The sequence below is a fragment of the Varanus komodoensis genome, unplaced genomic scaffold (genome assembly GCF_004798865.1).
Source record: "Varanus komodoensis strain SLA01 unplaced genomic scaffold, ASM479886v1 scaffold5, whole genome shotgun sequence".
Taxonomy (NCBI): domain Eukaryota; kingdom Metazoa; phylum Chordata; class Lepidosauria; order Squamata; family Varanidae; genus Varanus; species Varanus komodoensis.
Genome location: NW_025336087.1, coordinates 38,065,637 through 38,137,725, shown reverse-complemented (window position 1 = coordinate 38,137,725; position 72,089 = coordinate 38,065,637). Strand labels below are relative to the sequence as shown.

The 72,089-nt window shown below is 41.2% G+C and overlaps 1 protein-coding gene across 5 annotated transcripts; it reads right to left on the bottom strand.

The window, feature by feature from the left end:
* Nucleotides 1-22,744: 22,744 nt before the first annotated feature.
* On the bottom strand, nt 22,745-66,342 carry SPTLC1 (serine palmitoyltransferase long chain base subunit 1). 5 transcript variants are annotated; one of them, XM_044446050.1, is made up of 15 exons: nt 66,261-66,342; nt 63,087-63,194; nt 60,246-60,340; nt 55,176-55,269; nt 53,263-53,335; nt 47,267-47,399; nt 43,241-43,370; nt 42,502-42,591; nt 39,404-39,511; nt 38,131-38,226; nt 37,215-37,311; nt 35,445-35,499; nt 29,929-30,046; nt 28,170-28,243; nt 22,745-23,064 (listed from the first exon to the last, which is right to left on the bottom strand). In XM_044446050.1, the coding sequence occupies exons 1-15, from the start codon at nt 66,324-66,326 to the stop codon at nt 23,052-23,054; spliced, it is 1,350 nt and encodes a 449-aa protein (XP_044301985.1). In that variant the 5' UTR covers nt 66,327-66,342; the 3' UTR covers nt 22,745-23,051. The 5 variants fall into 5 exon arrangements, with proteins under 5 accessions (XP_044301985.1, XP_044301984.1, XP_044301987.1 ...); XM_044446049.1 differs by lacking the exon at nt 22,745-23,064 and adding an exon at nt 24,463-25,911; XM_044446052.1 differs by lacking the exons at nt 22,745-23,064; nt 53,263-53,335; nt 55,176-55,269; ... (1 more) ...; nt 63,087-63,194; nt 66,261-66,342 and adding exons at nt 24,463-25,911; nt 48,471-51,525.
* Between the last annotated feature and the right edge of the window lie 5,747 nt (nt 66,343-72,089).

Here is a 72,089-nt window from a genome sequence, read left to right as displayed (position 1 = left end):
GAACACAGACAGTCCATTCACCCTGAAAGTGCATTAACTTCTTGGAAGATGTAGTTAATATTAAGATAAATATATATAAGTAAATATTAACGAGTGTTCCAATACAAGGTTTATCTATATTAGTGGTTTTCAACTGCCGGTCCCCAAAGATTTCCTGCTGGTCCATCAGGGGAGCCACATTCCACTCACCACGGACCAGCGTGGGGGCTGACTGTGCTCCACCACCTCTTACTCAGCCTTGTGTTTGCAGGGGGTGCACTGGTGCCACTGGGGGGGGGCAAGGGGGGCAGGGAGGGGAGAGAAGGCTTGGTGGGAGCTGGCTGGAAGCCACACTGCAACGATTTCAGTATTTTGTTATTTTGTTGGCATTTTTTGATGCTCGGTTCCTGGTTGTTTTGGAGAATTTTCATTTTGTTGGTATTGTGTTTGGAAACTAATACACGGCATACTCTATTACGTGTATGGTGCTTTTTGTCTCTGCCTCAGCGGTCCCCAGGGTGGTTTTCCTGTTTTTGCCGGTCCCCAGCTGTGGAAAGGTTGAAAACCACTGACCTATATAACATTCTCCCCCAGAGATGCATCTATGGGGCATTGCCAAAACATAGGCTAAAAGAAGTATTTGCTGTGTTGAACCTTCAACGATTAGCCAGCTTAGGCACACCTTTATTAAAGAGACACTGTGTGTCCAATGGGCAGAAAGCAAGAGTTTCTGCTGAATAAGGTATAACTTGAGATCTATAGATGCTTCAAACACAGGTGCTAAAGTATCAATCCATTGATTAGACAAAATGGAGTAATCCAGTTCCATATTCTTTGCCTGCTTATGTATCATATTTACCAATACCGAATATTTTAAAAAATGAATTGTGAGTCAATATAACTGATTGACCTCAAGAAGAGCTTTCAATATAAAAGGAGACTCTGAAGCTGTAAAAGGAACAGGACCCAAGCTCAATTTCACCAAATGTTATAGTTGCAAGTTGATGAACTGCCATTCAGCTGTAGCAGGCAAGTTGTATTCAGCACGCAAAGCTGAGAATAACAAAAACTCATCGTCAGTATTCTATAGGTTATCCAAGGTAAAAGAAAATTTTATCTGCCTAGGTTTAGTCACAGAAACATTTTCCTACCCTTTTAAAGATTTGCATTTTTGCATGGGGTCAATTAGCATGAGAAAATGGATTCAAAATGTTATTGACTACATTGTCCTAAGAGTCATGCTGAAGATCTCAAACCATTTATTTAATATATTTTAATCCTCCTGGTAACTGATGTTCTCTGGGTAGATTATGAAGAGGTAAAATACTAAACTGCCATATAAATGGTTAAAAATACAAAATGCAATGCGGCGCTATTTCAGCTTGTCATTCATTTGCCAACCATACCAGTGTAAAGGGTAGGCATATGGGGCACCACTGAGGGCCTAGGAGAGGTTTCCTGACAGGAGTCCTTTGAAACTGGTCCTTTGCTTGACCAGTGCAACCTGCTTGTTCACCTGCCTCTCATTGTGGCCCAGACAATGGGAGGAGGAGGAGGAGGAGGAGGAGGAGGAGGAGGAGGAGGAGTTGGTGTTGCTGCCCACTTTCTCAGTGGCTCTCTGCCTGCCAAGCTGGCAAGATGGTAGCAATGAGGAGAAAGAAGCAGTAGCAGCTGGGGACAGGGCTGGTGAGACGGTAGATTCACTGAGTAGACACCTTGAGGGTTTCTTGGCCAAGGGCCCGCAAAAGCCTGGATCTGGCTGTGGTCACCAAAGAAACTGTCCATGTGCTGAAGTTATGCACAAGGGTTGTAAGAGGTTGGATGAGGGCTAATGTAGTGACTGGACTGGCCCTTAACATGAGCATCTCTCATCAGAAGGGAGATCGACCAAAGAATAGGGATGCCATCTGTTTTGGTAGCAACCCTGCTAAAGAAGGTTTACAGTTCAAGAAGCTGGATTCACTATGGTCCCTGGAGTTTAACTGGACATGCCTTTACCTAGCATATGTTGATGTGCTAGCTCCATCCATTCCTGAGTCATCAGTTCTAGCTAGGAAGCACACACCACGGTTACATCTAGACTGGATTCTTTCCATGCATCCTCTGTGGAAGTACCTTTGAAGGCCCTTCGGCAGCTTCGCTCAGTCCAAAGGATGTCAGTGGGCACTTAACACGGGATCACGCTACACCTGTCTTGCAGCAATTGCCAGTTTGTCCACGGGGACAAATAAAGGTGCTGGTGATTACATGTGAAGCCCTGCATGGCTTCAGTCCAGCATATTTAAAGGACGGCTTGGTATCATCCTGCCTACTGCTTGCATTCTGCTGTAGCAAAGTTATGGCTGGTGCTGACTGGGAACAAGCCTCCTCTGCAGCTGCACCCGAGCTGTGCAACACCTTGACCGGAAAGGGCTGAACAGCAGCCTCTCTTTTCGTTTGTTTTGCCAGTTATTTATTTATTCATTTTTATATGGCCCAATAGCCGAGGCCCTCTGGGTGGTTAACAAAAGTTAAAATTAAGCAAAAATTAAGAACACACACACACACATGCACACACAAATGAATTTAAAAGAACAAACCCGTAATAGCCAGTGAAATGGCTATGAGGCAGCAGAGGGGGCACGACAACAGACTTTTTCACTCGAGCAGGTTTTTGCTGTGCTGGTTAGATAACATTGCAAGTTTAAGGGGTCTTGGTTTTTGATGTTGTTTCTGTTTTATAATTATTACTCCTCCTCCTCCTCCTTGCAAGGATCTCTATGCTGCTTGCATGGTTTTCTCCATCTTGGATTGTTGCTGGGAAATGTAACTGATATAAACTGTCCTGAGAGAAGCAGGATAAAAAAATATTCTAATACAGAAATATTAATATTCCTGTAAGTTTTCAGCTTATTCCAGGGGAGAAAATATTCAAGGCATGAGTTGTCCAAAACAATCTAATAGACATTCATCCAATTCTAAATGGATTGGCTCTTGTGCTCATTTCTTTTAATTTAACAAAGGAAATGATTTTCCCCATTAATGCTAATTCTCAAAGCTTTTTAGTCCAGCATTTGACTCCAGGGACTATATTGTCTTTCCAAAGTTTCAATCCTTGCAGCTGCTAGCAGATATGGAATAATCCTCTCTTTTATTACCTCATAGATATATCCCATCAGAATAATTTGTGGATTTTCTGGCAAGTCAAACCGTGTTAAAACATGCATCAGTTTTATCACCCCTTACCATAAGTGTTTTATTTTCAGCCAGTCGTAGGGAATATGAATAACGCTACCTTCAGATTAGAGTTTTTCTAGCAGTTTCCTTGGACCTAATGTGTGATTTTTAATCATTTTTCAAGCCTCCAGAGGGTATTACATTATCTAGAAATAATTAAAAATAAAATTCTTAACCAGGCTTATACAACACAAGGCTTACAGGTGGCCATTTATCAAAAGAGAAGAAATAAATCATCAAAACAGGCCAGAAAAGAGGAACCAAAGTTGCATAAATGTGCATATGCTTATTGATATGCATGCTCACACATTTTAAAACAATTGCAATAGTATAGAATAGAAATACAGCTCAGTTTGCTATTTAGATGCTAACTTTTGATGGGCAAGCTCAAGGCCTGGTTTCTTACTCTTCAAATTTTTATTCTGGACTTGGATGGGACAGCCTTTCCAATGATGGTGTTTTCAAGTTGAGGACTGGCCTCTGACAGCCACTGAAATAGAGAACTGCCCTCTGTTAAGTAGAACAATATGGCCACCCGATGGATGAAATTCCAGGCCACCATTATATATGGTTCTTCTCAAGGCGGGAGAATAGTTGTATTACTATCACTAGGTTCACATGATTCTGCACATGCAGGTCATGAGCTGGAGGGAGGGGATTTTCATAATTGCCTCCTTCTCTGTGGTTTGCCATGTTGTATGAATGCAGCCAGAGTGACATGTTGTGACAGTTAACAAGCCACTCAGAATCCATGGGCTGTTTTAAGGTTCTGAGTTGGTTTGTCAACCAAAGCAACAAGTCATGCTCCCCAGTTTGCTCTCCAAAGGAAGCTGCCTATGAGAAAAAAATGTGGCGGGAGAAAAAAAACTTACTGTGGTTTATGTCCGTCCCACTTTGTGTAAACAGGCTCTCTGTCTGCATTGGGACTTCTTGCCCTGGGTTCAGAGACACGGGCTAAAACTGGCATCAGTTTTCATGGCCTGTTGCAAGCAGCTGTAAGTTTGAGCTTCTTCTCATCAGGACAGATTTTTTTTTTGAGGGGGGGATTGTTTTTAATTAAAATGTTATACTAAATATACATTTCTAAAAAAAATATACCAAGTTTAAAATATAGGCTGATTTCATATAAATTGACATATTAGTCTTCACTTGGAAAGAGCCCATGGCTCAATGGTAAGACACATGCTTTACCATTTACAGCTTGTCCCAGGCATATCTGCTGAAAAGGCAGCTTGTTGTGTGAAAGCAATCCTGGCTTGCTGATGTGAAACAGAATCGATGACAGTGGGCCAGTGGGGCCTTTACTGATGACATATAAGCGCATGATGGGATACTTCACTCTCCTAAAGGTGGCTCCCGTTAGCCCCGGAGTCGGCCGAGGTTGCTGTGCCATGCAGACTTGGCCCGTGGAGGTTATTTGTGGATTCCACTACCCTCGCACAGTCCTAGAATAGCATCGTGTGCCGTGCAAGGGTGGTTTAGTTCTCAGATAACCGCTGCTGCTTGGGGCTGTAGCAGGCCACCTGCCACTCAGGACCTGTAGCAGCCAGCATGAGCTCCTTGAGAGCAAATTACTCTCAGTGGACTGTTACACTGTCTGAACCAGATCAGGGTCCAAGCTGGTGCAAAGCAGATTTGATATCCCAGCTGAGATCTATCAACACTGAAGCTTAAATCCAACATCACACAAGTTTCCTTGCTTTTTTCAACCAACAAGAGCAGATTGGAGAGGAGTGGCAGGAGAGAAATGCATCCCAGCAGTGGTTTCTGATGAGTGGCCAGCGTGGCATCCAACATAATACGATGGTTATCCATCAGATGGATTTGAATCAAGTTGTATTTATCGTGGGGAAACATATCTGACCTTAAGCCAAAGCATTATAACTGGCACAGTAAGTCATGCCATGCATACTGTTTCTTCTTGTGAGCTTCCTGCTGGACCAAAAGTCTAGCAAGTCAGTAGCTGCCAGGAAAACCTGTGGTGCTCTTATACGTGACCACAGGACGACCAAGTCAGTTTCTATTTCAAAACCAGGCCTAAAGCCCAGTTAAAATGAATCTAGAAAATCAGTTTCATCCAAGAGTGTGTGGATAAACATATGTTTACAACTGGATTGCCAGTACACAATGAACTCTTAAGATGACCAAGTAATTGAACTAGAGTTCCAGGAAGTCTTGGAAACTCTCATTAGTTTCAATGGGAATTAAATAAATACATCCAGAAAAGACTATACCCCCCAAAGATTCTATTTAAAAATCAAGGAGAAGCTTTAGAGACAGATTTGAATCAACATTAAGCAATAGCCACCCAAGGATTTTGATTTGATCCACACTCCATGGGGCGCTCTCAGTTATTCAAACCATGTGTTATCTGCCTGGTATTTAGGTCCAGTAATGCTGCTGTCAGCATTTATTTTAAAATCTGATGCAATATATTAACTTGATTTGAAGAATAACAACTAGAATTTGTTGGGGTGGGAGGTGGAGGGAGGTGGACTTGAAACAAAGAACTGCATAGGATGGAAAGCTTATGGAAATAATAAAGTCTCCAATGCAAGAGAAAGAAATGGAGTGTTCCCATGGGAGCTAGTTTACAACCTTCTTGGCAAAACCTAATCAGACATATGTAACAAAAGTAACGTAACCAGCTTCTATATAAACAAAAAACACACATACCTTCCAACAAAGGGATTATATGTTAACATTACCAGAATTTTGCAGAATTTCCATTTACAGAAGTATGAATCACAGTTTTATGGCACTGAGTTTTGGAACTCCATAGATAAAAGAGTAATTGATAAGATGCATCTTTATCAGGATATCACTTATCAACTTTATTAGTCATGCCGAAGAAGAATAATGCATTCACTCACATTAACATTTACAAGGTAATTATATCTGCGTTTCTCTGTGTAAGAACTCCCATAGAGACTTTTGTTTTCACAAGTCTTTAGAAAGACAAAGCTCATATTGTCAGCTGCAGAATCATATTGCAAAAGTGTAATGCAAATAAAAGTTTATGGCAAATAGTTGTCTATGCTTCCCTAACAGGCCACATTGATAGGTCCACCAGGAGACAGAGAGGAGATTTTAAAAATCCAAAACTGCACAAAGTGATCTAAAGAGAGTTTATAGTAAATCAATCATAATGCACATGGATATGAAAGGGCCAAGTTAGAATGGGCAGTGATGGTGGGGGATGACAGGCTTCTAATACAGCTTTGCAAATCAATTATACTAACTGGCAAACATTTTCACTAGGTACCTGCCCCACAGATCTATTATGGTCACTTATGGTCATAAAAAACTACAATAAAAACATCTTAGTGCAATTTCTTTGCTGGACCACCAAGAGGTGATTTAAACTTGCCATATGTATGATAACCAAAAATGGGATGCAAGGTGATACTGGTTTGCATGAAATGCACATTTAGAAACATTTCTTATCATTTCAATAGAAATATAACTTCATAGTGAAGGAGACCATAACTAATGACCTGTGTGCTTGTCTGTTAGTCAGGATTCTTGCACTCCATTCTTATAGTTCGTTACCTTTAAGCTGAAGCTGGACAGGACAGCCCTTTAAAAAGAGGACTGTAAAAGAGTGACGGCAAAAGAGCCACCATGCACCAGGCATCCATTCTCTAATCGTTAATCACTGGAACATCAGAAGAGGCCCGCTGGATCGAACCAAGAGTCCATCTAGTCCAGCTTTCTAGCCACATAGTGGCCCACTGGCCACCTGCGTGACATGAGCATAACGCGTGTAGTGACACCCTCTGGCTGGAGTTCCCTAGCAAATGAAGTGCCCACGTGCACGTGTGTTTTTCTGTGCATGTGTGTGAGTATAGAGCACCGTGTTTACACACAAGCTAAGCAAAAGCTGGTTCTCTGAAGCAGGACATGTTCACATGTCCCATTCCCAATTAGATGGACCCACATTGCAGACCTATTTCAGAAAAGCACAATGTGTCCAAAACATCCTCTTTCGCTGTCTTACAGCTCCTCGCATCCTTTAGCTTGCCATGCAGCTGAGGAATGCTTGGAGTTGTTGGCTGTCTTTTTCGTCTAAACACACATAGGACTGTGTCCTTATACTCTACTGGCCTGCTGATGAATTATTTCTACCAGACAAAACCAATAAAAACCAGTAAACATTTAAGCCATGCAGGCAATTAATGATGTGTGGAGTAAGCTTAAGACTAACAATACCAGAAAATAAATATTTGCATGGAACTCACAGCCTGAAATCAATTACATCACTTATACCATCATGGGGGTGATTTACATTCTTAAATCAACAACTAATTTTGATTACATATTACATATGCAGCCATAGCAATCTTGCCAAACCATCCTTCACTGATATATCCTGAACTGTTTTCTTGGCATAAGTATAGCATGGGTTGATTAAAAACCAGGCCAACTTTACACTGCTTCATTTTTCATTACAGTGCTGGACTGTGAGGCGAACTGTGCCCTGGGGACCACGCCACTGGATCATGAAGCTACTCGTTCATCTGGTCAGGGAGGAGCAGCAACACCCAAAGCGAGTGACTATGGTGATGACATGCACTGCCTCGTTGGCACGGCTGAATCAATCCCATATTGAGTGCCAAAGCTAATATGACACAATATATCCTTTCCTTAGAATCTTTTAAACAGCCACCTAAGACTGTCAAATGATGAAAAACCAAGTAACACATTCAAGCCTGCAGAGATAGCACGGAGTTAACCCAATGAGTAAGTTCTAGGTGAAGCAGAAGTGTGCAGCGGAGTCCTAACACTGTCCCCATCTATATACAAGTGGAAAATACTAGCACAGCACAGGAGACAGTCTATCAATTGTCAGAATCCCGGAATCTCAATTTGAGAAGAGGGAATAAAACTCGGGTTTGTGGGAAGGACCAAGTGTCCAGACCATCTGAGGCTTTATTGTATTTACCCCAAGGTTCCCGCGGTACTCACGATAATGCATGCATTACCGGGCAGGCAGAGGTGAACTCTGCTGCAAAGCTTCAACACAACTACAGAGTTTTTATACACTCCCAGTCACATACAGGTACAGGGCAATTGATGACAGAATGCAGAGATTACAATAAGATTCTGAGGTCATCACATACAGAACAGATAAAGAAATGTCAGTCAATCACACAGTAACAATGAGATTACAATATTTCTAATTGCCTGTGTTGACACTTTAGTTCAGTAGCTTGAACCCATCTCCAGGTCTGCTCAGACATGTAAATTCAAGCTACTGAAACTATGCATGAACTCAAGACTCTTATCTACTCTAGACATTCTGAATTGGCCAGGGCACATGGAGCCTCTGGGCTATCAAAAGATACTTCCTTGTAAACTGAATTCCAGCAATGACTATCTGCAATGTATATTTGGACTGAATGGCCTGTCTACTGTAGCCCACAGCTAAAGGTGAGAGAAAGGAGCGGGGAATGCCATTTTAAACAGTGACAGCTTGGTTTTGAGAAGGAAGACAGGATTTGATCTCACAATGCAAAAAGCACACAGAAGTAATGCTTTTCAGACAGGATTTATCCAAATTTTCCCAACACTTTCCAGAGCAGCCTCTTTCACCTTATGAGATGCTTTTCCAAAGGGCTCCTTACCTGGCGAAAGGCTTTTCAGGTGACCTGCAAAACTGCTGCTGGAACAGGAGACCTGCCTAGTGGAATATCCCCTGTATCTCACTGGACCCCATGGGACCATCATGTTCTCCTAATGGCCCTTGACAGTTGAATTATTGTGAGCTTACCTGGAATTTGCCTGTATGCAAATCACATTTATTGAACAGTTAATAATCCAGCCTTCTCCCATGAATCATCACAAGCTAAAATATCTGAAACAGTTCTGCATATTTGTAGTTGAAAAGTAATCAAATGCATGCCAAAATTATGATCATTTCTCTTCCTATTAAGAGTGAAAAAGTGTATGCAAAGTGTGCCGTTATCACATTATAAGACATTTCCTGGCAGAACTTAACTTCTTCTTGGTTTTAATTCAAGTCAGATGTGATAATAACAGTGAGCCAAATTCCTTCCTGGTTCAGCTCAATTTTACCTCCATTTTGCAGTGATAAAAAACATGGTTTCCCTGACCTTTCAGTTCTTTTCTCTTCCAGTTAAGTCATCCACTAGAAAGGAAAAAGATAGTTTGACATGTAAACAACCACATTCAGACTTCCAAGAGTTTTCAGGGCTTAGCAAGTAGATGGATGAGAAATCCTCCCCACTCCAGCCACATTCTCCAAAACAATAGAGGGTGTGTCTAAAAGCCCCAGAATCACATGTGATTTCTTCTCTACATTGGTTATGATATATGGGTGTTAAAACTGACATTATAAACATTTGATAATGGTATTGAACCAATCTGGTTTTAGGAACAGTCTTGCACAGGAGCACCAGAATGGTTTTGAAGGCATATTGGAGGCTTGAAGAAATTCTTATGGGCACCACCACAAAATGACTCCGAGAAAGGATGTGGCTAGTCATATAAGGACTCTCACCAGGGTGGGTGACTAATCAAAGAATAAGAAATTCACTAAAGAAGCTGAAAATAAGAACGGGAAGGGTCTGAACTTCAAAGCCAATCCCAAAAACAAGCACAACAAAATATCCTTGTCCCAGAAGACAAACTGGTGAAGCTGACCGAAATTTCCTTTTTGTCATCAGACAGCCTCAGCTCACTTTCACACATGCGCCCATTCCTGTCCTCATCTCTCCCAGGTAAATTCCCTCCCTAAAGTTGCATGGAATTCACAGGGAGGCAATTGTTCCTAAGCACTTTTATGGGCATCGTATTGGCTCACTGGCATGATGCTTATTACCACCAGTCCTCCTCTTGGTATTGCTGCCAGCATAGCCCAGATTCCCATTATATTATTTATTTGTTACATTTATATCCCGCCTTTTTTCCTTCCAAGGAACTCAAGGTGGCTGACATGGTTCTCCTTCTCTTCTCAGTCTTATCCCCACAACAACAACCCTGCAAGGTAGGTTGGGCTGAGAGTGTGATGGGCCCAAAGTCACCCAGTTGACTCCATGGCTGAGCGGCTTAATCTCTACACCACAGTGGCTCTCAATTATATAAATTACAATTGGTATATCATTTATTTCCCCCCTTTAAAGAGTTTTCTGTTTTTACTTTTTGCACTTTACATAACTAATCAAGCTAAAATATAAACACACACACACACACAAAATGAAACTTAAATGGCCATTGCTCACACACATCCCATTTCCAGCTCTTCTAACTTCCCCAAAATGGCTTGTGTGTGTGACACAAGCTCCCATTTTCTGCTGTATCCATTAACATGTGCCCCAACTATGATAATGTGTTTTGCATAAATACCAGAATAATATTCCCTTATCAATGGCAAGAGCTCCAGGGTTGATGTCCTCTGAGACTTACTTCTGAGAAGGGTTACATAGTATTGCTCCACTTGTTCTATCCACACATCTTTCTCTATCCACATCTCCAAAAGGAAAGAAAAAGAAATTCCCTACCTTGAACCCAGGCTCAGTAACTCCACTCCCTGCCTGGCGCGCCCATCTTCTCTTCTGCCTTCAGAACCCCATCCAGGAATGTGGTCTGTGAGAAGCAGCTGGGAAAGGAGAGGAAGTGAGCAAGACCAGCAGCTGCAAGGATAAATAGCTAGTGAGATGAAGGCGTGAGAGGCAGAGCACTGGTAAGACCGGGGAATAGGAAGGAAAGAGCAGTAGCCAGAGAACCACAAAAGGGAGAAACTATATCTACTTTCAGTTTTGGTGCAGAATTCAAGATCTGATTTTCCTGCCTTCTGCTGCACAACCTCTAGGTGGTGCTGTGCCACAGCATAATAGCTCAATTAAACAGGGAGGAAGAGCACGATTTCCCAACTGCAGTTAAATACCTCATTTCCCCCATCTTAAGTAAATCGAGAAATGAATAAACACTGGAAAAGTGCTCTGCAAATACAGAAAAGAAACTGAAGACTCATAATGTTGTCCAAAGAGCCCACAAACAATTGTGAGTAAGGAATCATGTGTGCACAATAAATGCCTTAGTAGAAGAGCCTAAGGCAAGTCTGAAGTATCTGTTTATGAAGGTATGAACCCCTGGAGCAGTGGTGGCGAACCTATGGCACACGCACCACAGCAGGCACACACAGCCCTCTCTGTTGGCATGCGAGCCAAGTTGCCCCAGCATCGCCCCGGCAGCTGAGCATCAGATAACAGCACACACAGGGGCCATGCGCATGCTCGGAAAGGAGTAGTGGTGCCAGGCGATGATGTCACAAGCCGTGACTCATTAGCCGTGACTCGTCCAAGCTTTCGCATGGCCGGTCAGTGCGCTGCCAAGGATACACACACACACACACACACACACACACTTGGACTGGCTGTGAGTTGTTTTTTCTAAACAAAACCCTCCGTTTTCAGGTTTTATTGCACTGTTGGCACTTTGCGATAAATAAGTGGGTTTTGGGTTGCAGTTTGGGCACTCGGTCTCTAACAGGTTCACCATCACTGCCCTAGAGCAATGCAACCCAGTCATGGCAAGGAATAAAGTCAAAGGGATGGAGGGGAAACCTTAACAACAAACACATGTAAAAATGTGTATCCTTATCCTGCAATGAATCAGGATGCAGGTGACTGCAGTGGGCTAAAGACACACACAGAGGCCCTGTGCCTTTTCAGTCCTCACCTTTTGCCCCACTGACTCAAGCTTCTAGGGCTTTGGATAGTGGACTGGAGCTGCTTCTTCACCCTGACCTGATGATACCTGAAGCTGCAAGTCCCCAGTTATGTGGAGATACACAGGGACTGAAAAGTGCATTTCAGTGGACATGCATCTGGGAGGAAAGGAGACGCAACTGCTGCCCCCCACTTGTGGGGGTTCAGGGGCAAGAGGGTGCCATTGTGGTGTGGTGCTTGCGGGTTTCCTGTGTGCAATTGCAAATACTTGGCCAAGGTGAGAAGAGAGCGCTGGACTAAATGTACTTGCTCTTTTATGCTCTTATGAACTTATCCAGCAAAAGTAATTCCTAAACTTTTGCACTAGTATCCCTCCTATTCTATCTGATATTTCCAGTATTCATGGGATAGTGACTTTGCTGTTTTAGCTAAAAAAGCAACATACATGCGCAAGAATGAGCAGGCTTGGGGAAACAACTCCAAGGTTTGCATGAGTGCAACAAATAAAATTATAAATATTCAGGAGGAAAAAAATCCTAAACATGTGTGCCCTGGGGAGGGTGGCAGGACCCAAAGGAGGAACCAAAGACTAGCCCAGTGATGAGTGGCCACAGACTGCCAAAGGAAGTTATAAATCTTTGAGAGGGACAATTGAATGGAACATTTGGAATCCTGAACCCCAAACACTCCATACTTGATTTTTTCTTTACATGCCTTTTTATTCCATATATTCCAAATATGTTTTATGCAATGGATTTCATTCTAAATAGTGTGCTCAAAATATGTTTACTGATCAGAGTTCTAGAAAGTCAGGTCTAAAATAAAAAGTGGAGGAACACTTAGAAATTATTACAAATTTAGGGTTCAGTATTAAGCATGATTTAGAGTTCAATCTTAAGTTCCATAGCTGCCCATATGCCTCATCCACTACACCACAGAATGGCTGGCTAAGCCATGCTGTAAGTTGAGGGACTTTTTTCTATCTGAACATCAATAGAATTGCACTCTTAATTGCCTTATTTTTAAAAATTCAGGTTTTTTTTTTGCTTATATTTTAAAGAGTATACATACTGTGTGTGTGTAAACTAGGAAGCATAAGAAGACACTTCTGCATCCACAGTTTGAGATATATATAACAAGTTTTAGGTAACTTTTATATTTGTTTTGTTTTCACTGAGTTAAGAATGTAAATTTACATTTAGGGCTTTTGTGCTTTGTTCTCTCCTGATGAAAATGTGTTCTGTATTAAAGTTCCTGGATAAACTTGAACAGTCCCAAATCTCAACCTTCAGCTTCATATAACACAAGAGCCAAGGAGAGATAGCGAGTGCGGTTTTATGACCAACAGATGGTGTAATTGGTGTCAGAGATGTTTTTATGTAAAAGGGTCGTAGGTTCAGCTTCCATCTGGAACCTTCTCAGCTCTACTGTATATCTAAATGATTAAAGGAGCTACATATATGCAAGGTCAAAAACATAACCACCTGCCTGGAGGAGGGGAAGTGTAACTTTTTGAATTTGCCAATTAATTAAACTTCAATTATGTTCTATGGATTCTCTAGGATAGACCTCTAAATGATGATTACATTGATATGGCTAGGGAAAAAAGGAAGTCTTCTGTCCCAGTGAATGATTCCATGTGTATCCTTTCTGTTTATAGGAAAGTGAGGAGAGAACCTTAAAACTATAACTCCCAATCTAGTTTCAGAATTCAGTGCTGTACTAAATTGCCAAGTCCAAATTGGAACCAATGAGAAATCTAATTACAGCCAATTTAGGTCCTGTTTGTTTCAAGAGGATTTTGGTTCCAATCCTTTACACACTTACTTGGGACTTGGAAGTAAGATTCATTGGATCAAGAGAAGCTTCCTTGCACATAAACCCATAAAAAATTGCAGGCACATGATGGCTGGGCTGAGCTGAGCTGAGCTGAGCTTGGTTTTAAATCTGTTGCCAGCCCAGAAAAGTAGGACAGTATGGTGGGAAGTAGACAGGGAGAGAGAAGAACCCAACAAAATGTTTGAAAAGATCCAAATGGCTAGAGGCTTATTGGAATTCACTTTCAGAATGCTAGATGCCACTTCCCAGTTTCACTTTTTATTTAAAACATTTTATGCTGCCTTTATCCAAAACATGTGCCCTCTTCTGCACTCCCTGCTTTCCTGATTTTTTCCCTATTCTAAATAACTGAAATGCCTCTTGAAAGGTTTACTTACCAGCAGTGAGAAATTTACAATAAAACGTGTTTGTACTTTGGCTAGTTTGGTCGTTCCCCTTTGCTTCTCTCTTGCAAGCACTGAAATGTGGCCCATAAGAGCTTCTGCAAAACTGCTTTGGTCCTTGGGCTGAAAGAACTCCAGCACAGAACAAATTTATTCATAAGTCCCATTCTTCAATGAGGCTGAATCACTAGCAAGTATGTTCTGGGTAGCAGCCTGAAAGACATTATCATATAGCATTCAGGTGCTCAAAAATGCATCTGGTGTTACTTTGGGACTTACCTGCCACTTATCCAATTTAGAACTCCATTGATAACTGCCATCAAAAATATACCGTATTTTTCGCTCTATAAGACGCACTTTTTTCCCCCTCAAAAGTAAGGGGAAATGTCTGTGTGTCTTATAGAGCGAATGTGTGTGTGCCCGATGCCCGGGACGCTGCCGGCCCGCCTGCACCACGTGGCACCACCTGGCCGGCACGTGCTCAGCACGCCCTGCTCCGCCCTCCCCTCTGGCGCAGGTGAGAGCTGTGCCGCTCAGGGGGAGCAGTGCGGAGGAGGAGGAGCCGCGGGCTTTAACCCGCCGGCCGCACGGAGAGACGGACTGCTCACCCCCACCGCCCGGGAAGACCTGCCGCCGCACCGCCCAGAAGACCACTGCTGGCATGCTGCTGGTCCAGCTGCACCACACCTGGCCAGCACACGCTCGGCGCGCCCTGCTCCGCCCCCCTCCTCCGGCGCAGGTGAGAGCTGTTAATCACAGGTCGGTGTGTGTTTTCAAATGGCAACCCGTCTTTTAATGAAGCCCATGGGGAAGTGATGGGGAATGTGCCTGTGATTATCAGGAAGCTTTCCATGGATCCCTCCTCTAAAAACTAGGTGTGTCTTATGGTCAGGTGCATTTTATAGAGCGAAAAATACCGTAGTTCTGGACTGGGAGCTTTCTAAGAAAAGTTACCTCTTTGCACTGTCTTGTTTCTTTTGCAATACAAATGTGCAATATGTGCAATGAACATATATTGCAATATGCATGACCGACACCCCTGTTATGGAATCAGCTTCCCAAAGAGGTGCACCTGGTGCCTACTCTCACACTAGGTAAGATGTCATTCACCCAATATTTCAATAATTAAAATGTTTAATACATATTTTATATTGTATATCATGGTGTTCTCTGTTTCTTTCTGTGTATTGCTCCTATACCTCTGGAATAATCTGGTTGTGCTTGCTGTGGGTCGGTTGGATTTGCTAGGTCTGAGAAGGCATACTGAGGGTATAATGTTCTTATCTGATGTACATTTTGTAATTTTATATATTACTGATTGTTGGGATATATTTTAATGCTGTAAATGGTCCAGAGAGTCTTTTTTGGAACAGGATGAGGAAGTGTCACTCCCTGGGTCCACAAAATGTCCCATCCAGTCTGGCCCTCTTATCTGAATCTTTACTAAATATATGTTTTATCACATGCCCCCAAAATGCATCCAAGCACCTAATTCTACACTGGGGAAGAGTTCTGTACAGTCAGTCTGAAAAACACAGAGAATGCAAGGCACGGGAACCAAAGAAACTGCCTTATATCATGTCAAGCTTTTTGTCCACTAAGGTCAGGATTTTTTGCTTTGACTGTGCAGGGGCCTCCAGAGTCTCCAGCAGATCCTGTTACCAGACCTGGGACCGAATACAGGACCTTCTGTTTGCAAATCACAGCAGCCCATTTGCTTCCCTGGAAACAAACCCAGCAGATCAATCACACTCTTGCTTTTTGCACAGATGGTGTGGTTCTGCACCTCTGGCACAAGGTATTATGCCACTCTTGCAGCTTGGATGCCTCATTTAAAAGGCACACTCAGGCTTGCCTTGCAATGTTGCAAGAAACCTCTCCAATTACACAGCACTTTTTCGATTCCTCTCCTTGGGAGCCAAGAACTGCCCTGCACATGGATGCCTCTGTGCAGAAGGGTGCAAAGGACAACTGCCAGGGATGCCTTTGTGAGCCAGTCCTTGCGTCCATTCCCGGCTCTTGGCTTCTTTCTTTTCCCCCCTGGTCTTGATCTTAGTTTTGGTCTCCTTAGTGGACGGACAGCAGCCCAGGGGTGGACACTTGCTTTCTATACAGAAGGATTCCAGTCTGTTCCTTGGTCTTTGGAGTGACGCTCTGCCCCATTTTAAAGGAATATCATCCATTTGAAAGGTTTTCGGAAAACAGCCCTTTATGTGGACTGCATAAAAATAAATAACCCTAGGAAGGGGAAGCAGCAGTTGCCTTGAAGCTGCCTGTCAGCTGTTAGCACCAGCTGATGTTGACAGGCTATATTTGTAGTAAATTTTGCAACCATTACTTATACATTAGCACGTTAGGCAAATTGGTATCTTTCACCTTGCTTTTGGTGATGCGCCTAAGCTCCTGGGTAAGCACCTGGTTCTCTTCCTTGCCTCCTCTCCATAATATGAATTTGCCTAATAGATGCAATTTATTTGTTCGTATAGTGCCATCACTGGATCTGCTGTTTTACAATAGCCCTCCCAGCCCAGTAGTTAAGGATGGTGGCAGTTGTAGTCCACAAAAGCTGTGTGGCACCTGGTTGTGGAACGCTGCTTGCAACAGAACTATAAAAAATTAACGCCAATTCCTGTCCCATGGATATCGCAATCCCATGTTTGTCAGTAGGAAAAAAGTACGGAAAGGGAGGGATAGCAGAAGAAAGGCTAGGAATGCAGCTATAAGAGTGAGTGCTTCATACTCAGCTTCCTAGCACAACTTTGCTGTTTGGAGCTGTTCAGAAACTGTGCATCCTGGAAAGGGATTTACAGATGGGCTGTGGATGATCTTTCCTCCAGGAGGCCAATATGGGTACCCAGGATCCATGACTGCTACATTTAAACTTGTTGCCACTCTGCAAGTGCATTCGTGTGGCTGCAGTCATGACTGGTGGGTCTGTGAAGGCAGGTTCAGCTGGATCTCCATCCCTACAAACAAAACCAAAGGGGGGAAAAGAAAGGAAGGCTGCAGTTGTTGCTAGTGGACAGAAACGACCTACATACGTATGTGCGAAAGTATTGTCGGAAAATTAAGTGTTTTATTTCACCGTTCAGAAGATGTAATTTAACTTGTCAGGTTTTGGCTGGAAGAAAGAGAGCAAGTCTGAAACAAACTCCAGAAGGATATTTTAGGCCAAGCAGAGGATGACATTTTTAAGCATGTGTCTCACAAAACAGATTACATACATACATACATACACACATCCAAGACTCTCACAACATAAGCAAAATGTTTGAAGAGTATCTGGTAGGAAAACATGAAATAGTTTTAGAAAATAGCACTTACATGCTAGTGACACAATTTACGTGTATTTTGGTTGTGTCCATGCTACCATTTTCCCCAGTGGTAGTTGTAGTGCTGGGTTACATTACCTCCTGCTCACTCTTTCATGGCTCCACCACCATTGATTTTGGCATATTTTGGAACTGTGTGTGGCATTCATAGATCTTGGTCTTGGATGCCAGACTCTGCAGGACATGGGCAGATCTTGATCCCCACCTTTAGGCAGGCATTTTCTATTACTTCTGTTTCCAAACACACAACTTACATTTTCTTGTCTTAATGTCTTAAAGGTCATTCAATACTTTACAGCAGTTTCTGATTCTTGATATGTTGCCAGAGGAGGAGGGCAGGGGACCTGTTTGCCAACCAGTTTTAAAAAGTAAAGAAAATACTTTGAACATGTGCAGGTTTGCACTCTAACTTCATTTAAATATTTAATTTAGGATTCTGTGACTGAAAGAGAGCTTGCTTCTCCTGCCTGATACTGAACAAATTTATTTGCACCATTTTGCTCTGAGATAGGATCATGTAAAGCCAAGCTGCACAATCCTCTTCATGTGGTAAGAAAAAGGGACATGCAGCTTCTGGCATTTCCCTGAAAGAATGTGGGATCACTCCGGATGAGCCTTGATTATGAATGCCCTCTCCAGAGATACTTTAGTGGTTCCTATTCTTCTTTCGTCTAAGTTGCAAGTTGTTCTTGTGAGCATTTGGGAAATGATAAAGTAAGAGCGTGTATGTGGGCGTGTGATTCTCTGCCCTTCTCAGTCCCACCTCCTTCACCTCTTCAAACTTGGTGAGAATGCTGAGGAGGCCGGTCAGTGGCTGCCCCCAGGTTCTGGGACTCCTTTCCCAGGAAGGCTAGATTGGCACCCTCCATTTCCTGAGGCAGGCAAAAGGTTTACTTTTCTTGCAAGCCTTTGGGGATAGCCTGGACCTGTGAGATTGCATTCTAGTTATGTTACCTCTACAGTATACATTGGTTTTATTGATTCAGTTTTGGTATTTTGCATACTCCAGCTGATTGGATTGTATTTTGATTTTTCCATATTTCTATTGCAGTTTTAACTGCTTAAGTTTTTATTTTTGTTTCTTAATATTTCTGTATCTAATTTCTATCCAGCCCAACAGCTGAAGCTACTATAGTGTAGCTTGTGATTGTCCTTTTATATATTCTAAAGGAATATAACAAAAGAAATGGAAACTCCAAGAAAAAGCCCTGTGTGGAGGAGGCATTTTTCCTTTGCAATGAAAACTGAAGAAACCTCTGTACAGCAGTGGGGTAAATCCCTCATGCAGAGAAGCCATGTTTCACTATAACCCATGGGTCAATAGCTATGTGCCACACTCCATCTCTGCTCATTCCCTTGGTTATTGAGTCATCTGAATCCATTAAGCCCTATTCTTGGTGGAAATGAACGTGGTTAGAACTGCATGCTTGGATTCTCTCAGGACCGTGGCTGAAGAGATTGTCTTCATGAGCTTCCGCATGTGAAAGTTTGCCACTACACCAGGTAGGGAACATATGTGATCAAAGCTGGTGAAGGATGCTCTTCCAAAGTCAGAGTTCTGGTGGACACAATTTATTATTTCTGCCCTACTTTTATTGTGCATACTTTGAATGGTTCTGTGTTTAGACAAAAACAGGCTTATTTTTAAATGTAGGATCCGTCTCCTCTTTTCATACTGCGAGTAAACCACACACACACGCGTGTGCACACACAAAAGAAATTTTCTTTTATTGGAGCACTGCAATTATTAAATGCTTGGGTTAACCTTAAACATTTCCTTTGCTGGAGCACCATTTACAGCTACTGTACATTTTGTGAATCATCACAAGATGGAAGTTGGGTTTGCAGTAGCAATTTCAGATATCGGCAAATGACAACACCCCACAACCCTTTTTGAAGTAATAAAGACCAGATGGAGTAACAAAAAAGAAGAAGAAGAAATGAAGAGAGCCCACCATTCTTTGCAGTGACCAGGATCACATTTCAAAAGTGTAAAGTGAAGAGAGGGGGAGAGAAAATCAAAGCCTTTTTGGCAAACCTCTGCTTCTAATACAGATCTCATTTTGTATTACAGCTTTTAAACTCCATATAAGCATCAACTGAAAATTACAGATTTTTGCCTTTAAAAACATCACACGTTATGGTTCTCTTGGTGTAATTTTTCTGTTCCTGTTCCCCCAGCCCAGTCTTTGAGGTGGAAAGGAAACTGGAGTAACTGTATACTGGCAAATAATTCAATGTACTTGCCTAAGGACTATTTTGGCACCAGCCGGGTTCAGTAAAGCACTGCTGTCTCAAACATTTGCTCTGCAGACTAGCTTCTGCTAGAAAACAATTAAAGCAAGCACTAGTGTGTCTGTGGCTTTATTTACTCAGGGATATTTTACTCCGCCATTAATTGAGAATACTTCTAATCAGAAGCTGGGTGAAAAGTGACTGGTAATGTTTCTTGGGACAAGGTGACCCAGAACGAGGACAGAGCATCCTTGATCATGAGGCACAGGGGACACCCAGTTTCATGGTTCACCTTGACTGCTATCAACAAATTGATTTATTTATATAAGGTATTTCTATATTATTTGATTAGACTAGTTCTCTGGACGTTATACTTTAAGATATCAAACAGCAATCAATTTAATCAAATCTACAGCTCTATCAAGCTGCCTTGTAAACAAATCAAAAATCTTTTAACAGCAACTTATGAATGTGCATACACACAAACCTCCCTCATTCCAAATTCACAAACATTTTAAAAATAGTTGCAAAACTATTCTGGGGAGAATCTTGGTGATGTCATACGAACTGGCCAGTGTGTACCCAGGTCAGCTGCCATTTTGCCAACACAAGGAAACTCACAGAACTTGAGCTCATATTCTGAAGCTTTCTGCCAGATATGAACATGTACATGTTTCCAGAGCAAGAATGATGCTTTCAACCCATATCAAGTTCAGCTCATCAACCTGTAAGGTACTTAGGCTGGTTGTTACGTTTCACAATGCTGCACAAAATTGTAATACTACAGCACTAGAACTGTATCTGCTATCCTGTATTTATCTAGAAAGAAATCCATACTACACAAAATCATCATACTACAGATATCTCATTTTCCTTGGTCAGATGGTATTGACAAGCAACTGCAGAGATCGAAGTTTAAAAAATGAAAAAGGCATTGTTAAACTTTCCCTTGGGTCTGTTGGATTAAGAAATAGAATGTGCATGGGAAAAAATCTGATTTCATGTAGATACAAGGCAACAATTGTAATCCTACATTTGTCCAAACATGTACTGGGGGCAGAGCAAGGCATTATACTATCCTAAGAAAATCTTTCTAGGAAAGTAGCTTTCTGAAAGGCTCCTTCAGTGTTTTGTGTTCAACAGATCATTCCTAATATTGGAAAAGAACTGCATAAACATGTTTTGTGTTCCATGTAAAAGACAATTACCAAATTTTGTATGACCCACAAATCATAACCCCTCCCCGCCCGGGTTATTTTGAACTTTAACAGCCAGAGGGCTCTGCTTTTGTCTTGGGTTTTAGAACCAAAATAGCTAACAGCCCAGGTCCCTGAAATGAGGAATGCTAAAATAATCTTCATAGAATGTCAAATTGCAATTTGAAGGTGAGGTCTGCAATTATGGTGTGTACAGAAAAGCAAGAAGTGGAAAGAAACATAATTACAGAAAGGGATGACACATCCCCAATTCTGCTAGCTTGAGGATTATTTCAGGCTAGTCTTATTTGCTCTTATGCCTTCTTCTGCTTCTTTACATCGCTTTAGACCATATGACAAAGACCTTGATATGTAATATTCCATCTCTCAGGAGGAGTCAGAATAAAATTATGCTAGATTAAGTACTTTTTTAAAGTACAGAGGATTTTTTTATTTTATTTTTTGCACTGCAGCTTTGAGGTATTTTGTGGCTAAGCATTTTTTAGGCTGGTCTCCCTCTTTTGGTCAAAATACTTTCATTTCCCTAAATATGAAGTGCAGACATCTGGCCTTCTGGTGGGTTATTAACACAGAAACATGCCATTTTACTTGTTCTTTATTGAGAATGTAGTTATCGTGCAAATAGAGATGTGTGCGGAATCCTGGTTGGGAATAGGAATCTGTCAGATTTCCTCAGCTCAGTTCCCTTGACTCCAGTACACTTCCTCCCTGCCCTAAAGCTGCCTCCTATCAAGTACAGTGGTATCTTGGCTCACAAATGCCTCAGTTCATGACCAAATCAGGTCGCGAACAAAAATTTCATAAAATTTTTTACTCAGGTCACAAACTCCACATTGGGTGGCGACCGCGATCATGCTGAGAGTGGTGGGGAGATGGCTGAGATCACGCCCGTCTTCCCTGCATGAGTGCAACCGCAATCTTGGCCATCTCCCCCCCAGCGTGCCTGCATTCGTGCCCATCTCTTCCCCCCCCCAGCGCATCCGTGTTTGTGCCCATCTCTCCCCCACCTCAGTGCGCAGGGATGACGGGCGCAAATGCAGTTGAGCTGCCGGGGGGGGGGGGGGGGGGGGAGGGCCACGTTTGTGCTCAGGGTGGGGGTGGGGGAGATGGCTGCTATCTTTGTTGCTTTGTCATTTTCCTTCCAATTTTTCTGTTTAAAAAGATAGTTATAGAATGGATTAACCTTATTTACATTGAACCTTATGGGGAAATTTAACTTGGCTCACAACCAATTTGGGTCATGAACAGAGTCCTGAAACGGTTTAAGTTCATGAGCCAAGGTACCACTGTATTCATGTGTGTATCTAGTAGGAAGCAAGTCCACGAGGCTGGCCTGGACACAAGCCACCCATGTACCTGTCACACAAGCAAAGTTCTGTTTACACACATGTGGCTTGTGCACTTTGTGCAAAGAATTGCATATTTTGCCCAATGAAGGGATCCACTAATCTTCCCGAGCATTTCATAGACTCATAGTAGAGTTGGAAGGGGCCATGGAGGCCATCCGGTCTAACCTCCTGCTGTTGCAGGACACAATTTGCACCATCCCACTCAGATGACTGTCCAGTTTCGCCTTGCCTTGTATGTCTGTACTGTGGGAGAACCCACCACCTCTCTAAGCAGCTGGTTCCACTGTCATATTGCTCTGACAGTAAGGAAGCTTTTCCTGGTATTTAGCCTGAATCTAGATTATTGCAGCCTGACTTGATTATTCAATGTTCTGCACTCTGGTATCAGCAAGACATCTTGACCTTCCTCTCTGTGACAGCCTTTGAGGTACTTGCAGAGTGATACGATGTCCCCTCTCAGTCTTCTCAAGACTGAACATGCCCAGTTTTCTCAGTCTCTCCTCATAGGGCAGTGTTTCCAAACCCTGGATCATTTTTGTTGCCCTCTTCTGGAACCTTTCTACTTGGGACTTGATCTTGGCCTGACTCACTTCCTGACCAGAGCGGAGTGCAGGAAAGAAGTCTGGTGAGCACAAGAGAGCCAGATTTCATCAGGATCCTTGCATTCCTAAGTACAAAGCCAGTTTTGTCCTGCTTTCTGTCCCTTACTTCTGGAGAGGGTAATCGTGCACCCTCCTCTTAGCTTGGGTGATTGTGTATGCATTGCATGCCCTGAGTTCCAGGATGTCCTTTTAGATGCTCAGCAGCTTCACCTTAGAATTCTAAAAGAATGAAAAAAATGAATATGTTAAAATGCATGCCTTCCCAGGGAACCCTTCCACAGAATCTGCAATTCTAAGAGAGCATACTGCTTCCTTGGGCCTAGCTGAAGACATACCTTGATATCATCTGGGTCTCTATTGCCAATGTAAGAGAGTATCCATGAGGTAAGCTACCCTCTTCATAGCAAAAGAGCCTTTTTGAAGAGTCACTGCTCTTGGCCCAAAGGAAGCTGCTGCGGTGTTTGGAGGAGATATGGCTGCCCTATCTCCCTTTTCATTCTTCTGTGAACATCTTCCTGAACCTGGTACACTCGAGATGTTGGACTACAGCTTTCATCATCCTCAATGAGCACCAGCTAGGGGAAGACTGGTCAAATAGTGTGTTAGAGAGCAAAGATATGAAAATTCTGTGAGAACAGTAGCAGAAAATGTGTAATTCAATGAATGTTAACTTGTTACTTGCACATTTTGCAGCTTGCCCTTGAGTCCTTCCCATTAATAGGTAGCTATTTATGTATAAATCTCATCTTATGCATAGCAAAACAGATGCGTTTGCCATTTGCTAATATTTTAAGATGTTATAGAAAAGGGGATGATCTATTGTTAGTGTGAGCGGGGACATGGAAGGTGCCAAGTTCTTCTTCCACACTCAAGTGTGACCTGTAAGAGTGGGTTTCCCACTGTCTCTGCCATGGGAAGAAATGCAAAGCCTTGAAGGGAAGGCCTTGTAGAAGGGAAATCTTCACAACCTAATGCAGGAGATTTGAACGCAGATCCAAAATCACCTATCAAAAAGGAATCATATTAAGTTGATTGATTTCTCATTGAGTGGCTTTGGTATTGCCATTTTAAATTCACTGCTATACAGAAAGGCAGTATACCTTGAAGGCAAGCAGTTTACATACCTCAAAATACTGGAAGAAAAGCCTAGCTATCTCAATATGAAGTGATTTAGGCTCATTTTACTGCACTGTATCTATGGCTAGTCAGCTGCAGAGAGTCCAAAGTGAAGGCATCCTGCAACCACTGCTGTGTGCATGTGGCTTTTATCTTTTTCACTTCGTTAATCAGAGAAGGCATGGTTTCTTTCCAGTTTTGGGGTGTGCCAGGAACACAAAGCAGCTTTGGGTCTGGAAGTCCAAGCCCTCACTTGATCCACCCTAACATGCTCCTTTTTTTGCTCGGCTGCCAGAGCTCTGAAGTGCACGTTTCGGCTGCTGCAATGTGGCCTCTGGTGATGGTTTTCTGCAAAATTCTGGTTCATGGGATGACTTCCCAGGGATCATGGATTGTATCCTAAATCCTATCATTCCAGCTATAATCTGATAAAGGATAATGCAGCTAAAGATGGATAATTACCATGGAACAATATTCATAATAAGAAACATGACTCAAAACTGGATCAAATATATGCTTTATTTTTTAAAAAAAACATATGCATCCAATATAGCACTGGAATCCTTGTAGCAGCAACCAAAAAGGCACAAAAGTGTAGAAACAACCTAAACTCCTAATAGCAGTCCTCTCCATAAATTTTTATCACTACTTATGATTCATATTACCCAAGTTACAATACACCAACTCACTTGACTGATGCAAGAGGAAGAAGTCAGAATATTGTAACTTCTGCAATATGCATCACAATTTTACCTGCACCCATCATCAATCCTTACTGCTGAACTTAATGGAGGTATCAGGCAATTATTCCAACAGAGTTTGGAACTTCTTGAAAATAAAGATATATGCCCATGCACTCAAGTATAAGCATTTCTAATTCATTCAAGATGTTTCGGTGTGTGTTTTAAAATAAGTGTTGATAAGCACGTACACTTTAAAGACCACAGTAGAATTTTGCACTTATGCACCTAGTAGATTATGGTAAAGTGTCAGTATTTATTTGCCTAACAACATTCTCACAGCACCTGTGGGCACTCTGGCAGGCACAGCAATCCTGCCCGTGGGCTCTCTGGCCCCATTCAGCAGAGAGGGCACCCCTGCAAAATCCATGTGCACTTATGGCACCACTTGATCAGTTAAACTGGGGAGCTCCTTGTCAACATTATAGCTCGCATGTCCGCTCAACACTGTATGGGAAAATCAAAGGAAAGGACACTTTATATGGGCTTTTGATGAGACACCGATGCATAATTTGACAAATGGTTAGAAAACTGCCTCTTCTGGGAATTTCAAAAAAAGAAAGGTCCAAACAAAGCAGTATATAAATTCCCACATACCCATTGTAATAAAAGCTACTTAAGTATATTTCAAAAGCAGGATCTTGTAGTATTTATTGTTTGATCATAGGAACTTTTTTGGGGGAATGTTATTTAACAGAGAATTTGAAAGATTAATTAAATTAATATTCTGTAAGTTTTCATATTCTTTTTACACTTATTAGCATTACATGTGTACTCTCAAAAATAGTTTGTACACGTTTAGAGAACTAGAAAAAGGAATAAGGCCCTTTAAGAACTGAGGTAAAATCAACAAAAGATAGGAGTGTAACAATGATCTCCATTTTCCATGGTACTTAAAAATAGAGCTGAATTCTGTAAATAAAGTGTATATTTGGTATTTCCCATACTTGTTTTGTATCTTCCTTCTTGTTCTGGAATGACTTAGTGGAAGTCAAGCTTTCAGTTCCATTAGATAATAACCCAAGAATTTGGAGTGCAAACTGATCAACCACACAGTAGAAAATGGGTATCTATCCATGACGGTGAGTGAGAAAGAAATATCCAAGTATGATGGCCTCAGTTCAGTACAGACTCTGCCGCTTCCCTGATGAGTGAGACAGCTTTATCCAATTCCAGTTCTGTTTGTTCTACAGTTACAACAACTCGAATGCTGGTAGGAGCAAATCAACAAATCAGTCAAAAGCGGCAGTCAGTCACCCTGTGAACAACCCATGCAGTGTGGGTTCTTCATGGAAGAACCATAGTACACCCAACAGATGATTGGGTTCACTGTGGCTTGTTCTCCCCCTTCCCCCTCAGCACTCTAGCCATATCCGTAAGAACATTAAAAAGCCACGCTGGATCAAAGAGAGGGTTTGTCTAATCCAGCACTGTTCACACAGCGGCCAATCAGCTACTCAAAGGCTCCCTCAAGCAGGGCAACAGCACCATCCTGCCCCACGTTCTCCATCAACAGTTTTACAAAGCCATATTGCCTCTGATACTGGAAGCACCTGTCTAATCTTTCAGTGTCTGCTCTGATAACTAACCCCCTTTGTTTGCCGCTAGTTTTTTTCCCCTTTTCAAAGCCTCACATATATTCAGTTGGGATTTTTCTCCCCAGCACTAGAACATTTGTGCCAATTAAATGGAAAGGCAATAAGCAGACGGTAAATTTGGGCACTTGCAGTAACTGCTCTGAAACCCATTATGAGGCATGTGCTCCAAAAAAAAGAGATGCAAAACGTGTGTGCAAATGTGTGTGTATGTGGGGAGCCAACCTCTTTTCCTTCTGGACTGCTGGAGACACAGGGAAGTGCCGAAGGGCACCAAGAAGTGCCAATCCAACACTTAAATGCTGAGAAGAAGAGAAGTGTGAAATATTGCTCTTCCTGACTCCCTTTTGGTGTACCTTCTTTCACTGATTTTGTCCATTGCCAGTGCTTTTCGACTGACAAATCAGCAAAGGAACCCTGTGAACTCCTTCCAAATCAACCAATGTGCAGTCTTAGCTTTTCAATTTCCAGATCTGCTGCCTACTCTATTCCCTGCTCCTTCTGAGGACTGAAATGTTCAACATACTGACCAAGCAAGAAAACCCCAAGAAGACACTTTCAAAAGATGGACACATAAATGAAATATTTATGAACACATTTGCACGATTTTCTGGGTCCAATTTCTTTTCTTGTTTAAAAGCTGGCAAATTGTTTAGTAACTCCAAAGTGCTGCTTGGTCATCAGTAGAAGATGACCATCACTGGCAACAACAAGGGAAATATTGAGAAAACTTGTAACAAGTTTGCTGCTGTTGCAGACTGGCGTGTTGGCTGGTCTCTACTACCAATGGTGGAATTGTTTTGCGGGGTTTCAACAACACAGTAACCCATTTAGGATAAGGTCTGGGTTGTCAGCATACTTTGTTTAGTAGCTTAGTCATCCTTCATGAAGGTTTCCTGATTCACATGAGAAGGAAACCCATTGGATCTGCTTACCCATGAAGGGTTCCATGAACCCAGTTAAGATTTGTTTACTGCACACCAAAAAAGTCACCAACCCCTGAAAGTCACCTGTTGCCCACTCCATATCAACAGGTTGCATTTTTGTTTATTGTGCTCTTTGCAGGTGTTGTATTTATTGTCATAAAAAGCGGTAATAACTGCTAAACAGTTATTTAGTGGTAATAACTGCTAAATTGCTGGCCACTTTGACTGCCTATTTAGGATAAATTTAAAAAATATTTAACAGGACAACTGAACTTTGGGGAGGTCAGAGGGGCTAATACTTGACTAAATGGGCCACTGATTGACTCAGCATAGGGCAGCTTTCTATGCAAGGCCTCAATCCAGTAAGTTTACTGCTTTTCTTTATCCAGATTGCTTCAAAGTTCCTGCTTCATATTACAGTTTCACTTATTAATGCAGCAATGCAAAATACAAATTCTAGAACTGGTGACTGGCATAGTTCAATAGCTACAATATGTGCATGGATGTCAGCAGTGAAAGAAATTCTGCTGCTTGTGGAAATCTCACCCTTTCCCATGCTAAGCTTTTACACATTATATTTAAGACTGTTTATTTTTTTTATTTTCAAAGAAATTGTGTAACAACCACGAATCCTGTGTAATGGAAGGCCAGCAATGTAAATGATCATCTTTATTGATACACTCTATAAGAAAGTTCTGCCTATTCAACAAACTAGCCTTCCCCAACCTGGTGCCCTCCAGGGATGTTGAGCTATTGCCCATGCTGTTTGGAGATGACAGGACACCTACAGTTAGGGGAGACTACAGCAGGCCAACCTTTTACTTATAACACAACACTGACCTTTAAAAGCCAGAGCTCCAACACAAGGTAGAGCTAGCTTCCCACACCACCACGCGCATTATCAGAAGTACACTTTGGTTTTAGTATGAAGGCGAGCATCTACTAACCTGGGTGGTGGGAGAAATTTCTCTTCTTTCTCCAGATAGCGAGCCTGAGTTAATGCAATGCCTCTGTTCATACACTGGGCAGACAGAGCACAACCAGTTATAAGATGCCACAATGATGCTGAAAAGACTCTGATCGTGAACTCTTCTGTGCTTGCTGCAGCTTCCCCCAACCCCAACTTTCCCTTTTTCAGAGACTGTCTTTCAGACTCTGTGATGTGGAAGTTGCTGCTAGCAATTTCAAAGTGCCCAGGCACACTGGAAGGGCCATTAGCCCCAGAGAGGTCGGCCTGGTGCCGTCGTTACTTGTTTTTTCGGCGCCAGGCCAAGACCTTTTTATTTAAAAGTTACTTTAATTGTTAATTTATGAATTGTATTTATGGGGTTTTTATGTACATGCCGAGATGTTTCCGTTTTTTTAACTCTAATTGTATAAACTGTTTATTTATGTTTATTTATTATTGTTGTAAGCCGCCCCGAGGCTTTTTGAGAATGAGGCGGCATAAAAATGGTTTAAATAAAATAAATAAATAAATAAATAAGTTAGTGCTTCACCGCCTATTTTCATTTTTTGTGAACCACTGAATTGTGAACTGAAGGGGCACACATTTTTGGTTTTCCTGAGTTACACTACTCTGAATAGCTGAAATGGAAAGGCCTGTCTGGGTAATGTCCTGGTAAGCAAGTGCTACCAAAGTGCAGCAGGAACCAACCATAGACACTGCCCAGGAGATACTGCAAATAGGTCTGTGCTCACTCATTTGACAGCTGTCGTCAAACAGAATGCTGTCAATGGACGAGAAAAAAAACCATGAGGGATCTTTGTTTGCAGAAGGGTGTGGTGATCTCCATCCCTTCATGGTGAGATCCTCAAAGTTTGTCTGTTCCCTCCAGTTCCCAATGGCTCTCACCTGTTCCTTAATTCCCCAAATCTCCAGCTACTCAGGAAAGCAAAGATCAGAAAGCTGCTCACCTTTCACGAACATTTCTTTTGATGACTGTCAAATGAAAGGTGTTTCTTTCTCTGGAAAATTCCCACATATGTTTTTGATAAGGAAATATTTAGCCATGAATCTACATAATCGAAGATTCAGGAAAGTGAAGAACTTACCTGGAAATTGCCCAGGCAAGCCTTTGCATTTTGGCTATTTGGAGTTGTGCACTTGTGCAACTCTAGAAAACGAGCAATGCTATGTATTTAAAATCTCCAAAAAACAAAACAAGAAAAGATGACCTGCTAACTGAAAGAACTTGCAATCAAGGCAGGGAAAACAAGCCAGTGATCTTCACCCCCAGGTGCCATTTGGGCACTTGGTGAAGCAGCTGCACTGGTAGCAGCTTGAACTAGCTCAGCAAGACCAGTGAGGGATTTTTTTTTCTGTTTTTGCCAAGTGACTTGCTCACTGCATGAATATGGACCACTGCGGTTGGTTGCCTGGGTTTGAATGATACACAAACACCATAGTGGGTCATGTAACAAGCAGTGGGTTGTCAGCTTATTGTCCCAAAACAAGCCACCCTGTGGGAAGCCGTCCATGTTCATACAACAGAACAGCTTGTCATGGCTATTTGTTGGCAATGGGTTTCCATGTTGTGTGCATCCAACTGCTGTCTTTCATATGCCTGATGAACAGTGACCACTGCCAGCTGACTGATGTAGCCATTTGCTACTTTCGAAGTTTCGCAGAGCAATCTAGATGACATATTTGATAGATACAGAATGTCTCCATTAGCTTAGAGAAATTCCAAAAAGTAGTCTTACATAATCTACAATTTCTTTCAGAAGCCTCATATCACCCTCTTGGGATCCAGTGCTCTCTTCCAACTGGAGGTGCAATGCTGGGGAAAATGACTCTCCCACCAGCCGCAGACCAGGAATCCTAAATAATGCCAACACATCAAAATCATCTGCATAGTCAAGGATTACAATTAAAACTGTGTGTATGTAAAAACTACACGAGTAAATGAAATGTACAATTTGCTGTAATGTATTAATAAGGTTGGAATTTAAAAATTTATGTATTTATGTATTTATTTATTCAACTTGTATTCTGCTATACTAGTCTGAAGACTTTCCAAGCAGATTATAGTATTACATAAAATAATAATAAAAACAACCCTCAGTAAAACAGAAATACACAGCCTAGATCAGATATCAATAAGTTAAAATATATTAAAACTAAAAACAGTATAAATAATATCCAAGTATAAAATCAATTGTTAAAATGTCTGGAGAAGAGGACTGTTTCTGCCTGGCGCTGGAAAGATTGTAAAGATGGTACCAGGCAAACTACTTTCGGAAGGCCATTCCATAAATGGGTGCAGCTACTGAGAAGGCCTCTCTTCTATTTGCCATCCTCAAATATAGCAAAGGCAAATTTAGCACAACACTACTTCATTCACTAGGACCTGCCGCCTTTTTCCAATCAGTTTATTCACAAAGCAACAAATAATGATATGCCATATAGCAGAGGGCAGAAACAAACCACATGCATTAGAACAGACTGACTGTTTTGATAAACCTTCCATTTCCCCTACCTCATTAATTATCTCACATCCCTTGTTGTAACTCAGCTCCCCAGAGAGGTTCACCTGGTGCCCTCTTTGTATTCTTTGGCACCAGGCAAAGACCTTTTTTATTTTCCTGATATCTTAACTGCTAGGATGTTTTTAATGGTTTTAAAATTTTATATTTGCTTTATAATGTGCCTTTTATGTTGTCTTTGGAGATAAACTGTGGTTCTGTGAAGTTTTGCAATAGCATTGGCTTTGGATTGTTGGATACTTGGATTTTGTTATATTAATGGTTATTTTAATAGTATTTTTATTGTACATTTTTTAGCTTTGTAACCTGCTCAGACAGCAGGAGGAATAAAAATCGAATGAATGAATGAATGAATGAATGAATGAATGAATGAAGAAGAAGAAGAAGAAGAAGAAGAAGAAGAAGAAGAAGAAGAAGAAGAGGAAGAAGAGGAAGAAGAGGAAGAAGAGGAAGAAGAAGAAGAAATACTAGTATTCGAGAAGGAGAAGGAGAAGGAGAAGAAGAAATACTAGTATCCAGAATAAATAATTTGGGGGAAGGAGGTACTTTCCTAAACAAATAGCATCACATGTTGTACCACAGCAGGAAAAGTTTTCCTGCTGTGGTATTAGACCAAAGGCCTTTGGTCTAATACTTTGGTCTAGGATTAGACCAAAGGCCACTTTACTACAAGGTTCTTGTTTTAGCTACCAAAAAATGTAAAGGAAAAATGTGCTACTGGGCCTAAAAGAAGCAAAGGTAACAGTACTGGGCTCATGGTATTCAATATAAGACAGGTGATATATAGGACTCCTAGTTAGTTTCGGCTCCTGCTTCCCTCTATATGTAGACCAAGCACCAAGTAAAGTATACCTAAACTATACTTCCAAATCAAGAAGGAGTGAGAAAAGGAACTTCCTTGAATAGTAAAAACATATATTTTCCTGCTACCAGATTAGCCAAAAAGCCATGCAAGCCCAGACTGACTGCCTCTGACCGGACAAATGAATTACACACTAAAAGGGCGGGGGGGGGGGGGTGCAAGAACATTGCATGCTACTGCTAAAGCTGTGTAGTACACATTTTGCTAAACTTGATTTTAGCAATACCCTAAAATTACTACTGTGGAAGAAGTCAGTGATCATCTCCAGAGAAGTCTCCATTTCCAGCAGTTAGACATTAACTGAAATTGCTGGGAAAATATACTGCTGCAAGTTTGCAATGCTGTAATTGTTTATTGTAAATGTTATTTAATGATAGGAAGCCATCAACAACTCTGATACATGCAGGAACAACACTTGGATAATACTATAAGGCAAGAAATATCTCATCTCATCAGACTCTCTTCTGTCTAAGGGTGCATCGGACTGTGTCCTCAAGAAGATTTTTTAAATACAAGCATATAAAGGGCTTACATAGCCCGTTACTTCACAAAAGGTATTTATCACAGTGTTTTCTTTCATTTCAACATGAAAATGCAGGGCCAATGTAAATTCCCAACTACTCTGTGCACGCTGTCCAACCGCACTGAGACTTGGTAATTCAAACTTCAAGGATGAGCTCTAAATCCCACATCCTCTGCCAAAACCACACCATCCAGAACTGTAGCTATTTATTTAAGGGGTAATAATTCAATAGTGACTTAGAACCACAGAGGTTCATAACAAACAAATCTCTGATGACAGTCATTAGGTACATTTTTAAATTACCACTTTATTCAGAAGTAGACAAAATGTCTAGAAAAAAAGAATGTGAGGGCTTAAGATGCAGTCCTATGCCATGTTCACACACAACTCCTAGCAACCTTTCAAACAGACATGTAAACAGACATGTTAAAAATGAAATTTAGGGCATTTTTCTGTCTAAACATGCACAGGATTGCACCCTACACTGCACCAAAGGTAACTGTTGCCTAAACAATGCAAGGTAAGCATGCATATGAGCAGGTCTTAGCATACTATTCTAGGAAGCAAAATATTTCATGTTAAATTCTGGCAAAAATTTAAGTCAAAATAGAACATTAACATGTTCGATCAATGAATATAATTGGTACATGAGGAACACATAAAAATATTTAAGGTGTGTAATCACCTTTCGACCCCTGCTAATTCAAAGCTTTGATATTCACAGGTTTTGCCTGAACAGCACTTTGTTTCATGTATACACACACATACTGGGTTTTCTAGCGGCTGCTATACAAATCCCAAGTTGATATTCAAGTTCCTTTTGTCAGTTACTTAAAATAAACCATCACCTGACACAAGTACATATCCAGCTAGAGAGGAACAATAAACAAAGAAAAGAGCCAGACACAGCTCTTTCAGACAAAAGGTCACTTAATGCTTGTGCTAGAGGGGAAAGGCTGACTTTGTCTATTTCCCAACCATATACTAAGAGTATTTGCCACAGATGCGAGTTTGGCACTATCTATTCACAATGAACAAATCTCCTAGAGAAAATGTAGTAGACTAGGGCTTTAAGGAAAAGCCAAGGGTAGGCAGAAAAATAAAATGTACTTGACCAGGGAAAAGAGAATGACAGAGTCCTCTACAACATTAGACACCAAATGCTATGCTATTGCCTATGCTCTTCTCTGCAGTCCTGAAAGAGGCATCTGACAACCCAGGAGTGAGTAATACACCAATGCAAGGTGAGACCCTAAGCAGAATGTGGGGCACAATAATGCATAATCTTGCATGCAAAATCTACTGAAATGCATAGACATTAATTCTGCACAAGTTGTTATGGTAACTGTATCCCAAATCTTCATATTGGTCTTCATATGGATTCATGCATTAGGTGATATTGTTACCCATGAGGGATGGCTTGAGTTTAGATGGAGACAACTCCTACTGAATGCTATGGTATTAGTATGGGTCTATGGTCAGATATATTTAGCAGCAGTGAGGGTGGCAAGGAAATAACATCTTACTGCTTCTATGGAATCCTCTGTGGATTTTGAATGGGCTGGTTTTAGCTGTAAAAGTGTTGTCTGAAATGTGCTTTTAAATTTTTAATGTAACTTTATGCTGCTTTATTGTTATATTCTATACGGTATTTTACTGCATTCATTACACATGTTCACCACCTAAAGCATGTCAGTTACTGGGCGGTATAGAAATTAAATTTAAAAAACCAAACAATAATATGTGCCACCCGGTGGAGCTTTTTTGGGTTTTCTGGGGCTGATTCCATTCCATTCCTCACTGTTGCTCCAACTGAGGCTTACTGTAATAAACTTGCCAGGCACTTCCAGGATAAAGTCTCTTGCATTTGCCAGAACTAAGACTCCAGTGATAGAGCAAGAAAATCAGGTGGGGTAACCAGAGAACAGACATGCCTAGTTTTCTTGAGCATGTACCAACTGTATCAACTACACAGTGTACCAACTACTTGGACAGACTCATACAACCAATTCCATAGCCTGGTTCTTCTCTGTCACTCTCATCCTTGAGATGGCCTCAGTAGCACAAAGGGCCTTTTACCAACTTGTTTGCTGGCCCAGCTATGTCCCTATCAAGACAGGGACAGTTAGATTACTGCAGTCACCTCTATATGGAGTTGCCCTTTACGTTCAAAAGCTACTTAATGCACCAGACAGATTAATAACTGGAACCAGAAGTTCTGATTGTATGATACCAATATTGATCTGCTTGCATTGGCTACCTGCACGTTTCTAAGCCCATTTCAAGATGCTTTTCTTAACAAATAAACCTCAAACAGTTTGATATTGCAATACACAAGAGCACACCTCTGTTGAAATGAACCTACTTAGATGCTACAATCAACATCAGAGACCTTCCTCCAAGAGAGATTCAGAAAGTGGCAAAAAAAAAAAAATAACCTTCTCAGTTGTATCCTCCAATTATGGGCCAATTGGCCTACTGAACCCCAGCTGGCATCAACATTGTCATATATTTGATGCCAGGCTAACAGTGTCCTCTACTCCCAGACATTTAATGACATTTATGACAACTTTATCAAGCCTATTATTTGCTTGCAGAAATTGCTTTGCTGTTTAAATTGTTTTAAATAATGTATGTTAAGAATAACTTATTATCCTGTTTTTGTAATTTTTGTGAATGGCTACAACAGTTTTGGCAAAAGTGTGGCATAGCAATGAAATACTACAGTGAATAAAATAATAAAAATGTAATAACTGAACAGATGATTGGTGCAAAAGGCATTTTTCAGGCTGAACACAAAGACAAGTATCAGCAATAACTGTGCAGTAATATTTTTTCTTAAAGTGATTCTGCAATGCTTTTTGACCAATCGTTCCATTTTAATTATGCCTTTTCTTCTCTTTACATACGACTGTATATATTGAACCAGCAAAAATGCTATATTCCCCATTAACAATCATCTTCTATAGAGGAAACTTGTGCATGCTTGTGAATGTTATTTAGCATGTGACATGTTTATCTATCCCAACTATAATTTAATATAGCACTACTGGAGAAACTATTCATGTCTGCCACTGAAATGCTTTGGTAAAGCATTTTTAACTCTAAGATGAATTATTTCATATTCATCTTATCATATTTCAAGATTATCATCTTTCAAAAACTTGCTCATACACTAAAATGTTTCTCAGGTTTATCACCTTAAGATAAAACAGCAAGTGTAGTCAAGAGCGATTACAAAGAGCCTACTTTCAGGGAACAGTTACATGTCTGAACAAATGTGAACTCTTTAGAAGTCATCTTCTGTTCCAAATTCAGCTTTAAGTAATAAAAAAAGTATTTACTTACCCTTGTAAAGCTTTGTGTATTCGCTTACATTTCTCTTGTAATATCTGAAACATGTCTAGATGAATACACAAAAAAACATAGCTTTCTTTCAGTTTTGGAAGCTAGAATTGAGAAAGATAATTTCGGATGCAATTCTATACATATCTAGAGATAAATAGATCCTACAACTCCCAGACAGACATGTTGCAAGTCATAAGACTTATTTCTTCCAAGTAAACATAGGATTACACCTTTAAATAACTGTTTAAGTCTTGTGCTAGAGTTGCCCAAGCTACTTCTACAATCCATCTGCTCATCTACCACTTAAGATATCATAGGTAAAGAGACAAAGAACATAAATCCAGGTCTTAGTCACACAAATACATGGCCAAAAACCATAAGGAAACAGATGGCAGGGACATAAGAATAGGAGCTGTTGTTGGAGAAGCATGTCAGCTGTGGAATGTTTTGCTGGGTTGGTTTGGAAATCCCAGCAACAATTCCTGGCTTGCTTAAACCAGGAAATACAGGGAGTATTGGCACACAAGAGCCATATGCTCAGTTTCCACTTTTAATCAACAAATCAGGATTGTTTGCGTTCCTGGGTTGTTTTGTGACAACTTGTTTAAGGGTTGTTTAAGGGTTAAACAATCCTGAGCTAATTCAACAATTGTCTGTGGTTTATTATTGGCTTATCGTTGGGTTGTTTATCCCTGAGCAACCAAGTGTCTTCATGAAAGAAGTCATGAAGCAATCCAGGAAGGGAACATCCCTTGGCTGAATAAAAGTGGCAACAGTGAGCATGGAGCTCTAGTACCATCCCTACAGCACCTGCAATAAACAATCCATGAATTATTGCTGTGACACCCAAACCCAGGCTCCACCTAACAACTGAAAAATAGACAAGTGAGAAACAGAGCTTTCCTTTTTTGCACAAGAAAAACTGCAGAATGAACAAGTCAGCAAAAAGCCTGCAGAACTTGTGTGGAATTTGAGAGGACTCTTTTCAATTCTGTGGAAAAAGGTGTACAGGATGGTAATCAAAAAGATTTGGCCTTTAGAGAAGTGATCTTCACTGGGTGACAGCAGCATAAGGTACTTTCTAGAGTTCTAGCAGATTGATGCAAATGCAAAGAAGCAGAGGTCTGAAAGATTACTAGAAAAGATACTCATCTCCTTGATCATTTTAATTGGCCATTTTAGGCAGCACCTTTTCCACATAGGTAACTTCCTTTTAAAAGTATGTACACTAATCAAAATTTTCTTGTTGTGGCCATCTTCAATTTAATATAATGTCATTATCTTATTTGCTCCTTTTGGTAAAAATCCCAATACTAAATTGGCCTTTTTCCAAAGCACCCTGAACTGATCCAACATGGCTCCATGAACATTCCTAGTAACATTCCTAGTAACCTCCCTTCCCTTCCCTTGCCGCAAAATGCATGGGAGCAAAAGAGAGGCAAGAGATGCTGCTTGCTGTGAGGCCCATCTAACCATCTATGCCCACCTGTGGTTTATTTTGCACAAAATGAAGTCTGCTAAGTACTCCCCTAGTTTGTGAGAGATTCCTTTGGTGCCTACCTTCAGATTTTACTATCCTCAACTACTGCTATCATGCGCAAACTTTGCTTTAACTCTAAATAATTTAGGCAAAACTGCACCCTGGAGATTTTTTAAGCATGCCAAATGTGACCTCTAAGTCCAAAGTAAACTTATAAAATTGAAGACAACCAAGCATACCTAATAAGTACAAGATGGAAAATAAAAAATAGGAAATTTTTAAAAAGATACCTGGGCTTTCTTCCATGATATTGAGAGCCTCAATAGCAGCAGCAGCTAGAAGAGGAGGCAAAGAGGCTGAAAAGCAGTATCCCTGACCAGACAGTCTCTGAAAGGAATAACAGTAGTGACTGAGTAAACTTAAAATGAATAATCTATTGCTACATAAAGTATATTTAGATGTTGAGGCTGCACTGCACTGAATATCAGATTAATCCAAATTGTCTATGTGCAAATTGCCATCAGTGTGCAATCCCAGTGCACATCATTTTAAATGCCAGCATCTTTTGAAGATATAGCAATACTACAAGCCGGCAACCTGAGCTCCTTTGTTGTTGCAACAGGATTCCTGCGTTTCTGCCAACATCCAGGGTTGGGTCCCTAGAGCTTTTGAAGCTCTGCTTCCTCTCTCAGTAGTCATGGCTCCACAAGGACTCTGGATATCAGCTCAGGAGTGGAACAGGGCCATCAGCTTTCTTTTGCTCCAGCACAGCCTTCCACCATGCTGCGTTCCACCTGCGTTAAGCTAGAAGTCCTGGCTGGCTGGGACATGGTGGAAGTCAGAGCCCACCACAGTTGGAGGTTACCAGAATGGGGAAATCGGTGTTAGCACTTTCTTCCTCCTGTCCTCTTCTCCCCATTCCCTTGCCTTGCTAGTCACTGCCCTTGTAAATGCATGGTGAGTGCCATGTAAATTACTGAAACTTAGAGCTGCTGCAAATCAGACCACAGCCTGGGAATCCGATAGATCCCTTCTTCCAAATGGATTCCCTTCTTTAGAACATGTAACAGACACATCCAGTCTGCCCCCAACATCTGCAAACATGCCAGGATGTGCTGCCTTCCCTTGATACCTATGTTGGTCATAACATTCCACTGAAATTTAACTCTGAGATCTGTAATTCACATTCCAAGAATCTACACATACCTGGTGGTCAATAACAAAGGACTGTCCACAGCAAAAACCTCCAATAGAAGCCAGAGAGTTTTCCATACTTGCACTTATAAGATCAATGTCATCCACCTATTGCACAAAAAGTGGTGATAATATGATGTTAAATATTGCATGCTTGGAGTGAGTCATAGAGCTGTAAGAAAGCAAAGACCCACTTTCTAAAGTACTTAGATATCCACTTTTTCTATAACCTTTTAAGCAGAGATACCAAATGACACATATGATTACAGCAACAGACACTGAACAGCTTTTGGAATTTGCAGTCAGAGTGAACTGTAACAGCCAGACTGCTTTCTGGCATGTGCCTTATTGCGCATGTTGCACCAGCCTTGCAATAACGGCACTTGCTGCCAATTTGTTTCTAGGCCCAATTCAAAGTGCTGGTCCTTTTATATAAACCCCAAACCATTTGGGGCAAGCTATCTGAAAGACCATGTCCTTCTGCACGAGCCAGCCTTTAGTTTAAAACATACTTTTGTAAGTTCTAGCCAAGAAACTAGTCTGTGGGACAGAACTTCCTTGACAGCAGCACACTGGATGTGGAAATCTTCCTCCGGATGTTAAACTAGTGCTTTCTTTAATTAGTTTTAAACAGGCCATTAAACCTTCTTGTTCTGCATTTTAAACAATTTTAATGAGTTAGCTCTGCTCTCTGGTTTTCATATATTTTTCTCCTGTGCTTAATGCTGCTGTATGACATTGTTTTATTGTTTTCAAACTGTTTAAATGTTTTAAATTTTAGGCTTCCTTTGAAGCTCTTTTTGGGCCAAAAGTTGACTCAGAAATAATTTTATAAACAAAACAAAATGTGCAAACAGTAAATTGCAAGGAAGAAGTTGTAAGTAAAACAAGATGCCCTGCCCTAAATATCAGATTTTAACATTTTAAGTGTCTTGATTCTCTTCGTAAAGATCTGAAAGAGTGATACCTGAAGCCACATTATGGTAACAATGTGAGTTACCATTTCCACACAAAGCTAATGATCAAGGGTTTATATAGAAAGAGCTATATATGCAAAGTTTGTGGTATATATTTATTATTTTATTTATTCAACTTACGTTCCGCTATACTAGTCCGAAGACTCTCCAAGCGGATTACAATATTACATAAAATAACAATGTATATATAGGCATGCATTGTGTGAGAACCGTTGTGGTAAACAAGACAGTATTTACCAAACATTGCTTTTGCTTACCATTTTCCTGGCACTAAAATCTATTTTCATTACAGACAGCCATTCACTTACATTTATTCCAAAATGTTCTGTAACTCCTCGTCCATGTTCTCCCAATACTCCAAAAGAAAGACTTTCTTCCAGAAATAGCCTCACTTTGTATTTGTATTTTAACTTGACCTGTAGATTTATTCAATTGACAAGCAACACAAAACAATATATAATCATCTTTATTCAGTACAAGGAATTCATTTCATTCAGTTCCATTCATTCATTCAAGTTATTTGCTGCAATATTAGTCCATACTTGGGCTTTGAGCAGCTTGCAAACAAAATCACATAACATTTTTAAAATCTAAAGCACTAGAGCGTTAACAAAAAATCCAAAAGTATAATGAACCAATTCAATAAATTTAAACCATTACATAAAAACTTTTAAAATAAACAATTTTAAATTAAAATAAAAACTAGAAGCCATAATAAGGTTGGGTTAAAATCAAAATTGCTTCTACAATCAACCATTCACCCCATTCTGCATTAATGCCACATTTTGTGCTTTGAATACCCACCAGAATCAGAATTCTTGTAACACATTCTTCAGCTTACCAGTACCAGAATATTTTGCATGGTTTTAAGGTTAAGACACATTAGTGATACAAAACTGAGGTTTAGATGCAAAACTAACAACAAAACAAAACAAAACAAAACAAAACATTCAGCCTCTCTACTCCCAGGCCTTTAAACTGCACTGATCGACTATCTTTATGGTTTCAGTTAACTTAGCTTTATGTTCTTCACTTGCTGGTGTTTTAACTGGTGTTACTTAATGAAAATTGGTTTAGAATGTAGCCATCAGTGTGTTCTGTTTGATATTGCAGATATTTCATATTGGGTTTTTTAAAACTGATTTCTGCCTTAATTTGGAAGTGGCTCCTTTTCTGGGCAGAAAGAAATATCTATTAAATGTCTATGAATGTCTATTACACTACCCCTAAACAATTGCCCAGGCCACTAATCTTCAGCTTGTGAATCATACTGCAAGCTAATGAGGATCACATGAGCAGAATCATCTACATCTGTGTACTATTTTATGTGTAAACGTCTTTGTTTCATTATATACTTGAAAAAAATCATTTTTTAAAAAAGACTTTTTCTTTACCATTTTATATTGTAAAATGCTTTATCATATAATTTTGTGATGGAAAATTTGATGTACAGAATGCACCATGCAAAATATATGCATATGAATGGCTTTGATTCCTTAGAAATAGTCATGACAGACTAAGTAGAACAAGTTTAGTGGAACGTGCCAATAAAAGCCCATTTAAGGTCAATAGTGTCATATGGATATGATTATTTGCCCATCTAAATGAGCACTGTTTACTCTCACTGGCAGTAGCTCTCCAGGTCTTTGTGCCATTAGGACAAATGCCAGCAGCTGAACCTGGGAGCTTCTTATATGCAAAGAATATATTCTACTACTGAGTTATAGTCCCTGTACATATTATGGTCTATATGTAGTGTAGACCAGTAGTTTTCAAACTTTCCATAGCTGGGGACTGGCAAAAACAGGAAAACCGCCTTGGGGACAACTGAGGCAGAAACAAAAAGCACCATACACATAATAGAGTATGCCGTGTATTAGTTTCCAAACACAATACAAATAAAAAATCTCCAAAAACACCCAGAAACCAAGCAACAAAAAAATGGCAACAAAAGAACAAATACTGAAATCAGCACAGCGTGGATCCCAGCCAACCACCACTGAGTGGCACCAGCACATCCTCCATGAACATGATGCCAACTGAAGAAGAGGTGGTGGAGCACAGCCAGCCCCCGGACCAGTCCACGGTGAGTGGGATGCAGTCCCCCCACGGACCAGCAGGAAATCTCCTGCAAACTGGTGGATGAAAACCACTGATGCAGACCAATGTGGTCTTTCTAGTCAATTTGTATGATTTATTGGTTAGTTCATACAATACCAAAGATAGAACAAAGAACATAAGCTCCACCACCCCTTCATTTTATAACCCTGATGGCTGAGTTAGGACATTTTGCAGTAAGATTGTGGGGGAATAGCACCATGCTTTTCCTTACGGCTGGAAGAACTCATATGCAAACCCACTAAACTTACATAGCCTGCACAGATCAGCTGCTTCTCTCTGCACATATTTTGTTAATCTTAGAGAAGATTTTTTTAAAGTACAGAACATACACAAGCTTTTATATATAAAGCCATCCTACACCTTCAGTATAAATGAATACCCTTAGGAATGCAAGAGTGTTTTTCTTCCCTAGGAAGCAGGACTTGTCTGCCAAGAAAATGCAATTGGCTACAGCAGTCGTCCTAATGCTTTCCAATTCCTACAGTCCACATTCACTTCAAAGCTCATCTTCAATGCCCTTTTAAAAGCTGCACTTTTTAGAATGTTGAATTCTGTAGTTTCTCTACACATATACAACACCATAGAACACCTAAAGAATTCTTATAGGAAATCCCTTATTACTTAGTCTATAAATGAATGAAGTCCAAATGGTGATTCAATCCTTTTAGAATATGACAGAAATCAGTATCTCAAACAATTTACTTCTGAGTTATCCACTAAGAGAATGGAACACAGGAATACCAGGACAAAACATCAAACATCGAGAGTGTGATTCTGTCTCCTGCTTCAGGATGTTTTAGCATTTTATATCAGATACTGTCTTGCTGGTTACAGCTAATGGCAGGTAAGAGGTGGAGTCCAATACTTTGTTTACAGAGTATCAAAAGCACCTCATTATTAGCAAGTAGCCCAGAGCAGTATCTAATTGCCCCCAATGCCCTACTGTGCTCCATTACTTCCCTTCTGCAAGTGATGCCCACTGGCTTTCAGTACTTCCAGGGACAACTGGAAATGCACACAAACATTAGTTTCTGGAATGAGACAGGTCAGTGGAGCACATCTAAGGGAGCTCCACCAACTTATCCCATCCAGAAATAAGTCTTCCTGTTGTTATCAAGTCTTCCTCTAGGCACTGTGCAATAGTGTTGGTAAGACTCATTACTTGTACAAATGCACCAGTGGGTACAACAAGCCTGGCAGCTTTATATATTGCCCAATTTGATATACTTCATTTTAGTTCACATCGCATAAAGCCTGGTAAGATGTATACTTAAAACCTACTTACCAATTCTGGAAGAGGACAAATATCTCCAGTATTAACATACAAACCCTCTACCACAATAAACTTTCGGGTTACACGAGCTTTACGGGGATTCTGAAAAGAAACAATTTTGTAGGACAACATTTGTTGAAGAACAACGTGTTTAGGTTGCCATCAAAAGCTGATAGGCAGAAAAAAGTCTTTAGTTTATACTACCAAAAACCAATTGTATCAAAGACATTTTGAATAAGATTGCTTGCGTCTTAAGCACTCGTTAGAGGAGTATATCTAGCTTGCTGAAATGCCTATTCCTGTGTTCTCCTTGCCATTCATGCAAGGTCCTTGCATAAAGCACTGCACACAGTCCTGTTGTACCACCATAACTACATCAGTACTGGTTTTGTCAACAAAGATACCGTATCTAAATGGTCCTTACTATTCTTCTGTGAAATGAAAGCTGGAATATTTTTACTGTGTATTGGTATTGGCAATAATATTCCTTCTAGCTATTTGTCTTATTTTTACTACAACTTTTTGAATTGTATCAAACCTGGGGTTTGCTTCTGTTCAGGTACCCCCTCCCCAACATTGTAGTAAATAAAGTCACAATCAGTGCAACACAGCAGCCAAAACTTAATTCAAATATTATAAAAGATGCAGTTGCATAATAGCTTAGATGAGAAATAATGAACAATGAAATCATTCAAATGTTCTGCCTACTTAAAAACACATCTTACCCAACAGTTTTTCAGAGGAACAGTACCTTTTGATCTTCAAGCTCTTGTTCTTTCAGTAGGTTCTCAAGGTCAGCCATATCATTGTGTTTAAAAAACTTTATGTTACTTCTAGATGCCTGTAGGCCTTTCTGGATAGCAAAGCAGGCTGCTTTGTCACTGGAAATAATACAGAGTTCTGTCAGTATGCTCTTAGTTGAAGCTGCCTTTTCAAAACTGATCTCCTTTTACAGTGTGTTTTAACAGCTTAACAACGATTTCAACCATCACTTTTTATTCATACAAGCAGTTCCAACTGTCTCCAGCTATGCACCCATAGAAAATAATACTGTATTTGGACGTAACAACAAACTATGGCTTAGAGTTGTTTGAACAAGCCTTGTGTTCCTGTGCCAACCCCTCTGATGTGGCCATAAGGAGACTGGGAACTTTTGTTTTGGTTTCAAAATTTGGTTAATCTTAACTATGGTCTATCAAAACAAGCCTGATTCCAAAGTCAGAGTTTGAAGTTGGCTTATTTCAGTAAATTGCTAAGTTAGCATTAATCACAGTTTGTTCAGGTTCAGATACAACCCTAAACAGCAGATTGGAAGCTCTCACTATCACTTTCAACAATCATTTCTTGTGGCTTCAGTGAAGAGGTGATGGGGGAAGCATGCCTGAACCTGATGCTTAATTATGTAGAGAGATGCAACAGTTTATTACATCTGCAAGCAGTACAGATGTAATCAATTCCTCTCCAATTCCCATGATCACTATAGAAATGTCTCTTGTTGCTGCTTTCACAGAAATTGCTAACTACATTTCTTTATGTATTAAAGTATTTATATACATTTTTGATTTAAAGAGATGACCAATGAGACTCAGAGATTTAAAATTCAAATTTAGTTAAAACCATAAAACCAGACAAAGTACAAGACTGAACAGGTAAAACATAAAGTAATACAAATAATAATTTTAAAAAGTGGCATTTCAATAGAAACTGAACAAAATAGATCCTCTTTGAAAAAGATACCCCATTCACTGGATGTCTAAAATCCAAAGAAAGAGGAAGCATAGAATTCCAAAGGAATTACTTGTTTTTAACACACTACTAATCCAACATTTAAAAAAACTCATGGTTGCTTCAACTACCCAATGTTTGTCTAGCAGACTATTGAACAAATTGTGGTTTGTTTTCACAATTCCCCTTCGTCTGTTCTCTCTGTTTCAGATGCTTCTGCAGCACTGTTGTACTGACATGCAAAGTGACTGATTCTTTTCTTTCCTGCTGCCTCTGTATGCAGGCAAAGTAACACATGAACAAACTACAGCTTTGAGTTCAAACATAACAACAACCCATGGTTTAAATAGCCCCCGAAGAGGTTATATGAGTTCTATTGCTCAGGTTGCTTGTGAATTCAGAATTCAACAACCCAGATCATGAGCTACCATTATATGGGATGCAGGCCAGTGAATAGGAAGTCTTCTTTGGCAAAAATGCCGAAAAGGTCCTATCCTGGGTAAGCTTCTTCCAACCAAGGGAAATGAAGCAATACACCTGACAATCAAAGTACAAGTGTGTTCTGAATGGGAAACGGCAGTCATTGACTTACACACCTATGCATTTCAGAACTCTAGATGTGAACACTAGCACTCTGAATTAGTCTCAACAATCAAAGATGCCATTTCATAGCCAGAATTATACATTTCCTGCAACCCACAGCAGTCAACATGCTGAGGGCTACATTCTAAGCCAATGTTCATTTCTGCCAACACTTCAAACCAAGTTCTGGAGAGGGTGTGCTTCTGTATGGATAGCACTAAGGCACAAGGACAGGACACATGGCTTTATCTATTATAAAAGAAAAATCCACAAATCACCCCAAATAAAACAAATCACTACTTGGAGGCTTGCGTTTATAGTGGTTTCGTGCCCCGATGGGGGTAGGTACCATATTAAAATAACTGATTTCCATATGCATGTGTCTCTTGGTGATTTTCTTGCTAAATGCCTGGTGATTTGACAGAACTGTGAAGGTTCTGCTGCTCACTGTCAAGTTTAACTGCCCTGCATGCCATCCATTTTTCTTCATTATGTGAAATGTGGTGGACAGTCATAAAATACAGTGCATTTTCTGTAGTGATGCCAAGACACATATGTCTTTCTGCAGCTAGCTCTCCTGGTTGATTTGATGTCTGATTTTGAAGAATGGTTCAAACGTGCCTTTTTAGGCAAATGAAAGGCATTTCACATTATATTTTCTTGAATATATTTTGATTTCATGTTAGTTTTTGTACAGAGTTTTGATTTCTTTAAACTTAATGCCTACTTTGATATTACTTTAGTGATTATGTAAGTTTTTGTATTTTTTATTTCCCACTGAGTTTTCAGTTGATGGTATTTTTAGAAAAGTAAGAGAGAAATGCTGAATAAGGATTAATTTCCATGACTCCATTTTAACCATCGTACTGCTCAGCGTACAGGCTATATATCATTCAAGAAGATGACTACAAAGAGGAAAAGACTACTTGGACTGCAACCCTTTATGCACTTACCTGGAAGTTAGTCTCACTGAACACAAAACTTCTGACAAGATTTCAGTTATTATCCGCCAGCCTAGAGCAAATATATGCAGCTCGACAGGACTGATATAGACAAGCTTTTGTATTTCATTACATGAATTCATTTTAACTACTCTTGTCAACTGTATTTCTTTGCTTGGCTATAACCTATGGGGATACTAAGTGTTTCAACAGCTGTTGGTAATTTTTACGAGACTTTATTTTGAAGCAGCAATTGATCATTAAGTGCAAGTAGTCATTTTAAAAGCATTTCATAAGTGATTAAAACTGCACTTTAACAAGCATTTAAAGATGGCATCAAGACACTGTTTTGAAAATGACGGGATCCAATAAACAACCTTAAGCAATGTTTAATTTAAATCAATTCTAAAAGATTGTATGTGATGATTTTTCTAACAGTTGGAAATCCAGTTCCACTGTTTTCCTCTGGTCGTACCAATTATGGCACTTTTACAGAGATTAATATATTGAATTTTCTAATTAGATGATAAAATATTTTAAAATCATCTGATATCTGATAATATACATTCATTAAAACAAATCACAAAATCCTAAAAGCTGGTTGATACATACAATCAGCAACTGATTTCTTTCCCACTGTAACCTGCCAGCAGCTGTTGACAACAATTTCTGAGACAGCAGTCACTATAAACAGTGCTACCACGATTATGTAAGCTGTTCCAATGTGTCACTGCACAGTCTACCTCACGTGTCCATTTCTTAACGTACTTCTGGGTGCAGAGGTATTTGGAAAAGACACATGGTGTCCGCTTAAACATGTACGAGTAAGTATAATGTTCGTATAATGTTCATAATTACACTTTCACCAATGGTGGAAATCTATCACATGAAAGCTTGACTCAAGCCCAAGACGGCACTCCCTTGTGGTCAGAGAAAAAATTCTATTGCTTAGTTTTACAGAAACTTATTTTCTTGGTGGCAATGGGTGAAATTCAGCTCTTCAAGCAAAACACTATCTGCACAGGAGTCTATGATTCCTTGATATGCGTGTGCATGAATAAAATGTATATGCACATTAACAAAACCAGGCCAAGCACTGATATAGCAGGAATGGTGACAACTGCACTGGAAATTTTTCCTGTTGCTACAGTCAGAAGAATTGTTACTGACTGCTGCCAGAAGGATTCCATGGTCTATGCTCAAGAATACAAATGCTATAAATACTGGAATATGAACTTGTCTGAAGCTCACTGCATGATTTTGGCCAGTCACTGACTCTTAGCCTACGCCATCTTGTGAGGATAAAATGGGGAGGAAGAAGACCACATATGCTGCCTTGTGCTCCTCAGAGGAAAGGCAGAATATAACAAATAAATAAGATTGCTTGTGGAATGATACAGCTAGAAATACATTATTTTGCTAAAAAGATCTCAACCTTTCAAAAAATAGGAGACATACCATAAAGGTTCTGTGAAAAACACTCTCTAGAAAGTTTTCCCTGAAGTACTGAGAAGAGGAAGATTACATACACAAAGACAATGTCTCCTCGTTTTGAATATGCAGGAATGGCACTGGCAATTGTAGCAAATCCATAGGAATATATGATGGCTTCTTCAGTCCTCATAAATTTGGCAAGTCGTCCCTCCAATTCCAAATGTACATCTGTTTGAAAAGAGCAGTTCATGCATTTATGAAGAATCACAAATGCTCAATGTCATAAACACCATGAAAAATCCACCCAAAGTATTGAAAATGTGAAATTAACAGTGCACCACATTTTTCTAGATAATATTAAAAAAGGAGAAAAGAATGATGGATAACCTTTCATTCTAGCAGGCACAGAGTAACTCACTTCAGAGTGGGATTGCATTACCTTAAAAGGACACTAATATTTTCAGTGTGATTCAGACATACTGATATACCTATCAGAAATCTTCAAGAAAGAAAGATTACTAAAACATGCCTGCTGTTAGGAAAATATGAACTGAGGGAATCAACAGTACAATATTTGAAAGGGTTGTTCAGAAGCTAAGGGAACTTTCTTAGTACAATATTAACATAGTACACTTCAAGTCCAATTCCCTAAGCTGGTCAAAGCTGGAAGAACCAACCAAGTAATCATTGTAGTTAAATCTCTTCTGCAGACGCTTACTCCTATATAACATTTCCCCCCACCATTCAGGAATTTTTTCCACATTCACAACCACCCTCCTGTCCTACCCCCAGCCCCTTAATTCCTTATTCTATGGAACTTCTCTTTCAGAAAAATACATTGTCTTAAATATTGAACACTACTTCACAAATGACCCAATAAATATTAGCTGCCAATCAAAAATGTAATTGCAATGGTGATGAGAAAAAGTGAATGAACATTACCCCTATTATGAAACACAGGGTTCAGTCCAGTAGAGCACCAATACACAAGTGCCTGCACACAGAGGGGTTTTACAGAGCTCACTATCACTCCGCCACCCCCACTCCACCTGCACCCCACTGCCAGCATGGGCTAATGGTAACAAGCTCAGTAAGCAGGACAGAAAATGGAACGACCATGCATGCCACCCAACTCTCCTTCTAAGTAAAAATGACAGGAGTGAGGCACTAAGCCGTGAGACTCTTTTACTTGTAGCCACTGTACCTCAAATGTGTTATGGCAGAGGGAGAAAAATGTCTCCCTCTCTACTTTCGCCACACCATGCATTATGTTAAACATCTCTATTTTCCCTTACTTGCCTTTTTTCCTAAGTTGAACAGCCCCAGTCATTGCAGTTACTCCTCCTAAGGGAGTCGCTCCAGGCCCTTGATCATTTTTGTTGCCTGTACTTTTTCCAACTCAACAATGTCTTCTTTCTTGTAAAGGGACCAGAACGGAACACAATATTCCAAGTGCAGTTACACCAAAGATGTGTATAAGGAAAGTCAGATTTTGGCAGTTCTATTTTCTATTCCACTTCTAATTATGCCTAGCATGAAGTTTGCCTTCTTCACATCAGCTGTGTACTGGGCTGACATTTTCACAGAGTTATCCACTAATACCCCAAGAACTCTTTCTAACTCAGTCATTGCTAGCTCAGATCCCATCAGCCATTTTAATGACCATTCTTCTGGCTTAGAGAGATCCCTTTGGAACGCCTCACAATCCCTTCCGGTTAAATCACCCTAAATACTTTAGTCATGTCATCAGCAAATATGGCTACCTCATCACTTACTCCTAGCTCCAGTTCATTTATGAATAGGTTGAAAAGCCCTGGTCCCAATGCAGAACCCTCAGAATCTGCACTGGTTATATTTCTCCACTGGGAGAAACTCCTATTTATTCCCACCCTCTGTCTTTTATTCTTTAACCAATTAGTGATCCATAAGAGTAATCTGTCCCCACCTCTCACCCCACTTTTATTCCATGACTGCTTAGTTTGGCTCAGGAGCCTTTGGTGAGGGACTTTGTCAAAAGCCTTTTAGAAGTCCGAGTAAACAATGTTACCCGGATTGGCCCTGTCTGTGTGCTTACTGACACTCTCAAAGAACTCTAATAGTTTAGTGAGACAAGACATCCCCTTGCGAAAGCCATACTGATTTTTTTCCTAGCAGAGCTCATTCCTTTGTGTGTGTACACATTCTATCTTCAGTAAGGTTTTCCAGCAGTTCATCCTGAACAGAAATCAAACTAACTGGCCTGTAATTTCCCTGATCCCTTTCTAAAAATTGGTGTTACATTGGCCATTATCCAGTTCTTTGATACAAGAGCTGATTTCAGCAACATATTTTGGTAAGAAAGTCAACAATTTCATGTTTGTATTCTTTGAGGAAGGGGTGTGGTGGACCAGCATGTAAAGATGCTGCGCTTATCAACTGGAAGGTCAGCAGTTCAAATCCCTAGTGCCATGTAATGAAGTTATCTCCTGTTACTCGTTCCAGCTTCTGCCAACCTAGCAGTTCAAAATCACACACATCTAAGTAGATAAATAGGTACCACTTTGGTGGGAAGGTAACAGTGTTCCGTGCGCGAAAGTGTCTAGTCATACCGGCCACATGACCACAGAAGTATCTTCGAGTAACACTGGCTCTTTGGCTTAGAAATGGAGATGAGCACTGCCCCAGTTGGACACAACTAGCACACTGGTGCAGGAGGAACCTTTACTTTTTTTTTCTTTGAAAACTTTAGGATGGATACCATCTGGACCACGTGACTTGTTGACTTTGTCAAAAAAAGATGAAAATTTCATTTTCTGTCACTACTACCTGCCTTAATTCCTCAGATTCTCTTCCCATAATATAACCTCAGGAACAGGTATCTGCTTTGCATCCTCTGAAGACCGATGGAAAAAATAATTCAGCTTCTCTGCAATCTCTTCCCTTAGGGCTCCTTTAATTATGTTATTGTCCATGGTCCAACTGCTCCTTTCTTTCAATATATTTAAAACATTCTTTCTTGTTGGCCTTGATCTTGTTATCGATATGTTCCTCAAACTGTTTCCTTGCTGGTGTGATTGCCTACTTGCACCCCCCTTGTACTCATTTGCGGCCCCTTCTGTTTTTGTTTTTAACTTGGGCAACACTTCCGTTTTTTGAAGGCTTTCTTTTCCCTAATAGCTTCACTGACTCCATTCATGCTGGTGATTTTCTGGACTTTAACTTTCCTCACTTGTATATGTATATTATCTGTGCTCTATTATAGTGTTTTTGAGTAATCTACAACAGTGATTTAAACTTCTTGATTCCCCTCTTCAGCTTCTTCTTTACCAGTTCCCTCATTTTGGAGAGGATTCTTCTTTTGAAGTCAAATGCAACTATATTTGCTCTCTTTAGCAGTCTCCACCTAACTGTATATTAAAACTTTTAACACCGTGGTCACTGTTCCATGTTGAATCAACAACATTTACATCCTGTACTGTGTTCTGGGCAACCCCACCTAGGACTAAATCCTTGGCTGCCTCCCGTCTGGTTGGCTCCACAACCAACTGCTCTATAGCACAACCATTTAGGACTCTGAGAAATTTAACTTCTCTGTCAATGTGTACATAGGTGAAGTCCCCCATTATTACAGTACGGTCCTTGCTGGAGGCCACCTTGATTTTCTTTCCTACCTCAAGATCACCCTGAGCATTCTGGTCTGGAGGACAACAGCATACTCCTATGGCTAGGTTAGTTTTGGAGCCAGGAGTGTTCATCCATATTGCTTCTGTAGATGAGTCTTCACACTTTAGTTTATCAAGTCTGCTGGGCTCTACACCTTACCACAGAGGGCAATACCTCTTTCGGCATGCCTTTCCTTGTCTTTCTATACAGTTTATATCTAGAGATGACTGAATCCTACTGATTTTTCACTCCACCAGGTTTCCGTAATGCCCAGTAATATCTAGCTTCTCCTTTATCACCAGGTGCTTAGCTCTCTCATTTTGGGCTTCAAGCTTCTAGCATTTGCATGGAAACACCTAATCACAGTATACCTCTCCACCCATATGCAACCTTTGTTCTGGCACTTAGACCTCTCCAATAGTTATCATGGCTTACTGTAACTTTGTTGTTAATTTCCTCCCCTCCTAAACTTGGGCAATCTGAAACTTCCTTCCCTTCATCCACTAGGGATGATGTGACCCAAACCAGATGCTTCCCAACTCCTGACAGCTTTTCCCCAGGGTTCAGATAAGGGTGCAGCAGAAGCTGAGAAGCTAGCAGACATATTTAAAATAGCAGCTGCTTGTTCAGCATAGTAGGATTTCATTCACCCATGCACAGAACCATATGACTTTAAAGTTAGATTATCTTGATGGAGATCTAGTCAAAACAGTGTTACGGTCAGAGACAAAATTTCACCATAATGCTATCTTCCAAAGGGAAGGGGAAGGGGAAAAAAGAGAAAGAAAAAGGGAAAAGGAAAGAGAAAAAAGAAGAATAGCTTTATTACCATCCAGTGGTTAAGAAAAAAGAGAAGGCACAGAAGAAATACTTTTTATATAGCAAGCTATTAAACCTCAAGTAAAAACTGCCACTGATAATAGTTTCCCTTCTGAAACACAAGCAGTCTTTAATAGCCCCATGGAAACCATTTTTAATCTTCTGGGTAAAAATTCCAGACGGTCTATCACTTCCAAAAAGTCAGGCTGCCTATTGGGAAGATAAAGTGAATGTTTCAGTTCACTCTGTTGCCATCGATATAGCACTCTGTGGTGATGGAAGAGGAATGCGAAACACCATCATCACAACCCTGTGATTGAACACAGACGTGGAGGTTTCATAGCAGGATTTGTATTACAAAAATCCTTTGCTTCAAACCACTTGATTACTACACAGATAAAGCATGTTGGCAGTATCTGTGTTACCTTGTTCACAACCAAGTGTTTCATCCAGAAATCAGACTGCCCTCTTGTGGCTCTTTGAAAGAAACAGCTCAATCTTGGCTTGAAGTGAAGTATTTGAATCTTCACTTTACCTCAGCCAGTTCTTCCTACATGACATTTTCACAGCCACATAAACAAATGAGAGGGTGCTGGGGATGAATCCTCAGTACCATGCTTAGAACAAGAGTAAGACAGTGCTCAGTAAGGATACAGCATATCAACATCAAATTCTACAACCAAATTACATTCTGGAAGCAAATCTAAACTGAATTTACTGTACAACCTTTCAGTTCACCCACTTACCCTCAGCTTCATCTCCCTCTGATCTCTCTTCTTTCACCTGTGTCACTGTTAAGATTATGAGCTCTTTGGGTCAGGGTCAGTCTTCCTGCTGGTCTAACAGCCCACACTTGACAGGCTGTATTTTCCCACTGCTCCCTTGACTGAGCAGTGGGAAAAGGGGGCATCCCTTGCTGCTCAGCAAGAAAATGTATGTAGGACTACACAGAAAGATCAACTTTACCCGCAGGCAACACTTCAAATCAGGTGAGCAATAGGAGATAGATGAAAATGAACTTCATGAAAATTGCTTTTTCCTCTCCCAACTATTAAGGATAGGATTGCAGGAAGGGAAGGGTTAAGCCTTCTCCCTCTGTGTTGCTCAACAGGGAAAAAGAAGACTAGAGCCTCACTCTTTGACTTCATTGCTTGGATGGGTGGATGGGGATGACAGTATCTGACATATGGATGAACGGGGATAAGGACTGTGTGACATACATCCTATTCCATCTTTCTGCATCCCCATCCATCCGTCCATCCCATCCACATCCACCTATATGTGACTGGATGGCTATAGATAAGAGGTTAATCCCCAGCACTCCATTCATTCCTTTCCTCTCCTCCAATATTCTTGAGATAGAAACAGTATGAGGTGCAAAGAACTTGCGAAAAATTGTGTGATGGCTCAGGCCACACACACTGCCAGCGTATGAACCACAATACATTATGCAGTCTCTACAGGTGGAAAAGAGCAGCCTCCTCCTGCTCTCCAGTGCCATGCACAGGGAGGGTACTGCACCCTGCCTGCATACCAATTCATCTAAATTAGGAATGCATCAGCAGGGCTGCCCATTCTTTCACATAAATTAACATTTCTAACACTGTACTAGAAGACATGCTATACTTACCAAAGGTTCCATAAAACCCTCTAGGGCCACAAGAACCAACACCATATTTTGCCAACGATACCTTAGCTGCATTCTTTAAAGAAACATAACAGAAGAAGTCATGTTAAGTGAAATTCTAAGTAGAAATGAGATCATTACTATACTGTTCAGCACTGTTGTATTGATGTTTCTATATTCTACAGTGATATCTTGGCTCACGAACTTAATCCGTTCCAGGATTCTGGTTGTGAGCCAAGTCATTTCCACATAAGGTTCAATGTAAATAAGCTTAATCTGTTCTGTAACCATTTTTTAAATCAGAAAAATGTGATTTTTTTGCAAAGTGACAACAACAAAGATCGCGGTCATCTCCCCCCACCCCACCCCAAGCGTGGCCATCTCCCTGCCACCCCCAGCATGACTGAGATCACACCCATCATCCCTGCAGGTGCCCATCATCCCTGCAGGCGCCCGTCCTCCCGGCGCGCTGCGGGGTGGAGGGGAAAGACGGGCGTGATCGCGGGCGCACTGGGGGAGGGAGAGATGGGTGCAAACGGTGCGCTGGGGTGGGGAGATGGCCTCGATCGCAGTTCCATTCATGCAGGGAAGGTGTGCCTGATCAGAGGCGCGCTCCTGCAGGAAAGACAGGCAGAATCTCAGCCATCTCCCCGCGGCTCTGCTTTGCTGCTCCTGTCTTTCCTGCAGCCGCGCGCCTCTGATCACGGACGCCTTCCCGGCACAAAAGCAACTGCAATCTGTGATCAGAGGCATGCGGCTGCACGGATGACAAGCGGATTCGCGGCTCTGCTTTGCTGCACCCGTCTTCAGTGCAGCCGCACGCCTCTGACCACGGACGCCTTCCCTGCACGAATGGAACTGCGATCGGGGCCATCTCCCCACGGGGGGGTGGGGGGTGGCTGCGATCTTGGTCGCCACCCAAAGCGGTGTTCGTGATCCAAGTAAAAATTTTTCAGTAATTTTTGTTCATGACCCGATTTGTTAGTGAGCCAAGGCGTTCGTGAGCCGAGGTTCCACTGTACTTAGTACATATTAACAGTGTAGCACAATGGTTAGACTGAGACTCAAAAGATCTAGTCCCCACTTGGCCATGAAACTCACAGGATGGCTAGTCACTGCCTATTAGTCACTGCCTGTTAGTCTAACCTGCCTCACAGGGTTGTGATGATAAAAATGAGGAGGAGAATCAAAATTAGATAAGCTGTCTTGGGATCCTTGAAGGAAAAAAGGCAAGATATAAATATAATGAATAAAACCCAACACAGCTTTCCCATAAGCAAGGATCCTGAGAACATTCTGAAGACTCTGGATGCAGCTTGCATCTGAGAACCTAAGGAGGTCTGGGTTCAGTACTTAGAAGACTGATTGCCTGGGAAATGCATACACACTGCTATAACTGCACTTTAAACAGAAGTAATTTGCCACATGTCTCCTAGTTCGGGATACAACAGCACTATGATTTATGGCAATCTACTTTCAAAAATCCTTTGTAAGAGTTCAGCCCAGAACTCTAGCAACAGGACTTTGAACTTACTGACTAGGCTGGAAGACACAGAGAAAGAAGAGGTTCCATCCAATTTGGCTATGATTCTAGCCCACTACCAACATGGAGCCACTGTGCCTGAAAGGACTGAGCCCGCATCTTTCAAAGCACATAAACTGTTTCTCATGCCTATTAACCCAAATAAGCTCCTCTAGATATATGGAATTTAACAGAAGATATTAGCCTGAAGGAACTGCTGTCTTGCCAAAAAAAAAAAAAGCTTCCACTCCCAATTTAAAGTAAATATAACACACAACGGTAGCATACAAAGAAGAGCTGTGAACTATGAGCATTTCTGGCTTAATAAAAAAAGGTTACGTCTGAACCAATCTTTTGACACAATAGGTCCATTTCCACAGCTATGGAGACTTACCTTAAGCCTGTCATTATCCAAAAGCCCAAGGAAGTTAAATGATGCGAAGTTTATGCATTCCTTGCCATTCACGGTAATTTTATGTGTTGGAGGCCTTAAAAATGAGAACACAACATTGTTTTGCTTAATAATAGTCATGATATTTCATATGTTTCTGTGAGGAGTGCTCTGTTCAATTTTGTATAGCCTTGGAGTCACACATGTACATAAAACAATAAAAGAAATCGAAAATCTGGTTAACTAACTGCAGCTGGCCTAAGTAAACCTAATTTTCAATTAAAGGGGGTCCTGATGAATACGTGCCTGATTCTATACAGAGCCTTTGATTTATATTTTATTAAAATCCCTATTTCAACAGGTTGGTAGGAGGACTGCTGAGTTAATTACACATACATCTTGTTGTGGAAAGAAATTGCATAGCAGGTATTACCCGAGACGCCAGTAGATGGATGGTCTCCAAAAGCTTTAAATAAATAAGTATTAGAAAACCAAATATAACTTTTTAGTAGAGATTGGATGATTCTACTTGTAGACCATTTCTTAGGTTGTCTTTTCTTACTTGACCAGGTGTGGAAGATAGTGCCGCAGTTGGGAATGAAAGAGGCAGTTTCCCTGAGGCACTTTCCACAGCTAGGGTGGCATCAACTCTTTTTATTTATTTATTTAGGATTTTTCTAGTCCGTCCAATCACTTCTGTCTCTGAACATCTTCAGAGGAGAACTATGAGGACTGGGAAACAAGGACATAGAGATGGTGGGGGAAAGCGAGTGTATCTCAAGGTTGCTGTCTCCAGGTGTTCAAGCAGACCTTGGGAACCAACAGGGTTTGGAAGTGTAGGAAGTGGACATGGGAGCGGTGCAAGAGGAGCCTGGTCCAATTCCCTGACCCCATGACATGGCATCAGGACATTAGGGCTACCCAACTAGAGGGCCTGTGTAGATCTAGGAAGTTAGGCCTTCCCTAGAGAGGCAGACCAGAGAGGAGGAGACCAGGGTTACTGAAAAGGAGGGTTCTCAGAAAAAGTTTCAAGTTTGGATTCAATGAACCAGTCTGCTCAGAGTCATGCACACTCAGAGGCTCTTCCTCCGCTGGTCATTAATTTGCTGGCTATATATTGGAAATAGAGTGGGTTTTTGACAAAGAACTGTGTGTTGTTTGAAAGGAAAAGAGGGAGCCCAGCTCCCAACAGCTGTAAATAGTAAAGATGCTATATAAAGGATGACCTATCCAATGTTAAAAGGTCAATGGAATTATAGCTGAAGAACTATGGATTAGTCCTAGCTTTTAAAATTTGTGCTGTAGTATACTGTCCCCCACAAGCAGTTTTCCATCTAATTACCCAACTATGGAGATGGGGGTGGGGAGTTTGGTGGGGGCGGGGTTTGACAAAACCTAAAAATAAAATTAAAAATAACTTTAGTTACGATTATTTGTTGCTTTTGCTATTAATATAAGTCAGTATGTTTTCACAGTGAAATCTTAGTATCACAAGCAGATACTGACTAGCTCTGCATGATGCACTAAGCCACTGCAGTGTAGCGTGCAGCTTAGCGTGTTATCTGAACCTGACTGCCTCCACCCTCTCACAAGGGGGCTTCTTTGTGGCTATGAAGTCACCACAACAAGCCATGGCACGTTGCAGGGCTTCTCAGCCACATCTGGCCTGCCAAGCTGTCTGTACTCAGATGACACAACAGCCCCAGGTGATGCCCCAAAGCTACAGAGCCGCTCAGCAAAAGCAGCAGCAGGACTTGCAGTTCTGGCCAAGCAGCTCTGCTGAGGGCCCTTCAAGCTGCCTGTGTGGCACTGTGGGCAACCAGCACTGGCCTTGCTGCTGCTCCTCCACACCACTTCCCAAAGCCCCATTTGCCCACACCACTTCCCTGTCCAAAGTCTAGGCAGTGTGCAGTGGGGATGCTCATGCCTACCATGCACCGTCTCCACAAGCCTCATATGGCGCTTGAGGACCTGCATGCAATGGACGCTGCTGTGTGTCCCCTGCCCCACCTGACACACTGGCTGCTCAGAGGCTGTGGCGGCAGGCAGCAAGGTCATGTTCTGTTGGGTGCCCTGCAACAGAGACCCAGCAGAACACTCCTCCTCTTTGCCTTCTGCCATGATCCAGGGGTGGTCACAGCAACAGAGGGGGGATGAAGCACAACTGTTCTCCAACTGCTTGCCATGGTGGCTGCTGAGTAAGCTCCATGACAAACAAGGGCGGGGGGGGGGGGAGTGTTCTCCTAGGTTTACTTGGAAAAAGCCTAAGAAATGCACCTTCATCCCGGACTCCAAAGTGAGTGACTGAGGATGGGGTTAAAATGTGTGCTTCATTCTGACAGGGATTAGGAAGCAGCCCTTCTCTGCCAGATTCAGTAGCAAGGTGCTCTGATAGCAACTTGCAATTGCTTCTTGGGCATTTTTGGGCATCTGCCCTCCCTGTTCTGCTCTCCTCAGTGCTTTTGGAATACCAGCAGAAAGAATAAGAGGGAAGAGGTTACTTAGGACCTCCTCCTAAGACTAATCAGTTGTCTGGCAAAGCAGAGGCCCAGAGTAAGTTGAAGCCCAAAATTAAAAAGCCACAGGAAACTGTCCATTGAGATTCACAGCCAACTACATTACTACTGATATCAAGTCATTGCTTTTTTTAAGCTGTACCTCTAATTTTTGGGAAACTGATTTTATATAGAAGAATATAAGCTTCATCTGTATATGTATATGGAAAGGAAATATAGCTTTACTATTTCCTAAAGGCCACCTAACAGTATTATGCCGCAAGCAGTGAAAATTATGCGGTAAAAAAAAAGTTTAATGTACCACACAATAAATTTTAGTGTGTTTAAGAAGTCATTAGCAAAAGCAAAAGTGAAATTTCCCACAGTGAATAAATGCACCTTTATACTGTCCAATCCCTTCAACAGCAGACCCAAAGTCTTCACTCTAAGATATGCTTAAAACTTAAAACACTGAAGAATTAGCCTACCAATTTTTTGGACCTGAGTAAATAGAATAAACCAAAATAACAGTGAAATGTCTTTCTGACTCAGACTGAATGTTCATCTAGTCCAGCATGCTGTTCTCATGTCATGAAGCTGCCAAACCTTCAAATAGGGCAGGACAGCAAAAGCCCCTTCCTGCTGTTTGCCATCTAGCAAAAAGTATTCAGAGGCTACTATTCCATTGCCATGGAGAATATGCATTGGCAGATCTATTTTTTTCTGAGTTTGGCTCGCATATAAGCCAATGGCCATCACAACAAGCACATTGGACTGACAGTAGATTTAAGGCAATTTCAATGATTGGATTGTAACATCCCAAGAGGGGAAGAAAATATTTAGCTATTCACCTCAAATCATACCACAGGTTATAAATCTATTATGCTCCCCCACTTAAGTGCATTTTTTTCCTAGCCAATCCATCCCATCCCCAAACATTCATCCCTTCCTGATGTGCCTTTCCCCATTAAGAGAACACAGCAGCCCCTTGGTATTTTTCACTGCCCCTTTCTGCTCTTTGATAACCTGCAAAATGTATCTGAATTGCAGGTGCAGATTAAGTATATATAAATATAACTAGCTGTTTGTTAGTAATTCCTAGCATGAAATTTACCTTTTTCTACTGCTACTGTGTAGGAAGCTGAAATTTTCACTGTGCTATCACCATCTATCTACTCTGGTGTTATTAGTCACTGCCACTTCAGTGCTCAGCACTTTATATGCCTGTCTCAATGTTACACTGACAACAATCTTTATTTGTTATTGATGCCCATTCATCAGATCTGAAGAAATATTTTTGGACCTCTTCATAGTCTGCTTGGATTTTCACCATACTGAGTAATTTGGTGTGGTCTGCACATTTTTCTACTTCAATATTAACCCCCCATGCATTTATGAAGCTAAAGAGCACATTCCCAAGATCTCTCTGAAAGATTCTATCACTCTACATGACTTGTTGCATTTCCTTCTCTAATTCCAATGCTTTAAGCAGTTATTGATCCACAAAAGGATCAGTTTTAGCCTGTGACTGAAAGCTAATACAGCCATTTGTTATAACTCACACATGAACAATGAATTCCACAAGATAACACAGGTAATTTTGTTTTATTTTGCTACCACTATTGCTACTCACCCAATTTCTTCTAAAAGACTATATAACACTTGTAAGAATTTAACTTTTCTGGGTTAAATCTGTCTCACCCTTGTATGGCATTTTCAGACATTAAGAGGAGCCTAGCTATCTATTAGAGCAATTCAACTCACATTGTAATATCTTTGAAGATTGCACAATTCCAAAAGAATTGTGTGCTTCATGTTCACATAGTGCCTTATTAAAATCTATGATACAGCACACTAATTGCAAATACTGTTACTCAAGTATCCATATAGAAGATGGGAACAATAAATTCAAACACTGGACAAATCATTAGTTGCTCAAGAACTCACTGTCAATTATTGACAGTAAGAGAGGCCAATCCAGAAATAAGATGATGCAGAGATTCACAGGTGAGTAACAACAGTGATGTAAACTGACTCCATTGATAATTCACAAGATGTTCAGAGGAACACCAAATTAGTCACCTTCCTTTACTGATCAAATTTCAATGCTTCTTTATGAATAAACAGCAAGTAATTTTATTGGGTAGAATACATCAACTTTTCACTGCTATTAAATTTAAGTGCTTTATTTTTAATTCATTAATACCTTGAATTGATTTGTTTCTTCCACACTGAAACTTCCTCAGCTTAACCAGTTAAAATCTTCATGAAGTTTCTGGACAAATTCGACAATTACCTACTATCTCTTAATCAAGCAGTTTGGCACAAACCATGTGCCCCTCTTGTTGATTCCAGTATTCCAGAACTCAATAGCACATCCAAATTTCAATACATGCTGTAACAAAAACCTGAACATTTGCAAGAGAACAAACCATAATGAGCCTTGAAATTTATCAAGGCCACAGTACTAACCACACTTATTAGAATGTAAATGCCTTTGAAATCAATGAGACAGACTTTGATATAAGTATGCAAAGTATGTTAAGCCAAACATAAAATTCCTTCTTTTAAGTTTTACCCTGAAACAACATTGTAGTTGAGAGCAGGATGGTCTTTTGATACAGGAGGAACAAGGGGCTCTGGCTGCCATTCTTCAATCAGTTCTTCCTTTTCCTAAAATAACAGAAGCCAAAATATTGAACTTTATTAGCTGTGCAATGAGAAATGATGAAGACTGATCTAAGGTGACATCTATACATGTTTTATAAATTACTTGCAAGTTAGAGGTAACCAGGATAGATAAATGAATCAATCATGTTTATTTAAAAGAACAAGAGAACACTTTGTATCATTCATTTAATTAGAGTCTCCTTGTAATTCACATATTACATATACCAACTGGTTCTATAGCAATTTCAACATACTGGTTTTTACTAGAGCCTTTATACTACAAAGAAGCATAACACAAAGTATTTGACTATGCAGCAAATATCTTTTTTTTTCTCCAAATATGTTACAGCTGTTTAAAGATGTGGGGTGGTTGTGAAGGTTATGCACTTCTCTTTAGAGAGGCGCTAAGCAAGATCATTTAATTGAAGCTGCCACAAATTTGATTAACACAGCTCCATCTCCTAGCAAAAGCTTCATTTCAGCTTTACAATATTATAATACACACGGTCACTTTCTAACCTGCTTAATATTGTTTTAAACAGAGGACAAAGAAAAGCATACAAGCTTGGCAAAAACTCAGAAATGACCTGATAAGTGCAATAGGCAATGAAACCATCAATTATTCATATTCTGTTCCTGCTGCAACCACAACACATATTATACTTTACTCTATTTCACTTTTAAGAAAGTAGTCATTATTATGCATTCTACAAAAGAACAAACAGCTTCCCGAGCCATACGAAAGAACACTCTGGAGATTGTAGTCCCTTCCACTTTGTCAAAACTAGAAGCAGTTTAGGTAATGAAGAAAAATAAATACAGCACTTATGCTCTAAGTGTAAAAATACTGCGTAAATAAAAATGTTTCATCTGGTGCCAAAAGGAACAGAGAGCACCAGGCACACCTCTTTGGGGAATCAATTCTACAAATGGGGTGCCACAACCAAGAAGTCCCTTGTCCTAGTGGCCAGCCTCCTTGCTTCCCTTGAAGGGGCTCTATGAGAGGGACCTCCAGCAATGATCTCAGGGATTGAGCAGGCACACATAGGAGGAGGTGTTCCTTCATATAGCCTTGACCTGAACAATTTAGGACTGTAAAGGTTAATGTGAGCACTTTGAATCAGGTCTAGACTTCAACTGGTAACCAATAAAATTGATAGAGGACTGGCTTAATGTGTTTGTGTTGACCAGTTCCAATTAGCAGCCTCACTGCTCATTTAGAATCAAATGAAGTTTCTGGACCATAGCCCAAATGAGAGGTTACCAGAGTGTAGGTCACTGTTGTGAAGCTCAGCCTGTCCAGATATATGATCATATCTGGACAGCCTAACCTGTAACAGAGCTCACCTGTTACTCCAGTATCTAGAAGCACCCCCAGACTACAAACCCTTTCCTTTAGGGGGACTGCAACCCCATCGAGGACAGACTGAATATTTCCCAACTGGACAGATGAACCACCTACCAACAGTACTTCCATCTTGTCCGGACTGGGTCTCACTGTTTTGGCCATTATCCAGTCCATTACCAGACCAAGGCACTGATTCAAAATAGTCACTGCATCAACTGGGTTTCATGAAAAAGAGGGGTAGAACTGAGTTTCATCTACATATTGGTGACACTTCAGCTTATACCTCCAGATGACCTTTCCCAGTAGTTTCACATAGATGTTGAAGAGCTTGGGAGATAAAATAGAGCAGTACTCCATGGTAGAGCAATATTCCCTCAGTGCCACCATCTGGAATTGGCTGGACAGGTAGGAGCAGAACCACCACTAAACTGTGCATCCTGCTCCCAATCCTGCCAGCTTTCTCAAAAGGATACCATGATCAATGGTATCAAAAACCACTGAGCAGTGCAGGAAAATCAGCAGTGTCACATCCTACTCCCCCATCTCTCCCAGAAAAGGTAATCCCACAGGGTGATCGAGGCAGTTTCTGAAACCTCACTGAAATGGAGCTAGATAATCCATTTCATTCAAGAATGTTTGAAACAGCTTGAACAGTGGTTCAAGAAGATGCTTAGAAGTATCCAACTGAAGCTGATGCTTAGAATCCAACTGAAGAAAATACATCTTTTTTGAACTTCCTATCTCTCATAGTTTATACCACAAGATGTGTTGATAGCCATGAGCTTAGATGACTTTTTAAAAAGACAAAATGCCTGTCACTAACTATAACACATAGATGTTCAACACTGGACCGATGGCCTTCCAACACCAATCTATTCTATGATTTATCAACCACCAATTATCAATGACTGAATGTACTATCTCCACTCCTAGCTTACCACTTTGAAAGAATAACCAATATGATACAAATATTTATGCCACAGAGGAAGCAGTAATTTTTATTTTAATGTCATATCCCTAAACATGAATGTCATATGAAATATGAACTATTTCACGATTGAATCCAAAGCAGGATAAGGTGGGGGAGAGGAGCTTCCTAATCAGCAACTCATGTTGTAAGGGAGGATGTAGACTTCCAGCTGCAATCCCTCTCCTACCTTATACACAGAAACTTTCACAAACCTATGCTGTCAATAATGTAAAATAATCCAACAAAGGCCATAATTAACTACAATGTAACATTGTGAAGTCCCACTGAAATAGAATGAGATTTATATGTCCTATTATGTCCTCATTATAATAATGAGTTCTTTTTAAAAGCATTACAGCCAACAAGTATATTAACCATTAGTTCTTCGTTGCAGCAGTGATGTATATGAAGAGTGCTTTAAAGCATCAAACCTTAGGTGTGAGGTCAGATCGTTCCTGAAGCTTGTATGTTTTGGAGAAAAGCAATCGGATTATCCATAGAATCAGGAAACCTTCCAAAATAAGATGGTAAGCTGGAGCCTAGAAATTAAACAACAAAAATTGCTGTATATTAGTAATTCTTTTAAGACCTCTATCTTTCAAGGAGAACCTGCTAAGTTAAGTATTTCTGCACAGAAAATGAACTAAAATATAGAATAACGTTAAAGTGTTCTTTGTCTACAGGTCCTTTGCCTGCAGAAAATAACTCCATACTGCAGGACTATTTTAGCAAAGGATTCTAGACAATAACCAAGGCTAACACTAAACACATGAAAGAGTTAGCACTACGAACTGATATATAACTTAAAGCCTATATATGTTTACTCAACAGGAAGTCACACTTAATTCAGTGCTGGGTCAGACATATTTTGACTTGGCATACATCTTCGTGTCATTCTCAAAGTTTGGTTGGATGCGATCAGGATGTTTTCCTTCCCCCAAAACAAAAATAAAAAGGTAGCTTTGTTGGGGCAGGAGGGAGAGAAAACATATATTGGCATTATTCAGAGAGCACTACCTGAAGGCAGCAATACAAGAGCTTTCAAAGCAGAGCAATGGAATTCACAAGAAAGATCAAATATCTGTTCTCCAGCAGTTCTTCTCCACTTCCATTGCTTCCTCACAGTGCTGTCCAGTGGAGCTTTTTTGAGTGGTGTGAGGCCTGATACATTCTGGCCAGGAGAAGGCAGTGGTTGCACCTTTGGCAGCCCACTGTGACGACTTTGCCCAGCACTTTAGGGAAAAAGTCGCACAGATTTGCCGTGATCTGCACTCCATAGTTGATTTGAATCCAGCACAGGAGGTGTCCAGAGCGCTGTCTGGTCCATCATTATTGGATGAGTTTCAGTTATTGCAGCCTGATGATGTGGACAAGGTGCTTGGAATGGTACGTTCTACCACCTGTCTCCTGGACCCTTGCCCCTCTTGGCTACTTAAAGAAACCCGTTACGGGATTGGTCCCTGGGTCCGGGAGGTTGTCAACGCCTGACTGAGGGAGCAGCCGGGACCCTACCCCCTTGAAGGAGGCGGTGATCAGCCTATCCTGAGGAAGGCATCCCTGGGCCCAGAAGTGGCCGCCAATTTTAGACCAGTGGCCAACATCCCGTTTCTGCGCAAGAAGTTAGAGCGGGTGGTGGTGGGACAACTCCAGGCACTCTTGGACGAAAGAGATTATCTGGACCCATTTCAGTCCAGTTTCAGACCTGGTTATGGCACTGTCTTGGTCGCCCTGTATGAAGACCTGTGCAGGTAGAGGGACAGGGGGAGTACGTCCCTGTTGGTTCTCCTGGACCTCTCAGCGGTTTTTGATACCATTGATCATGGTATCCTTCTGGATAGGCTGGCCAGGCTAGGAGTAGGAGGCTCTGCTTGACAGTGGTTCTGCTCCTACCTGGCTGGCCAACACTAGAAGGTGGTGCTGGGTTACTATAGCTCTGCACCATGGCAGTTGTGCCATGGGGTTCTGCAGGGCTCTGTTTTGTCCCCCATGCTTTTCAACATCTACATGAAACCGCTGGGAGAGGTCATTAGGAGGTTTGGGCTGCGGTATCACCAGTATGCTGATGACACCCAGCTCTAACTCTCATTTACATCTACTCCAGGTGAGGTGGTAGCTGTGCTGAACCAGTGCCTGGCCAAGGTAATGGGCTGGATGAGGGCCAATAAACTGAGCCTCATTCCAGATAAGACGGAAGTCCTGTTGGTGGGCGGATCGCGGTGTCAGGTAAGTGACTTTGACCTTGTCCTGGATGGGATAGCATTCCCTCTAAAGGACAGGGTCCGCAGCTTGGGAGTGCTCCTTGACCCAGAGCTGTCACTGGAATCTCAGGTGGTGGCGGTGGCAAGGAGTGCTTTCCTACAGCTTTGGCTGATCCACCAGCTGCATCCTTACCTGGACAAGCACTGCTTAGCAATGGTGATTCATGCTCTGGTAACCTCCCGGTTGGATTATTGTAATGTGCTCTATGTGGGGCTGCCCTTTAAGAAAGTCTGGATACTTCAGCTGGTACAGAACAGAGCTACCAGGTTTCTGATGGGGACCGGTCGTTATTCTCACATAACACCGGTCCTCTACCAGCTACACTGGCTTACAAATGAAGTCCAATTCAAGGTGCTGGTTTTAAACCTATAAAGCCCTGAACGGCTTGGGACCAGGATACCTAAAGGAGCACCTCTTCCCTTACATGCCCTCCCGCCCACTTAAGATCTGCGGGAGAGGCTTTGCTCTGGGAGCCCTCTTTAAAGGAGATAAAAAGAACAACTACCCAGAGTAGGGCCTTCTCTGCGGTGGCGCCCAGATTATGGAATGTGTTCCCTGGAGAGATGCATCTGGCGCCAAGTTTATATTCTTTTCGGCGCCAGGTCAAAACCTTTTTATTTAATCACTATTTTAAAAAATTACTATTTTAATTGTGTCAAACAGTTGCTTTGATTTTGTCCTTTATGTAAATTTTTATTGAATTATGTTATTTATACATGTGATTTTACTGTATTTCAATTTTATGGATTGTGAGCTGTCCCGAGATGCCAAGGCATAAGGGACGGCATACAAAAGTTTTAAATAAATAAAATAAATAAATGCTCAAAATTTAAATGCACAAAATGCTTCCTCCTCACCATAAGCTGCACTTGCTGTTTTCCTCTTTCCTTTCTCCCTTCCTGTGCATACGTAGGAGGGTGGGTACATACACACCCACACTACACACCTCGCACTAGCCAGACAAGACGATTCCTTACAGTGCACTGCATCCCATTTTAGGCCTTCTTAGCTTAGACCGGCTGAAACGAATGGAGCCGAAGCTAGACAAACACGAGATCCACACCACCCACCGTCCCAAAACCTCTAAAACATCCTTACAGGTGTTCGACCTCTTCCTCTTCCGTTCCCGCAGTTCCCGAGCACTGAGAAGGAAGGACGCGAATCACCCACTCTGGATCCTGCCTCCTACCCCAACCCAAATACCGCCTGCCGCCTCCTTGCCTTCTCCTTCTCCTTCCCCCTCACCTCCCTATTTCCACCCTTCCCTCAGGAACACCAGGGCTTCCCTCCCGCTCCCCCAGACGCTCCGCTCAGCGCGCCCCAGGGCCTGAGCCCGCGCCCCTCACCTCATAGAAGGCCTGGACCATCTCCACAAGCACCCACTGCTGCCCAGCGCCCTCCGCCGCCGCCATCGCCTCGAGCTGCTTCCGGGTCCCGGCGTGCGCGGCGACGTCACGCGGCGTCCTCAACGGTGGGAGGGGAGCACGTCGTGGCGGAAGCCGAGCGCCCCCTTTGCGCAGCGCGTGGCCGCCTGGTTTGCGTTCGTGTGGCGGGCGGGAGCGCGGCGAGTCCGGGTTTAAGGAGCGGATTTCGCTTGCACGGTTAAGTGAGACTCGGGACTGTGCATATTTAACAGGGAAAAGGCGAACCCCTCCTGTGATTTCCACCTGCATTTTTCCACGGTGTTTTTCTTATCAGCTATAAGTGAATGACCGTTTTTGCATTTCATTTTCTTACTGTTTACCGTTCTTCTTCCACGGCCGCCCATCGCATATGCTGCACTCCATGCTGCTGCTGAAATGGGAAATTTCACGCTATGCGCGTTAGTCTTCAAGGTGCCGCCAGACCTGATGGAGCTCCCTTCTGGAACAGAATTTACGAGCCTATGGTTATTTCTCGTCTTATACACGTGTACTTGGGAATAAAGCCTCATTGTACGCAGTGGAATTGACTGCAAAGGTCACGTGCTTAGTATCACCCCGTTCAAAGAGGTATGAACAAGAAGCAAGCAATCCCGTTAATACTTGCTTCTGGGTTATACCTGTCTCTTTTGTAGCCCCTGGTCTTTAGTTCTGCTGACTAGTAGATTTCTAAAACTTTTTTTCACGCTCCCCTATGGGGAGCCGGCAGTAATATCGTGGGTTAGAAATGCAATATAATAGTAATAATACTAACGCGCTAGTTCAAAAGTCTCTAGGAGAGACGTTTTTGGGAGAGATCAGACCGGTGGCGCTATTCACAACTTTCCACAGTTAGTCAAGCTTAGCACGAGTTGCTGTAACCTTTGCGGCAAGGAACGTGCAAAAGCTCCCGAAGACAGTCACATCAGTTCTATCAGTTTAGCATCTGACAAGCTAAAATTTAATTAGGTGAGGTGTGAAACAACCGGAAATAATTAGGAACTGGCAGGAAAGTGGACTGGATTTTTCAGTCGGGAATGTTGAAACTCTTTCAGCTTGAGGGCTGAAGGCTATTTTGAAGAAAGTCTTGGTGCCTTCATTCCAAGAGCGGGCAGGGCTCCAAAGATCCAGAATACCCACATGTTTATTGTAAGCTAAAGCTCACAGGGCCAGTAACAAAGCCTTGGGAGAGGAATTTCAACCTTTCAGAATGGGGAAAAACTGCAATACCACAACCCCATGTCTGGAATTAAATAAAAGAAAAAATAGCAAGCTTTATAATGAAACATTTAGTTTGTAAATTTGGCAGTATTGTAAATCAGGCTCCAATTCCAGCAGACAATCCTCAGCATAAAACAGGTAACTATTTGTGCATGACCCCACAAGAGGAAGTGCATCCTATAAATGCTAATTTGTATGTATAACCACACATTTGGAAGTATTTTATTTTGCATAGAAATGAAATGCATCTCACTGTAGTGGGTCTAGAAGACTGGCTCTAATCTAGTGATGGGCACACTAATGCCCCTGCTCTTACCCATCTCCCTTTTCTCCTTTAAACCATATTTATTTATGGCTTCTATAAACTGTTCTATTAGCTCTCAGGAATATGTACAAATTATGTACAAATTAGGATACTTTAAAAACATAAAAGCATACCAAACATCACAGGACTTGGGCCGAACAGACCTACGAATAAAAGATGGTTTCTTGAGAGCTATTCAAATATAAGGCCATCCTCTATAATGTAGGGCACATGACCTTAGCATGAAAGGATTTGCAGGAGAATCAACTGTGCAATAAGGGATAAAGAGGAACTTTCAACCGCTCTCATTCTTGCTTCTGCTTTCCAGAAAAGGGTGCTGCATAACAGCTAACTAGCATCTACGTTTTTTGGATTGGAATGCTAAAGGAGGAAGTCAAAAGATAACCAGAATAACAGGCAAGTTTGACCTTGGAGTACAAAAATGAAGCAGGGCACAGGCTGGCAGAATTTTGTCAAGAGAGCACACTGGTCATAGCAAGCACTCTTTTCCAACAACCCAAGAGATGACTCATGGACATCCCCATTACACATGGACCTCACCAGATGGTCAACACAGAAATCAGATTGACTATGTGCTCTGCAGCCAAAGATGGAGAAGCTCTATACAGTCAGTCAAAACTAGACCAGGAGCCAACTGTGGCTCAGATCATGAGCTTCTCGTTGCAAAATTCAGGCTTAAATTGAAGAAAGTAGGGAAAAGCACTAGGCCACTCTGGTATGACCTAAATAATATCCCTGATGAATATACAGTGGAGGTGACAAATAGCTTTGAGGAATTAGATCTGATAAACAGAGTGTCTGAAGAACTATGGATGAAGGCTTGCAACATTGTATAGGAGGCAGGAACTAAAACCATCCCAAAGAAAAAATAAATGCAAGAAAGCAAAATGGCTGTCTGAGGAAGCTTTACAAATAGCTGAGGAAAGAAGGGAAGCGAAAGGCAAGGGAGAAAGGGAAAGATACTCCCAATTGAATGCAGAATTCCAGAGAATAGTTAGAAGAGATAAGAATGTCTTCTTAAATGAACAGTGCAAAGAAATATAAGAAAACAACAGAATGGGAAAGACTAGAGATATCTGCAAGAAAATTGGAAATATCAAGGGAATGGGTCATGCAAAGATGGGCATGATAAAGGACCAAAATGGCAGGGACCTAACAGAGGCAGAAGATAATAAAAAGTATACAAGAAAGATCTTAATGTCCCTGATAACAGTGATGGGGTGTTTGCTGACCTCAAGCCAGACATCCTGGAATGTGAAGTCAAAAGAGTTTTAGGAAGTCTGAGCAACAACAAAGCTAGTGGAGGAGACAGTATTCTAGCTGAGCTATTCAGAACCCTAAAAGACGATGCAGTGAAAGTGCTACACTCAATATGCCAGCAAATTTGGAAAACTCAACAGTGGCCACAGGATTGGAAAAGGTCAGTTTACATTCCAGTTCCAAAGAAGGGCAATTCCAAAGAATATTCAAACTACTGCACTATTGCACTCATTTCACACACTAGCAAAGTTATGCTCAAAATCATATTTATTTATTTAAAATATTTCTATGCCGCCCCATTCGCCGAAGCCCCGGGGCAGCTCACAACATAAAATATAATACATTCAGAATATAAAACAAATTAACAATATAAAATAAGTCGCCCTGGCCAGATAAAATAAGCAAATAATATTAACAATTAAAATGACACTTAAAAAGGTCTTCACCTGGCGCCGAAAAACAAATAACGACGGCGCCAGGCGGACCTCTGGGGAGCACATTCCATAGATTGGGCGCCACCGCAGAGAAAGCCCTCCTCCGAGTACCTACCCTCCTAATTTCTTTCACGGAGGGTTCCCGGAGAAGGGCCTCTCCCGCAGATCTCAATATAAGCTAGACTTCAGCAGTATGTGGACCGAGAACCACCAGAAGTACAGGCAGGGTTTTGAAGAGGCAGAGGAACCAGAGATCAAATTGCCAACATACGCTGAGAACATCACGGAGAAAGCTAGGGAGTTCCAGAAAAACATCTGCTTGATTGACTACGCTAAAGCCTTTGATTGTGTGGATCACAACAACTTGTGGCAAGTTCTTAAAGAGATTGGAGTACCAGACAATCTTATTTGTCTCTAGAGAAACATATATGTGGGTCAAGAAGGAACAGAGAGAACTGGACACGGAACCACAGATTGGTTCAAAATTGGGAAAGGAGTTCGGCAAGGCTGTATACTGTCGCCCTGCCTATTTAACTTATATGCAGAGCACATCATGAAAAAGGCAAGGGTAGATGAATCACAAGTTGGAATTAAGATTGCCGGGAGAAATAACAACAACCTCAGGTATGCAGATGATACCACTCTAATGGCAGAAAGTGAAGAACTAAAGAGCCTCTTGATGCGGGTGAAAGAGGAGAGTGCAAAAGTTGACTTGAAATTCAACATTAAGAAAACTAAGATCATGGTATCTGGTCCTATCACTTCCTGGCAAATAGATGGTGAAGAAATTGAGGTAGTGACAGAGTTTATTTTCTTGGGCTCCAAGATCACCGCAGATGGGGATTGCAGCCAAGAAATTAAAAGATGCTTGCTCCTGGGGAGGAAAGCTATGGCAAATCTAGACAGCATACTAAAAAGCAGAGACATCACCCTGCCAACAAAAGTTCGTATAGTCAAAGCTATGGTTTTCCCAGTTGTAATATATGGCTGTGAAAGCTGGACCATAAGGAAGGCTGAGTGCAAAAGAACTGAGGTCTTTGAATTGTGGTGCTGGAGGAGACTCCTGCCTGTCCCTTGGACTGCAAAGAGATCAGACCAGTCAAACTTAAAAGAAATCAACCCTGACTGCTCTTTAGAAGAACAGATACTGAAGATGAAACTCAAATACTTTGTCCACCTAATGAGAAGGAACAACTCACGGGAGAAGACCCTAATGCTGGGAATGACTGATGGCAAAGGAGAAGAGGATGACAGAAGATGAGGTGGCTAGATGGAGTCACTGGGGCAATGGGTGTGGGCTTGGGTGGTGGAGGACAGGAGAGCCTGGAGGAATGTTGTCTATCAGGTCATGATGGGTCGGGCACGACTTTGTGACTAAACAGCAACAGCAAACATTTATGTTTAATCTCCTATTATGTTATGAAAATGCAAGTTATGTTTACTCCAAACCCCTTGCATGATTGAGTCTTGGGTATATAATCTCTTGTGGAAAACAGAAAAACACAAAAACAATAGCTTTCATTTGTATGATGATGCCTGCAGTGCTGAGTGTGCTTACTGATAAGTATACGAGTGTCTGTAAATTCAAGTGGAGCTTACCACCAAGTAAACAGACTTAACTCAGATTGTTCGCCACTCTTTTCATTAGTATAATTGAGCCCATTTAGAATCAGAGTCTTTAGGTTACTAGGGGTAATTTCCTCATCCAGAAATGTTTGGTAGTTTTGTTTGTACAAGCATTCATAGAGAAAAGAAGCAAACATTATTTGGACCAACAGTTTTGAAAGAATAGCGTTTCCCATGACTTCCATTCACCTGAACATTATTTCCTAAGAGATCAGTCCATATAGGATTAATGCTTATGTCATTGTTGTCATGATCTACCTGTACAACAACCTCTCTTGAGCAGCTTATGAAACACTGCAATTTCAGTCATTTGAAACAACACCAGATGGGAGGCAAAGTGTGTGGGAGTGAGGACTGAAGTAATAACACATTTCAACTGGTAGCCAAGGGGCAAAGCAAGCGAGAGAGAGGGTTGATGTTTTTAGCTTCCCACTATAACCACACCCTTTCCTTTGCCTACGTTGCTTTGCCTTGTAAGCAACAATCTGAGTAAATAAGGTTATAATTTAAAAAATAGAGACACCCAGATCTCATAAATTCTTCTGTGTAAAAGCAGCAGAAAACTCATCCTCCTGCATGGATCTGCTTCTGATTTGATTATACAACTTTGTTTCCTGGAGGAGGTGGAAGGCTTTCCTGGAGGTTTTTATAGTGCAATTACTCTGCCTCATTTACTGAATTTTACTGGGGATGGTGGGATTACACTTCAAGGTTTTATCATCCTTGGGTTGTAGCCCTTCCAGGTTTTCCACCACTTCTTCCACTCCTTGCCTTTTTGTTACAAGGGAAAACAAGATCTGTTAAGGCAGGAAAATTGAAAACAGAATCATCTTTGCCTTGTATTGTAGGAAGACACAGGTGTCCTGCAAAAGAATTTCACTTGTACAGAGATTTCCTTCAAATGGTGAA

Excerpts from the sequence above, each read along its gene's own strand:
- SPTLC1 (XM_044446049.1), bottom strand. The coding sequence starts at position 66,326 with ATGGCGGCGGCGGAGGGCGCTGGGCAGCAGTGGGTGCTTGTGGAGATG. Across the intron at positions 60,341-63,086 it reads GATCTGACCTCACACCTAAG|GAAAAGGAAGAACTGATTGA; the intron begins GTTTGATGCTTT and ends CTGTTATTTTAG. Across the intron at positions 39,512-42,501 it reads TTTGTCCTCTTCCAGAATTG|GTCAAGTTAAAATACAAATA; the intron begins GTAAGTAGGTTT and ends ATAAATCTACAG.